The following is a 72089-nucleotide window of genomic DNA, read 5'->3' on the forward strand; positions in this document are numbered from 1 at the left end:
CTCACGTCTGAGCATACCCTGCCACACTTATGGCGGCCAAAATGGGTACAAAAGGGGGTGGTGATGGACGGAGCATCTGAACCAATCAAACACTCACACCCAGTCAAAAGATCTGGGTTTAATCCATCACTGTTCTTTAGCCCACTCTGCCACCCCAGTTCAGACATGGCTATATGCAAATCAGTCTGACCCTGTGCCTCATGGGAACAGTCCAGCCCGAACTGCCAAGCCATGTCTTCCCTGGACCGGAAACAAGCTTCCGAAGACCGGTTTCTGGCATTCCAGCCAACTTCAGTCCGGCTTGCTTGAATCCAGTGGCAAAGTGAGCAAGGGACTCACGTCTGAGCATACCCTGCCACACTTATGACGGCCAAAAGCGGTACAAAAGGGGGTGGTGATGGACGGAGCATCTGAATCATTCAAACACTCACACCCAGTCAAAAGATCTGGGTTTAATCCATCACCGTTCTTTAGCCCACTCTGCCACCCCAGTTCAGACATGGCTATATGCAAATCAGTCTGACCCTGTGCCTCATGGGAACAGTCCAGCCCGAACTGCCAAGCCATGTCTTCCCTGGACCTGAAACAAGCTTCCGAGGACCGGTTTCTGGCATTCCAGCCGTCTTCAGCCCGGCTTGCTTGAATCCAGTGGCAAAGTGAGAAAGGGACTCACGTCTGAGCAAACCCTGCCACACTGATGGCAGCAAAAAAGCGATACAAAAGGGGGTGGTGATGGACGGAGCATCTGAATCAATCAAACACTCACACCCAGTCAAAAGATCTGGGTTTAATCCATCACCGTTCTTTAGCCCACTCTGCCACCCCAGTTCAGACATGGCTATATGCAAATCAGTCTCACCTTGTGCCTCATGGGAACAGTTCAGCCCGAACTGCCAAGCCATGTCTTCCCTGGACCGGAAACAAGCTTCCGAGGACCGGTTTCTGGCATTCCAGCCGTCTTCAGCCCGGCTTGCTTGAATCCAGTGGCAAAGGGAGCAAGGGACTCACGTCTGAGCATACCCTGCCAAACCTATGGCGCCAAAAGCGGTACAAAAGGGGGTGGTGATGGACTGAGCATCTGAACCAATCAAACACTCACACCCAGTCAAAAGATCTGGGTTTAATCCATCACCGTTCTTTAGCCCACACTGCCACCCCAGTTGAGACATGGCTATATGCAAATCAGTCTGACCCTGTGCCTCATGGTAACAGTCCAGCCCGAACTGCCAAGCCATGTCTTCCCTGGACCGGAAACAAGCTTCCGAGGACCGGTTTCTGGCATTCCAGCCGTCTTCAGCCCGGCTTGCTTGAATCCAGTGGCAAAGTGAGCATACCCTGCCACACTTATGGCGCCAAAAGCGGTACAAAAGGGGGTGGTGATGGACTGAGCATCTGAACCAATCAAACACTCACACCCAGTCAAAAGATCTGGGTTTAATCCATCACCGTTCTTTAGCCCACTCTGCCACCCCAGTTCAGACATGGCTATATGCAAATCAGTCTCACCCTGTGCCTCATGGGAACAGTTCAGCCCGAACTGCCAAGCCATGTCTTCCCTGGACCGGAAACAAGCTTCTGAGGACCGGTTTCTGGCATTCCAGCCGTCTTCAGCCCGGCTTGCTTGAATCCAGTGGCAAAGGGAGCAAGGGACTCACGTCTGAGCATACCCTGCCAAACCTATGGCGCCAAAAGCGGTACAAAAGGGGGTGGTGATGGACTGAGCATCTGAACCAATCAAACACTCACACCCAGTCAAAAGATCTGGGTTTAATCCATCACCGTTCTTTAGCCCACACTGCCACCCCAGTTGAGACATGGCTATATGCAAATCAGTCTCACCCTGTGCCTCATGGGAACAGTTCAGCCCGAACTGCCAAGCCATGTCTTCCCTGGACCGGAAACAAGCTTCCGAGGACCGGTTTCTGGCATTCCAGCCGTCTTCAGCCCGGCTTGCTTGAATCCAGTGGCAAAGTGAGCAAGGGACTCACGTCTGAGTATACCCTGCCACACTTATGGCGCCAAAAGCGGTACAAAAGGGGGTGGTGATGGACTGAGCACCTGAACCAATCAAACACTCACACCCAGTCAAAAGATCTGGGTTCAATCCATCACCGTTCTTTAGCCCACTCTGCCACCCCAGTTCAGACATGGCTATATGCAAATCAGTCTGACCCTGTGCCTCTTAGGAACAGTCCAGCCCGAACTGCCAAGCCATGTCTTCCCTGGACCGGAAACAAGCTTCCGAGGACCGGGTCTGGCATTCCAGCCGTCTTCACCCCGGCTTGCTTGAATCTAGTGGCAAAGTGAGCAAGGGACTCACGTCTGAGCATACCCTGCCACACTTATGGCGGCCAAAAGCGGTACAAAAGGGGGTGGTGATGGACGGAGCATCTGAATCAATCAAAGATTCACACCCAGTCAAAAGATATGGGTTTAATCCATCACCGTTCTTTAGCCCACTCTGCCACGCCAGTTCAGACATGGCTATATGCAAATCAGTCTGACCCTGTGCCTCTTTGGAACAGTCCAGCCCGTACTGCCAAGCCATGTCTTCCCTGGACCGGAAACAAGCTTCCGAGGACCGGTTTCTGGCATTCCAGCCGTCTTCAGCCCGGCTTGTTTGAATCCAGTGGCAAAGTGAGCAAGGGACTCACGTCTGAGCATACCCTGCCACACTTATGGCGCCAAAAGTGGTACAAAAGGGGGTGGTGATGGACTGAGCATCTGAACCAATCAAACACTCACACCCAGTCAAAAGATCTGGGTTTAATCCACACCGTTCTTTAGCCCACACTTCCACCCCAGTTGAGACATGGCTATATGCAAATCAGTCTGACCCTGTGCCTCATGGTAACAGTCCAGCCCGAACTGCCAAGCCATGTCTTCCCTGGACCGGAAACAAGCTTCCGAGGACCGGTTTCTGGCATTCCAGCCGTCTTCAGCCCGGCTTGCTTGAATCCAGTGGCAAAGTGAGCAAGGGACTCACGTCTGAGCATACCCTGCCACACTTATGGCGGCCAAAAGCGGTACAAAAGGGGGTAGTGATGGACGGAGCATCTGAATCAATCAAACACTCACACCCAGTCAAAAGATCTGGGTTTAATCCATCACCGTTCTTTAGCCCACTCTGCCACCCCAGTTCAGACATGGCTATATGCAAATCAGTCTGACCCTGTGCCTCTTAGGAACAGTCCAGCCCGAACTGCCAAGCCATGTCTTCCCTGGACCGGAAACAAGCTTCCGAGGATCGGGTCTGGCATTCCAGCCGTCTTCACCCCGGCTTGCTTGAATCCAGTGGCAAAGTGAGCAAGGGACTCACGTCTGAGCATACCCTGCCACACTTATGGCGGCCAAAAGCGGTACAAACGGGGGTGGTGATGGACGGAGCATCTAAATCAATCAAACACTCACACCCAGTCAAAAGATCTGGGTTTAATCCATCACCGTTCTTTAGCCCACTCTGCCACCCCAGTTCAGACATGGCTATATGCAAATCAGTCTGACCCTGTGCCTCATGGGAACAGTCCAGCCCGAACTGCCAAGCCATGTCTTCCCTGGACCGGAAACAAGCTTCCGAGGACCGGTTTCTGGCATTCCAGCCGTCTTCAGCCCGGCTTGCTTGAATCCAGTGGCAAAGTGAGAAAGGGACTCACGTCTGAGCAAACCCTGCCACACTGATGGCAGCAAAAAAGCGATACAAAAGGGGGTGGTGATAGACGGAGCATCTGAATCAATCAAACACTCACACCCAGTCAAAAGATCTGGGTTTAATCCATCACCGTTCTTTAGCCCACTCTGCCACCCCAGTTCAGACATGGCTATATGCAAATCAGTCTCACCCTGTGCCTCATGGGAACAGTTCAGCCCGAACTGCCAAGCCATGTCTTCCCTGGACCGGAAACAAGCTTCCGAGGACCGGTTTCTGGCATTCCAGCCGTCTTCAGCCCGGCTTGCTTGAATCCAGTGGCAAAGGGAGCAAGGGACTCACGTCTGAGCATACCCTGCCAAACCTATGGCGCCAAAAGCGGTACAAAAGGGGGTGGTGATGGACTGAGCATCTGAACCAATCAAACACTCACACCCAGTCAAAAGATCTGGGTTTAATCCATCACCGTTCTTTAGCCCACACTGCCACCCCAGTTGAGACATGGCTATATGCAAATCAGTCTGACCCTGTGCCTCATGGTAACAGTCCAGCCCGAACTGCCAAGTCATGTCTTCCCATGACCGGAAACAAGCTTCCAAGAACCGGTTTCTGGCATTCCAGCCGTCTTCAGCCCAGCTTGCTTGAATCCAGTGGCAAAGTGAGCAAGGGACTCACGTCTGAGCATACCCTGCCACACTTATGGCGGCCAAAAGCGGTACAAAAGGGGGTGGTGATGGACGGAGCATCTGAATCAATCAAACACTTAAACTCAGTCAAAAGATCTGGGTTTAATCCATCACCGTTCTTTAGCCCACTCTGCCACCCCAGTTCAGACATGGCTATATGCAAATCAGTCTGACCCTGTGCCTCTTAGGAACAATCCAGCCCGAACTGCCAAGCCATGTCTTCCCTGGACCGGAAACAAGCTTCCGAGGACCGGGTCTGGCATTCCAGCCGTCTTCACCCCGGCTTGCTTGAATCTAGTGGCAAAGTGAGCAAGGGACTCACGTCTGAGCATACCCTGCCACACTTATGGCGGCCAAAAGCGGTACAAAAGGGGGTGGTGATGGACGGAGCATCTGAATCAATCAAACACTCACAACCAGTCAAAAGATCTGGGTTTAATCCATCACCGTTCTTTAGACCACTCTGCCACCCCAGTTCAGACATGGCTATATGCAAATCAGTCTGACCCTGTGCCTCTTAGGAACAATCCAGCCCGAACTGCCAAGCCATGTTTTCCCTGGACCGGAAACAAGCTTCCGAGGACCGGGTCTGGCATTCCAGCCGTCTTCACACCGGCTTGCTTGAATCTAGTGGCAAAGTGAGCAAGGGACTCACGTCTGAGCATACCCTGCCACACTTATGGTGCCAAAAGCGGTACAAAAGGGGGTGGTGATGGACTGAGCATCTGAACCAATCAAACACTCACACCCAGTCAAAAGATCTGGGTTTAATCCATCACCGTTCTTTAGCCCACACTGCCACCCCAGTTGAGACATGGCTATATGCAAATCAGTCTGACCCTGTGCCTCATGGTAACAGTCCAGCCCGAACTGCCAAGCCATGTCTTCCCTGGACCGGAAGCAAGCTTCCGAGGACCGGTTTCTGGCATTCCAGCCGTCTTCAGCCCGGCTTGCTTGAATCCAGTGGCAAAGTGAGCATACCCTGCCACACTTATGGCGCCAAAAGCGGTACAAAAGGGGGTGGTGATGGACTGAGCATCTGAACCAATCAAACACTCACACCCAGTCAAAAGATCTGGGTTTAATCCATCACCGTTCTTTAGCCCACTCTGCCACCCCAGTTCAGACATGGCTATATGCAAATCAGTCTCACCCTGTGCCTCATGGGAACAGTTCAGCCCGAACTGCCAAGCCATGTCTTCCCTGGACCGGAAACAAGCTTCCGAGGACCGGTTTCTGGCATTCCAGCCGTCTTCAGCCCGGCTTGCTTGAATCCAGTGGCAAAGTGAGAAAGGGACTCACGTCTGAGCAAACCCTGCCACACTGATGGCAGCAAAAAAGCAATACAAAAGGGGGTGGTGATGGACGGAGCATCTGAATCAATCAAACACTCACACCCAGTCAAAAGATCTGGGTTTAATCCATCACCGTTCTTTAGCCCACTCTGCCACCCCAGTTCAGACATGGCTATATGCAAATCAGTCTCACCCTGTGCCTCATGGGAACAGTTCAGCCCGAACTGCCAAGCCATGTCTTCCCTGGACCGGAAACAAGCTTCCGAGGACCGGTTTCTGGCATTCCAACCGTCTTCAGCCCGGCTTGTTTGAATCCAGTGGCAAAGTGAGCAAGGGACTCACGTCTGAGCATACCCTGCCACACTTATGGCGGCCAAAAGCGGTACAAAAGGGGGTGGTGATGGACGGAGCATCTGAACCAATCAAACACTCACACCCAGTCAAAAGATCTGGGTTTAATCCATCACTGTTCTTTAGCCCACTCTGCCACCCCAGTTCAGACACGGCTATATGCAAATCAGTCTGACCCTGTGCCTCATGGGAACAGTCCAGCCCGAACTGCCAAGCCATGTCTTCCTTGGACCGGAAACAAGCTTCCGAAGACCGGTTTCTGGCATTCCAGCCAACTTCTGTCCGGCTTGCTTGAATCCAGTGGCAAAGTGAGCAAGGGACTTACGTCTGAGCATACCCTGCCACACTTATGATGGCCAAAAGCGGTACAAAAGGGGGTGGTGATGGACGGAGCATCTGAATCATTCAAACACTCACACCCAGTCAAAAGATCTGGGTTTAATCCATCACCGTTCTTTAGCCCACTCTGCCACCCCAGTTCAGACATGGCTATATGCAAATCAGTCTGACCCTGTGCCTCATGGGAACAGTCCAGCCCGAACTGCCAAGCCATGTCTTCCCTGGACCGGAAACAAGCTTCCGAGGACCGGTTTCTGGCATTCCAGCCGTCTTCAGCCCGGCTTGCTTGAATCCAGTGGCAAAGTGAGAAAGGGACTCACGTCTGAGCAAACCCTGCCACACTGATGGCAGCAAAAAAGCGATACAAAAGGGGGTGGTGATGGACGGAGCATCTGAATCAATAAAACACTCACACCCAGTCAAAAGATCTGGGTTTAATCCATCACCGTTCTTTAGCCCACTCTGCCACCCCAGTTCAGACATGGCTATATGCAAATCAGTCTCACCCTGTGCCTCATGGGAACAGTTCAGCCCGAACTGCCAAGCCATGTCTTCCCCGGACCGGAAACAAGCTTCCGAGGACCGGTTTCTGGCATTCCAGCCGTCTTCAGCCCGGCTTGCTTGAATCCAGTGGCAAAGGGAGCAAGGGACTCACGTCTGAGCATACCCTGCCAAACCTATGGCGCCAAAGCGGTACAAAAGGGGGTGGTGATGGACTGAGCATCTGAACCAATCAAACACTCACACCCAGTCAAAAGATCTGGGTTTAATCCATCACCGTTCTTTAGCCCACACTGCCACCCCAGTTGAGACATGGCTATATGCAAATCAGTCTGACCCTGTGCCTCATGGTAACAGTCCAGCCCGAACTGCCAAGTCATGTCTTCCCTGGACCGGAAACAAGCTTCCAAGAACCGGTTTCTGGCATTCCAGCCGTCTTCAGCCCAGCTTGCTTGAATCCAGTGGCAAAGTGAGCAAGGGACTCACGTCTGAGCATACCCTGCCACACTTATGGCGGCCAAAAGCGGTACAAAAGGGGGTGGTGATGGACGGAGCATCTGAATCAATCAAACACTTAAACTCAGTCAAAAGATCTGGGTTTAACCATCACCGTTCTCTAGCCCACTCTGCCACCCCAGTTCAGACATGGCTATATGCAAATCAGTCTGACCCTGTGCCTCTTAGGAACAATCCAGCCCGAACTGCCAAGCCATGTCTTCCCTGGACCGGAAACAAGCTTCCGAGGACCGGGTCTGGCATTCCAGCCGTCTTCACCCCGGCTTGCTTGAATCTAGTGGCAAAGTGAGCAAGGGACTCACGTCTGAGCATACCCTGCCACACTTATGGCGGCCAAAAGCGGTACAAAAGGGGGTGGTGATGGACGGAGCATCTGAATCAATCAAACACTCACACCCAGTCAAAAGATCTGGGTTTAATCCATCACCGTTCTTTAGCCCACTCTGCCACCCCAGTTCAGACATGGCTATATGCAAATCAGTCTGACCCTGTGCCTCTTAGGAACAGTCCAGCCCGAACTGCAAAGCCATGTCTTCCCTGGACCGGAAACAAGCTTCCGAGGACAGGTTTCTGGCATTCCAGCCGTCTTCAGCCCGGCTTGTTTGAATCCAGTGGCAAAGTGAGCAAGGGACTCACGTCTGAGCATACCCTGCCACACTTATGGCGGCCAAAAGCGGTACAAAAGGGGGTGGTGATGGACGGAGCATCTGAATCATTCAAACACTCACACCCAGTCAAAAGATCTGGGTTTAATCCATCACCGTTCTTTAGCCCACACTGCCACCCCAGTTGAGACATGGCTATATGCAAATCAGTCTCACCCTGTGCCTCATGGGAACAGTTCAGCCCGAACTGCCAAGCCATGTCTTCCCTGGACCGGAAACAAGCTTCCGAGGACCGGTTTCTGGCATTCCAGCCGTCTTCAGCCCGGCTTGCTTGAATCCAGTGGCAAAGTGAGCAAGGGACTCACGTCTGAGTATACCCTGCCACACTTATGGCGCCAAAAGCGGTACAAAAGGGGGTGGTGATGGACTGAGCACCTGAACCAATCAAACACTCACACCCAGTCAAAAGATCTGGGTTCAATCCATCACCGTTCTTTAGCCCACTCTGCCACCCCAGTTCAGACATGGCTATATGCAAATCAGTCTGACCCTGTGCCTCTTAGGAACAGTCCAGCCCGAACTGCCAAGCCATGTCTTCCCTGGACCGGAAACAAGCTTCCGAGGACCGGGTCTGGCATTCCAGCCGTCTTCACCCCGGCTTGCTTGAATCTAGTGGCAAAGTGAGCAAGGGACTCACGTCTGAGCATACCCTGCCACACTTATGGCGGCCAAAAGCGGTACAAAAGGGGGTGGTGATGGACGGAGCATCTGAATCAATCAAAGATTCACACCCAGTCAAAAGATATGGGTTTAATCCATCACCGTTCTTTAGCCCACTCTGCCACGCCAGTTCAGACATGGCTATATGCAAATCAGTCTGACCCTGTGCCTCTTTGGAACAGTCCAGCCCGTACTGCCAAGCCATGTCTTCCCTGGACCGGAAACAAGCTTCCGAGGACCGGTTTCTGGCATTCCAGCCGTCTTCAGCCCGGCTTGTTTGAATCCAGTGGCAAAGTGAGCAAGGGACTCACGTCTGAGCATACCCTGCCACACTTATGGCGCCAAAAGTGGTACAAAAGGGGGTGGTGATGGACTGAGCATCTGAACCAATCAAACACTCACACCCAGTCAAAAGATCTGGGTTTAATCCACACCGTTCTTTAGCCCACACTTCCACCCCAGTTGAGACATGGCTATATGCAAATCAGTCTGACCCTGTGCCTCATGGTAACAGTCCAGCCCGAACTGCCAAGCCATGTCTTCCCTGGACTGGAAACAAGCTTCCGAGGACCGGTTTCTGGCATTCCAGCCGTCTTCAGCCCGGCTTGCTTGAATCCAGTGGCAAAGTGAGCAAGGGACTCACGTCTGAGCATACCCTGCCACACTTATGGCGGCCAAAAGCGGTACAAAAGGGGGAAGTGATGGACGGAGCATCTGAATCAATCAAACACTCACACCCAGTCAAAAGATCTGGGTTTAATCCATCACCGTTCTTTAGCCCACTCTGCCACCCCAGTTCAGACATGGCTATATGCAAATCAGTCTGACCCTGTGCCTCTTAGGAACAGTCCAGCCCGAACTGCCAAGCCATGTCTTCCCTGGACCGGAAACAAGCTTCCGAGGATCGGGTCTGGCATTCCAGCCGTCTTCACCCCGGCTTGCTTGAATCCAGTGGCAAAGTGAGCAAGGGACTCACGTCTGAGCATACCCTGCCACACTTATGGCGGCCAAAAGCGGTACAAACGGGGGTGGTGATGGACGGAGCATCTAAATCAATCAAACACTCACACCCAGTCAAAAGATCTGGGTTTAATCCATCACCGTTCTTTAGCCCACTCTGCCACCCCAGTTCAGACATGGCTATATGCAAATCAGTCTGACCCTGTGCCTCTTAGGAACAGTCCAGCCCGAACAGCCAAGCCATGTCTTCCCTGGACCGGAAACAAGCTTCCGAGGATCGGGTCTGGCATTCCAGCCGTCTTCACCCCAGCTTGCTTGAATCCAGTGGCAAAGTGAGCAAGGGACTCATGTCTGAGCATACCCTGCCACACTTATGGCGGCCTAAAGCGGTACAAAAGGGGGTGGTGATGGACGGAGCATCTGAATCATTCAAACACTCAAACCCAGTCAAAAGATCTGAGTTTAATCCATCACCGTTCTTTAGCCCACTCTGCCACCCCAGTTCAGACATGGCTATATGCAAATCAGTCTGACCCTGTGCCTCATGGGAACAGTCCAGCCCGAACTGCCAAGCCATGTCTTCCCTGGACCGGAAACAAGCTTCCAAGGACCGGTTTCTGGCATTCCAGCCGTCTTCAGCCCGGCTTGCTTGAATCCAGTGGCAAAGGGAGCAAGGGACTCACGTCTGAGCATACCCTGCCAAACTTATGGCGCCAAAAGCGGTACAAAAGGGGGTGGTGATGGACTGAGCATCTGAACCAATCAAACACTCACACCCAGTCAAAAAATCTGGGTTTAATCCATCACCGTTCTTTAGCCCACTCTGCCACCCCAGTTTAGACATGGCTATATGCAAATCAGTCTGACCCTGTGCCTCTTAGGAACAGTCCAGCCCGAACTGCCAAGCCATGTCTTCCCTGCACCGGAAACAAGCTTCCGAGGACCGTTTTCTGGCATTCCAGCCGTCTTCAGCCCAGCTTGTTTGAATCCAGTGGCAAAGTGAGCAAGGGACTCACGTCTGAGCATACCCTGCCACACTTATGGCGCCAAAAGCGGTACAAAAGGGGGTGGTGATGGACTGAGCATCTGAACCAATCAAACACTCACACCCAGTCAAAAGATCTGGGTTTAATCCATCACCGTTCTTTAGCCCACACTGCCACCCCAGTTGAGACATGGCTATATGCAAATCAGTCTGACCCTGTGCCTCATGGTAACAGTCCAGCCCGAACTGCCAAGCCATGTCTTCCCTGGACCGGAAACAAGCTTACAAGGACCGGTTTCTGGCATTCCAGCCGTCTTCAGCCCGGCTTGCTTGAATCCAGTGGCAAAGTGAGCATACCCTACCACACTTATGGCGGCCAAAAGTGGTACAAACGGGGGTGGTGATGGACGGAGCATCTGAATCAATCAAACACTCACACCCAGTCAAAAGATCTGGGTTTAATCCATCACCGTTCTTTAGCCCACTCTGCCACCCCAGTTCAGACATGGCTATATGCAAATCAGTGTGACCCTGTGCCTCATGGGAACAGTCCAGCCCGAACTGCCAAGCCATGTCTTCCCTGGACCGGAAACAAGCTTCCGAGGACCGGTTTCTGGCATTCCAGCCGTCTTCAGCCCGGCTTGTTTGAATCCAGTGGCAAAGTGAGCAAGGGACTCACGTCTGAGCATACCCTGCCACACTTATGGCGGCCAAAATGGGTACAAAAGGGGGTGGTGATGGACGGAGCATCTGAACCAATCAAACACTCACACCCAGTCAAAAGATCTGGGTTTAATCCATCACTGTTCTTTAGCCCACTCTGCCACCCCAGTTCAGACATGGCTATATGCAAATCAGTCTGACCCTGTGCCTCATGGGAACAGTCCAGCCCGAACTGCCAAGCCATGTCTTCCCTGGACCGGAAACAAGCTTCCGAAGACCGGTTTCTGGCATTCCAGCCAACTTCAGTCCGGCTTGCTTGAATCCAGTGGCAAAGTGAGCAAGGGACTCACGTCTGAGCATACCCTGCCACACTTATGACGGCCAAAAGCGGTACAAAAGGGGGTGGTGATGGACGGAGCATCTGAATCATTCAAACACTCACACCCAGTCAAAAGATCTGGGTTTAATCCATCACCGTTCTTTAGCCCACTCTGCCACCCCAGTTCAGACATGGCTATATGCAAATCAGTCTGACCCTGTGCCTCATGGGAACAGTCCAGCCCGAACTGCCAAGCCATGTCTTCCCTGGACCGGAAACAAGCTTCCGAGGACCGGTTTCTGGCATTCCAGCCGTCTTCAGCCCGGCTTGCTTGAATCCAGTGGCAAAGTGAGAAAGGGACTCACGTCTGAGCAAACCCTGCCACACTGATGGCAGCAAAAAAGCGATACAAAAGGGGGTGGTGATGGACGGAGCATCTGAATCAATCAAACACTCACACCCAGTCAAAAGATCTGGGTTTAATCCATCACCGTTCTTTAGCCCACTCTGCCACCCCAGTTCAGACATGGCTATATGCAAATCAGTCTCACCTTGTGCCTCATGGGAACAGTTCAGCCCGAACTGCCAAGCCATGTCTTCCCTGGACCGGAAACAAGCTTCCGAGGACCGGTTTCTGGCATTCCAGCCGTCTTCAGCCCGGCTTGCTTGAATCCAGTGGCAAAGGGAGCAAGGGACTCACGTCTGAGCATACCCTGCCAAACCTATGGCGCCAAAAGCGGTACAAAAGGGGGTGGTGATGGACTGAGCATCTGAACCAATCAAACACTCACACCCAGTCAAAAGATCTGGGTTTAATCCATCACCGTTCTTTAGCCCACACTGCCACCCCAGTTGAGACATGGCTATATGCAAATCAGTCTGACCCTGTGCCTCATGGTAACAGTCCAGCCCGAACTGCCAAGCCATGTCTTCCCTGGACCGGAAACAAGCTTCCGAGGACCGGTTTCTGGCATTCCAGCCGTCTTCAGCCCGGCTTGCTTGAATCCAGTGGCAAAGTGAGCATACCCTGCCACACTTATGGCGCCAAAAGCGGTACAAAAGGGGGTGGTGATGGACTGAGCATCTGAACCAATCAAACACTCACACCCAGTCAAAAGATCTGGGTTTAATCCATCACCGTTCTTTAGCCCACTCTGCCACCCCAGTTCAGACATGGCTATATGCAAATCAGTCTCACCCTGTGCCTCATGGGAACAGTTCAGCCCGAACTGCCAAGCCATGTCTTCCCTGGACCGGAAACAAGCTTCTGAGGACCGGTTTCTGGCATTCCAGCCGTCTTCAGCCCGGCTTGCTTGAATCCAGTGGCAAAGGGAGCAAGGGACTCACGTCTGAGCATACCCTGCCAAACCTATGGCGCCAAAAGCGGTACAAAAGGGGGTGGTGATGGACTGAGCATCTGAACCAATCAAACACTCACACCCAGTCAAAAGATCTGGGTTTAATCCATCACCGTTCTTTAGCCCACACTGCCACCCCAGTTGAGACATGGCTATATGCAAATCAGTCTCACCCTGTGCCTCATGGGAACAGTTCAGCCCGAACTGCCAAGCCATGTCTTCCCTGGACCGGAAACAAGCTTCCGAGGACCGGTTTCTGGCATTCCAGCCGTCTTCAGCCCGGCTTGCTTGAATCCAGTGGCAAAGTGAGCAAGGGACTCACGTCTGAGTATACCCTGCCACACTTATGGCGCCAAAAGCGGTACAAAAGGGGGTGGTGATGGACTGAGCATCTGAATCAATCAAAGATTCACACCCAGTCAAAAGATATGGGTTTAATCCATCACTGTTCTTTAGCCCACTCTGCCACGCCAGTTCAGACATGGCTATATGCAAATCAGTCTGACCCTGTGCCTCTTTGGAACAGTCCAGCCCGTACTGCCAAGCCATGTCTTCCCTGGACCGGAAACAAGCTTCCGAGGACCGGTTTCTGGCATTCCAGCCGTCTTCAGCCCGGCTTGTTTGAATCCAGTGGCAAAGTGAGCAAGGGACTCACGTCTGAGCATACCCTGCCACACTTATGGCGCCAAAAGTGGTACAAAAGGGGGTGGTGATGGACTGAGCATCTGAACCAATCAAACACTCACACCCAGTCAAAAGATCTGGGTTTAATCCACACCGTTCTTTAGTCCACACTTCCACCCCAGTTGAGACATGGCTATATGCAAATCAGTCTGACCCTGTGCCTCATGGTAACAGTCCAGCCCGAACTGCCAAGCCATGTCTTCCCTGGACCGGAAACAAGCTTCCGAGGACCGGTTTCTGGCATTCCAGCCGTCTTCAGCCCGGCTTGCTTGAATCCAGTGGCAAAGTGAGCAAGGGACTCACGTCTGAGCATACCCTGCCACACTTATGGCGGCCAAAAGCGGTACAAAAGGGGGTAGTGATGGACGGAGCATCTGAATCAATCAAACACTCACACCCAGTCAAAAGATCTGGGTTTAATCCATCACCGTTCTTTAGCCCACTCTGCCACCCCAGTTCAGACATGGCTATATGCAAATCAGTCTGACCCTGTGCCTCTTAGGAACAGTCCAGCCCGAACTGCCAAGCCATGTCTTCCCTGGACCGGAAACAAGCTTCCGAGGATCGGGTCTGGCATTCCAGCCGTCTTCACCCCGGCTTGCTTGAATCCAGTGGCAAAGTGAGCAAGGGACTCACGTCTGAGCATACCCTGCCACACTTATGGCGGCCAAAAGCGGTACAAACGGGGGTGGTGATGGACGGAGCATCTAAATCAATCAAACACTCACACCCAGTCAAAAGATCTGGGTTTAATCCATCACCGTTCTTTAGCCCACTCTGCCACCCCAGTTCAGACATGGCTATATGCAAATCAGTCTGACCCTGTGCCTCTTAGGAACAGTCCAGCCCGAACTGCCAAGCCATGTCTTCCCTGGACCGGAAACAAGCTTCCGAGGATCGGGTCTGGCATTCCAGCCGTCTTCACCCCAGCTTGCTTGAATCCAGTGGCAAAGTGAGCAAGGGACTCATGTCTGAGCATACCCTGCCACACTTATGGCGGCCTAAAGCGGTACAAAAGGGGGTGGTGATGGACGGAGCATCTGAATCATTCAAACACTCAAACCCAGTCAAAAGATCTGAGTTTAATCCATCACCGTTCTTTAGCCCACTCTGCCACCCCAGTTCAGACATGGCTATATGCAAATCAGTCTGACCCTGTGCCTCATGGGAACAGTCCAGCCCGAACTGCCAAGCCATGTCTTCCCTGGACCGGAAACAAGCTTCCAAGGACCGGTTTCTGGCATTCCAGCCGTCTTCAGCCCGGCTTGCTTGAATCCAGTGGCAAAGGGAGCAAGGGACTCACGTCTGAGCATACCCTGCCAAACTTATGGCGCCAAAAGCGGTACAAAAGGGGGTGGTGATGGACTGAGCATCTGAACCAATCAAACACTCACACCCAGTCAAAAAATCTGGGTTTAATCCATCACCGTTCTTTAGCCCACTCTGCCACCCCAGTTCAGACATGGCTATATGCAAATCAGTCTGACCCTGTGCCTCTTAGGAACAGTCCAGCCCGAACTGCCAAGCCATGTCTTCCCTGCACCGGAAACAAGCTTCCGAGGACCGTTTTCTGGCATTCCAGCCGTCTTCAGCCCAGCTTGTTTGAATCCAGTGGCAAAGTGAGCAAGGGACTCACGTCTGAGCATACCCTGCCACACTTATGGCGCCAAAAGCGGTACAAAAGGGGGTGGTGATGGACTGAGCATCTGAACCAATCAAACACTCACACCCAGTCAAAAGATCTGGGTTTAATCCATCACCGTTCTTTAGCCCACTCTGCCACCCCAGTTCAGACATGGCTATATGCAAATCAGTGTGACCCTGTGCCTCATGGGAACAGTCCAGCCCGAACTGCCAAGCCATGTCTTCCCTGGACCGGAAACAAGCTTCCAAGGACCGGTTTCTGGCATTCCAGCCGTCTTCAGCCCGGCTTGCTTGAATCCAGTGGCAAAGTGAGCATACCCTACCACACTTATGGCGGCCAAAAGTGGTACAAACGGGGGTGGTGATGGACGGAGCATCTGAATCAATCAAACACTCACACCCAGTCAAAAGATCTGGGTTTAATCCATCACCGTTCTTTAGCCCACTCTGCCACCCCAGTTCAGACATGGCTATATGCAAATCAGTGTGACCCTGTGCCTCATGGGAACAGTCCAGCCCGAACTGCCAAGCCATGTCTTCCCTGGACCGGAAACAAGCTTCCGAGGACCGGTTTCTGGCATTCCAGCCGTCTTCAGCCCGGCTTGTTTGAATCCAGTGGCAAAGTGAGCAAGGGACTCACGTCTGAGCATACCCTGCCACACTTATGGCGGCCAAAAGCGGTACAAAAGGGGGTGGTGATGGACGGAGCATCTGAACCAATCAAACACTCACACCCAGTCAAAAGATCTGGGTTTAATCCATCACTGTTCTTTAGCCCACTCTGCCACCCCAGTTCAGACATGGCTATATGCAAATCAGTCTGACCCTGTTCCTCATGGGAACAGTCCAGCCCGAACTGCCAAGCCATGTCTTCCCTGGACCGGAAACAAGCTTCCGAAGACCGGTTTCTGGCATTCCAGCCAACTTCAGTCCGGCTTGCTTGAATCCAGTGGCAAAGTGAGCAAGGGACTCACGTCTGAGCATACCCTGCCACACTTATGACGGCCAAAAGCGGTACAAAAGGGGGTGGTGATGGACGGAGCATCTGAATCATTCAAACACTCACACCCAGTCAAAAGATCTGGGTTTAATCCATCACCGTTCTTTAGCCCACTCTGCCACCCCAGTTCAGACATGGCTATATGCAAATCAGTCTGACCCTGTGCCTCATGGGAACAGTCCAGCCCGAACTGCCAAGCCATGTCTTCCCTGGACCGGAAACAAGCTTCCGAGGACCGGTTTCTGGCATTCCAGCCGTCTTCAGCCCGGCTTGCTTGAATCCAGTGGCAAAGTGAGAAAGGGACTCACGTCTGAGCAAACCCTGCCACACTGATGGCAGCAAAAAAGCGATACAAAAGGGGGTGGTGATGGACGGAGCATCTGGATCAATCAAACACTCACACCCAGTCAAAAGATCTGGGTTTAATCCATCACCGTTCTTTAGCCCACTCTGCCACCCCAGTTCAGACATGGCTATATGCAAATCAGTCTCACCTTGTGCCTCATGGGAACAGTTCAGCCCGAACTGCCAAGCCATGTCTTCCCTGGACCGGAAACAAGCTTCCGAGGACCGGTTTCTGGCATTCCAGCCGTCTTCAGCCCGGCTTGCTTGAATCCAGTGGCAAAGGGAGCAAGGGACTCACGTCTGAGCATACCCTGCCAAACCTATGGCGCCAAAAGCGGTACAAAAGGGGGTGGTGATGGACTGAGCATCTGAACCAATCAAACACTCACACCCAGTCAAAAGATCTGGGTTTAATCCATCACCGTTCTTTAGCCCACACTGCCACCCCAGTTGAGACATGGCTATATGCAAATCAGTCTGACCCTGTGCCTCATGGTAACAGTCCAGCCCGAACTGCCAAGCCATGTCTTCCCTGGACCGGAAACAAGCTTCCGAGGACCGGTTTCTGGCATTCCAGCCGTCTTCAGCCCGACTTGCTTGAATCCAGTGGCAAAGTGAGCATACCCTGCCACACTTATGGCGCCAAAAGCGGTACAAAAGGGGGTGGTGATGGACTGAGCATCTGAACCAATCAAACACTCACACCCAGTCAAAAGATCTGGGTTTAATCCATCACCGTTCTTTAGCCCACTCTGCCACCCCAGTTCAGACATGGCTATATGCAAATCAGTCTCACCCTGTGCCTCATGGGAACAGTTCAGCCCGAACTGCCAAGCCATGTCTTCCCTGGACCGGAAACAAGCTTCTGAGGACCGGTTTCTGGCATTCCAGCCGTCTTCAGCCCGGCTTGCTTGAATCCAGTGGCAAAGGGAGCAAGGGACTCACGTCTGAGCATACCCTGCCAAACCTATGGCGCCAAAAGCGGTACAAAAGGGGGTGGTGATGGACTGAGCATCTGAACCAATCAAACACTCACACCCAGTCAAAAGATCTGGGTTTAATCCATCACCGTTCTTTAGCCCACACTGCCACCCCAGTTGAGACATGGCTATATGCAAATCAGTCTGACCCTGTGCCTCATGGTAACAGTCCAGCCCGAACTGCCAAGTCATGTCTTCCCTGGACCGGAAACAAGCTTCCAAGAACCGGTTTCTGGCATTCCAGCCGTCTTCAGCCCAGCTTGCTTGAATCCAGTGGCAAAGTGAGCAAGGGACTCACGTCTGAGCATACCCTGCCACACTTATGGCGGCCAAAAGCGGTACAAAAGGGGGTGGTGATGGACGGAGCATCTGAATCAATCAAACACTTAAACTCAGTCAAAAGATCTGGGTTTAATCCATCACCGTTCTTTAGCCCACTCTGCCACCCCAGTTAAGACATGGCTATATGCAAATCAGTCTGACCCTGTGCCTCTTAGGAACAATCCAGCCCGAACTGCCAAGCCATGTCTTCCCTGGACCGGAAACAAGCTTCCGAGGACCGGGTCTGGCATTCCAGCCGTCTTCACCCCGGCTTGCTTGAATCTAGTGGCAAAGTGAGCAAGGGACTCACGTCTGAGCATACCCTGCCACACTTATGGCGGCCAAAAGCGGTACAAAAGGGGGTGGTGATGGACGGAGCATCTGAATCAATCAAACACTCACACCCAGTCAAAAGATCTGGGTTTAATCCATCACCGTTCTTTAGACCACTCTGCCACCCCAGTTCAGACATGGCTATATGCAAATCAGTCTGACCCTGTGCCTCTTAGGAACAGTCCAGCCCGAACTGCCAAGCCATGTCTTCCCTGCACCGGAAACAAGCTTCCGAGGACCGTTTTCTCGCATTCCAGCCGTCTTCAGCCCAGCTTGTTTGAATCCAGTGGCAAAGTGAGCAAGGGACTCACGTCTGAGCATACCCTGCCACACTTATGGCGCCAAAAGCGGTACAAAAGGGGGTGGTGATGGACTGAGCATCTGAACCAATCAAACACTCACACCCAGTCAAAAGATCTGGGTTTAATCCATCACCGTTCTTTAGCCCACACTGCCACCCCAGTTGAGACATGGCTATATGCAAATCAGTCTGACCCTGTGCCTCATGGTAACAGTCCAGCCCGAACTGCCAAGCCATGTCTTCCCTGGACCGGAAACAAGCTTCCGAGGACCGATTTCTGGCATTCCAGCCGTCTTCAGCCCGGCTTGCTTGAATCCAGTGGCAAAGTGAGCATACCCTGCCACACTTATGGCGGCCAAAAGTGGTACAAACGGGGGTGGTGATGGACGGAGCATCTGAATCAATCAAACACTCACACCCAGTCAAAAGATCTGGGTTTAATCCATCACCGTTCTTTAGCCCACTCTGCCACCCCAGTTCAGACATGGCTATATGCAAATCAGTCTGACCCTGTGCCTCATGGGAACAGTCCAGCCCGAACTGCCAAGCCATGTCTTCCCTGGACCGGAAACAAGCTTCCGAGGAACGGTTTCTGGCATTCCAGCCGTCTTCAGCCCGGCTTGTTTGAATCCAGTGGCAAAGTGAGCAAGGGACTCACGTCTGAGCATACCCTGCCACACTTATGGCGGCCAAAAGCGGTACAAAAGGGGGTGGTGATGGACGGAGCATCTGAACCAATCAAACACTCACACCCAGTCAAAAGATCTGGGTTTAATCCATCACTGTTCTTTAGCCCACTCTGCCACCCCAGTTCAGACATGGCTATATGCAAATCAGTCTGACCCTGTGCCTCATGGGAACAGTCCAGCCCGAACTGCCAAGCCATGTCTTCCCTGGACCGGAAACAAGCTTCCGAAGACCGGTTTCTGGCATTCCAGCCGTCTTCAGCCCGGCTTGCTTGAATCCAGTGGCAAAGTGAGCAAGGGACTCACGTCTGAGCATACCCTGCCACACTTATGGCGGCCAAAAGCGGTACAAAAGGGGGTGGTGATGGACGGAGCATCTGAATCAATCAAACACTCACACCCAGTCAAAAGATCTGGGTTTAATCCATCACCGTTCTTTAGCCCACTCTGCCACCCCAGTTCAGACATGGCTATATGCAAATCAGTCTGACCCTGTGCCTCTTAGGAACAGTCTAGCCCGAACTGCCAAGCCATGTCTTTCCTGGACCTGAAACAAGCTTCCGAGGATCGGGTCTGGCATTCCAGCCGTCTTCACCCCGGCTTGCTTGAATCCAGTGGCAAAGTGAGCAAGGGACTCACGTCTGAGCATACCCTGCCACACTTATGGCGGCCAAAAGCGGTACAAACGGGGGTGGTGATGGACGGAGCATCTGAACCAATCAAACACTCACACCCAGTCAAAAGATCTGGGTTTAATCCATCACTGTTCTTTAGCCCACTCTGCCACCCCAGTTCAGACATGGCTATATGCAAATCAGTCTGACCCTGTGCCTCATGGGAACAGTCCAGCCCGAACTGCCAAGCCATGTCTTCCCTGGACCGGAAACAAGCTTCCGAAGACCGGTTTCTGGCATTCCAGCCAACTTCTGTCCGGCTTGCTTGAATCCAGTGGCAAAGTGAGCAAGGGACTTACGTCTGAGCATACCCTGCCACACTTATGACGGCCAAAAGCGGTACAAAAGGGGGTGGTGATGGACGGAGCATCTGAATCATTCAAACACTCACACCCAGTCAAAAGATCTGGGTTTAATCCATCACCGTTCTTTAGCCCACTCTGCCACCCCAGTTCAGACATGGCTATATGCAAATCAGTCTGACCCTGTGCCTCATGGGAACAGTCCAGCCCGAACTGCCAAGCCATGTCTTCCCTGGACCGGAAACAAGCTTCCGAGGACCGGTTTCTGGCATTCCAGCCGTCTTCAGCCCGGCTTGGTTGAATCCAGTGGCAAAGTGAGAAAGGGACTCACGTCTGAGCAAACCCTGCCACACTGATGGCAGCAAAAAAGCGATACAAAAGGGGGTGGTGATGGACGGAGCATCTGAATCAATCAAACACTCACACCCAGTCAAAAGATCTGGGTTTAATCCATCACCGTTCTTTAGCCCACTCTGCCACCCCAGTTCAGACATGGCTATATGCAAATCAGTCTCACCCTGTGCCTCATGGGAACAGTTCAGCCCGAACTGCCAAGCCATGTCTTCCCCGGACCGGAAACAAGCTTCCGAGGACCGGTTTCTGGCATTCCAGCCGTCTTCAGCCCGGCTTGCTTGAATCCAGTGGCAAAGGGAGCAAGGGACTCATGTCTGAGCATACCCTGCCAAACCTATGGCGCCAAAGCGGTACAAAAGGGGGTGGTGATGGACTGAGCATCTGAACCAATCAAACACTCACACCCAGTCAAAAGATCTGGGTTTAATCCATCACCGTTCTTTAGCCCACACTGCCACCCCAGTTGAGACATGGCTATATGCAAATCAGTCTGACCCTGTGCCTCATGGTAACAGTCCAGCCCGAACTGCCAAGTCATGTCTTCCCTGGACCGGAAACAAGCTTCCAAGAACCGGTTTCTGGCATTCCAGCCGTCTTCAGCCCAGCTTGCTTGAATCCAGTGGCAAAGTGAGCAAGGGACTCACGTCTGAGCATACCCTGCCACACTTATGGCGGCCAAAAGCGGTACAAAAGGGGGTGGTGATGGACGGAGCATCTGAATCAATCAAACACTCACACCCAGTCAAAAGATCTGGGTTTAATCCATCACCGTTCTCTAGCCCACTCTGCCACCCCAGTTCAGACATGGCTATATGCAAATCAGTCTGACCCTGTGCCTCTTAGGAACAATCCAGCCCGAACTGCCAAGCCATGTCTTCCCTGGACCGGAAACAAGCTTCCGAGGACCGGGTCTGGCATTCCAGCCGTCTTCACCCCGGCTTGCTTGAATCTAGTGGCAAAGTGAGCAAGGGACTCACGTCTGAGCATACCCTGCCACACTTATGGCGGCCAAAAGCGGTACAAAAGGGGGTGGTGATGGACGGAGCATCTGAATCAATCAAACACTCACACCCAGTCAAAAGATCTGGGTTTAATCCATCATCGTTCTTTAGCCCACTCTGCCACCCCAGTTCAGACATGGCTATATGCAAATCAGTCTGACCCTGTGCCTCTTAGGAACAGTCCAGCCCGAACTGCAAAGCCATGTCTTCCCTGGACCGGAAACAAGCTTCCGAGGACAGGTTTCTGGCATTCCAGCCGTCTTCAGCCCGGCTTGTTTGAATCCAGTGGCAAAGTGAGCAAGGGACTCACGTCTGAGCATACCCTGCCACACTTATGGCGGCCAAAAGCGGTACAAAAGGGGGTGGTGATGGACGGAGCATCTGAATCAATCAAAGATTCACACCCAGTCAAAAGATATGGGTTTAATCCATCACCGTTCTTTAGCCCACTCTGCCACCCCAGTTCAGACATGGCTATATGCAAATCAGTCTGACCCTGTGCCTCTTAGGAACAGTCCAGCCCGAACTGCCAAGCCATGTCTTCCCTGGACCGGAAACAAGCTTCCGAGGATCGGGTCTGGCATTCCAGCCGTCTTCACCCCGGCTTGCTTGAATCCAGTGGCAAAGTGAGCAAGGGACTCACGTCTGAGCATACCCTGCCACACTTATGGCGGCCAAAAGCGGTACAAACGGGGGTGGTGATGGACGGAGCATCTAAATCAATCAAACACTCACACCCAGTCAAAAGATCTGGGTTTAATCCATCACCGTTCTTTAGCCCACTCTGCCACCCCAGTTCAGACATGGCTATATGCAAATCAGTCTGACCCTGTGCCTCTTAGGAACAGTCCAGCCCGAACTGCCAAGCCATGTCTTCCCTGGACCGGAAACAAGCTTCCGAGGATCGGGTCTGGCATTCCAGCCGTCTTCACCCCAGCTTGCTTGAATCCAGTGGCAAAGTGAGCAAGGGACTCATGTCTGAGCATACCCTGCCACACTTATGGCGGCCTAAAGCGGTACAAAAGGGGGTGGTGATGGACGGAGCATCTGAATCATTCAAACACTCACACCCAGTCAAAAGATCTGAGTTTAATCCATCACCGTTCTTTAGCCCACTCTGCCACCCCAGTTCAGACATGGCTATATGCAAATCAGTCTGACCCTGTGCCTCATGGGAACAGTCCAGCCCGAACTGCCAAGCCATGTCTTCCCTGGACCGGAAACAAGCTTCCAAGGACCGGTTTCTGGCATTCCAGCCGTCTTCAGCCCGGCTTGCTTGAATCCAGTGGCAAAGGGAGCAAGGGACTCACGTCTGAGCATACCCTGCCAAATTTATGGCGCCAAAAGCGGTACAAAAGGGGGTGGTGATGGACTGAGCATCTGAACCAATCAAACACTCACACCCAGTCAAAAGATCTGGGTTTAATCCATCACCGTTCTTTAGCCCACACTGCCACCCCAGTTGAGACATGGCTATATGCAAATCAGTCTGACCCTGTGCCTCATGGTAACAGTCCAGCCCGAACTGCCAAGCCATGTCTTCCCTGGACCGGAAACAAGCTTCCGAGGACCGGTTTCTGGCATTCCAGCCGTCTTCAGCCCGGCTTGCTTGAATCCAGTGGCAAAGTGAGCATACCCTGCCACACTTATGGCGGCCAAAAGTGGTACAAACGGGGGTGGTGATGGACGGAGCATCTGAATCAATCAAACACTCACACCCAGTCAAAAGATCTGGGTTTAATCCATCACCGTTTTTTAGCCCACTCTGCCACCCCAGTTCAGACATGGCTATATGCAAATCAGTCTGACCCTATGCCTCATGGGAACAGTCCAGCCCGAACTGCCAAGCCATGTCTTCCCTGGACCGGAAACAAGCTTCCGAGGACCGGTTTCTGGCATTCCAGCCGTCTTCAGCCCGGCTTGTTTGAATCCAGTGGCAAAGTGAGCAAGGGACTCACGTCTGAGCATACCCTGCCACACTTATGGCGGCCAAAAGCGGTACAAAAGGGGGTGGTGATGGACGGAGCATCTGAACCAATCAAACACTCACACCCAGTCAAAAGATCTGGGTTTAATCCATCACTGTTCTTTAGCCCACTCTGCCACCCCAGTTCAGACATGGCTATATGCAAATCAGTCTGACCCTGTGCCTCATGGGAACAGTCCAGCCCGAACTGCCAAGCCATGTCTTCCCTGGACCGGAAACAAGCTTCCGAAGACCGGTTTCTGGCATTCCAGCCAACTTCAGTCCGGCTTGCTTGAATCCAGTGGCAAAGTGAGCAAGGGACTCACGTCTGAGCATACCCTGCCACACTTATGACGGCCAAAAGCGGTACAAAAGGGGGTGGTGATGGACGGAGCATCTGAATCATTGCAACACTCACACCCAGTCAAAAGATCTGGGTTTAATCCATCACCGTTCTTTAGCCCACTCTGCCACCCCAGTTCAGACATGGCTATATGCAAATCAGTCTGACCCTGTGCCTCATGGGAACAGTCCAGCCCGAACTGCCAAGCCATGTCTTCCCTGGACCGGAAACAAGCTTCCGAGGACCGGTTTCTGGCATTCCAGCCGTCTTCAGCCCGGCTTGCTTGAATCCAGTGGCAAAGTGAGAAAGGGACTCACGTCTGAGCAAACCCTGCCACACTGATGGCAGCAAAAAAGCGATACAAAAGGGGGTGGTGATGGACGGAGCATCTGAATCAATCAAACACTCACACCCAGTCAAAAGATCTGGGTTTAATCCATCACCGTTCTTTAGCCCACTCTGCCACCCCAGTTCAGACATGGCTATATGCAAATCAGTCTCACCCTGTGCCTCATGGGAACAGTTCAGCCCGAACTGCCAAGCCATGTCTTCCCTGGACCGGAAACAAGCTTCCGAGGACCGGTTTCTGGCATTCCAGCCGTCTTCAGCCCGGCTTGCTTGAATCCAGTGGCAAAGGGAGCAAGGGACTCACGTCTGAGCATACCCTGCCAAACCTATGGCGCCAAAAGCGGTACAAAAGGGGGTGGTGATGGACTGAGCATCTGAACCAATCAAACACTCACACCCAGTCAAAAGATCTGGGTTTAATCCATCACCGTTCTTTAGCCCACACTGCCACCCCAGTTGAGACATGGCTATATGCAAATCAGTCTGACCCTGTGCCTCATGGTAACAGTCCAGCCCGAACTGCCAAGTCATGTCTTCCCTGGACCGGAAACAAGCTTCCAAGAACCGGTTTCTGGCATTCCAGCCGTCTTCAGCCCAGCTTGCTTGAATCCAGTGGCAAAGTGAGCAAGGGACTCACGTCTGAGCATACCCTGCCACACTTATGGCGGCCAAAAGCGGTACAAAAGGGGGTGGTGATGGACGGAGCATCTGAATCAATCAAACACTTAAACTCAGTCAAAAGATCTGGGTTTAATCCATCACCGTTCTTTAGCCCACTCTGCCACCCCAGTTCAGACATGGCTATATGTAAATCAGTCTGACCCTGTGCCTCTTAGGAACAATCCAGCCCGAACTGCCAAGCCATGTCTTCCCTGGACCGGAAACAAGCTTCCGAGGACCGGGTCTGGCATTCCAGCCGTCTTCACCCCGGCTTGCTTGAATCTAGTGGCAAAGTGAGCAAGGGACTCACGTCTGAGCATACCCTGCCACACTTATGGTGCCAAAAGCGGTACAAAAGGGGGTGGTGATGGACTGAGCATCTGAACCAATCAAACACTCACACCCAGTCAAAAGATCTGGGTTTAATCCATCACCGTTCTTTAGCCCACACTGCCACCCCAGTTGAGACATGGCTATATGCAAATCAGTCTGACCCTGTGCCTCATGGTAACAGTCCAGCCCGAACTGCCAAGCCATGTCTTCCCTGGACCGGAAACAAGCTTCCGAGGACCGGTTTCTGGCATTCCAGCCGTCTTCAGCCCGGCTTGCTTGAATCCAGTGGCAAAGTGAGCATACCCTGCCACACTTATGGCGCCAAAAGCGGTACAAAAGGGGGTGGTGATGGACTGAGCATCTGAACCAATCAAACACTCACACCCAGTCAAAAGATCTGGGTTTAATCCATCACCGTTCTTTAGCCCACTCTGCCACCCCAGTTCAGACATGGCTATATGCAAATCAGTCTCACCCTGTGCCTCATCGGAACAGTTTAGCCCGAACTGCCAAGCCATGTCTTCCCTGGACCGGAAACAAGCTTCTGAGGACCGGTTTCTGGCATTCCAGCCGTCTTCAGCCCGGCTTGCTTGAATCCAGTGGCAAAGGGAGCAAGGGACTCACGTCTGAGCATACCCTGCCAAACCTATGGCGCCAAAAGCGGTACAAAAGGGGGTGGTGATGGACTGAGCATCTGAACCAATCAAACACTCACACCCAGTCAAAAGATCTGGGTTTAATCCATCACCGTTCTTTAGCCCACACTGCCACCCCAGTTGAGACATGGCTATATGCAAATCAGTCTGACCCTGTGCCTCATGGTAACAGTCCAGCCCGAACTGCCAAGTCATGTCTTCCCTAGACCGGAAACAAGCTTCCAAGAACCGGTTTCTGGCATTCCAGCCGTCTTCAGCCCAGCTTGCTTGAATCCAGTGGCAAAGTGAGCAAGGGACTCACGTCTGAGCATACCCTGCCACACTTATGGCGGCCAAAAGCGGTACAAAAGGGGGTGGTGATGGACGGAGCATCTGAATCAATCAAACACTTAAACTCAGTCAAAAGATCTGGGTTTAATCCATCACCGTTCTTTAGCCCACTCTGCCACCCCAGTTCAGACATGGCTATATGCAAATCAGTCTGACCCTGTGCCTCTTAGGAACAATCCAGCCCGAACTGCCAAGCCATGTCTTCCCTGGACCGGAAACAAGCTTCCGAGGACCGGGTCTGGCATTCCAGCCGTCTTCACCCCGGCTTGCTTGAATCTAGTGGCAAAGTGAGCAAGGGACTCACGTCTGAGCATACCCTGCCACACTTATGGCGGCCAAAAGCGGTACAAAAGGGGGTGGTGATGGACGGAGCATCTGAATCAATCAAACACTCACACCCAGTCAAAAGATCTGGGTTTAATCCATCACCGTTCTTTAGACCACTCTGCCACCCCAGTTCAGACATGGCTATATGCAAATCAGTCTGACCCTGTGCCTCTTAGGAACAGTCCAGCCCGAACTGCCAAGCCATGTCTTCCCTGCACCGGAAACAAGCTCCCGATGACCGTTTTCTGGCATTCCAGCCGTCTTCAGCCCAGCTTGTTTGAATCCAGTGGCAAAGTGAGCAAGGGACTCACGTCTGAGCATACCCTGCCACACTTATGGCGCCAAAAGCGGTACAAAAGGGGGTGGTGATGGACTGAGCATCTGAACCAATCAAACACCCACCCAGTCAAAAGATCTGGGTTTAATCCATCACCGTTCTTTAGCCCACACTGCCACCCCAGTTGAGACATGGCTATATGCAAATCAGTCTGACCCTGTGCCTCATGGTAACAGTCCAGCCCGAACTGCCAAGCCATGTCTTCCCTGGACCGGAAACAAGCTTCCGAGGACCGATTTCTGGCATTCCAGCCGTCTTCAGCCCGGCTTGCTTGAATCCAGTGGCAAAGTGAGCATACCCTGCCACACTTATGGCGGCCAAAAGCGGTACAAACGGGGGTGGTGATGGACGGAGCATCTGAATCAATCAAACACTCACACCCAGTCAAAAGATCTGGGTTTAATCCATCACCGTTCTTTAGCCCACTCTGCCACCCCAGTTCAGACATGGCTATATGCAAATCAGTCTGACCCTGTGCCTCTTAGGAACAGTCCAGCCCGAACTGCCAAGCCATGTCTTCCCTGGACCGGAAACAAGCTTCCGAGGACCGGGTCTGGCATTCCAGCCGTCTTCACCCCGGCTTGCTTGAATCTAGTGGCAAAGTGAGCAAGGGACTCACGTCTGAGCATACCCTGCCACACTTATGGCAGCCAAAAGCGGTACAAAAGGGGGTGGTGATGGACGGAGCATCTGAATCAATCAAACACTCACACCCAGTCAAAAGATATGGGTTTAATCCATCACCGTTCTTTAGCCCACTCTGCCACGCCAGTTCAGACATGGCTATATGCAAATCAGTCTGACCCTGTGCCTCTTAGGAACAGTCCAGCCCGAACTGCCAAGCCATGTCTTCCCTGCACCGGAAACAAGCTTCCGAGGACCGGTTTCTGGCATTCCAGCCGTCTTCAGCCCGGCTTGTTTGAATCCAGTGGCAAAGTGAGCAAGGGACTCACGTCTGAGCATACCCTGCCACACTTATGGCGCCAAAAGCGGTACAAAAGGGGGTGGTGATGGACTGAGCATCTGAACCAATCAAACACTCACACCCAGTCAAAAGATCTGGGTTTAATCCATCACCGTTCTTTAGCCCACACTGCCACCCCAGTTGAGACATGGCTATATGCAAATCAGTCTGACCCTGTGCCTCATGGTAACAGTCCAGCCCGAACTGCCAAGCCATGTCTTCCCTGGACCGGAAACAAGCTTCCGAGGACCGGTTTCTGGCATTCCAGCCGTCATCAGCCCGGCTTGCTTGAATCCAGTGGCAAAGTGAGCAAGGGACTCACATCTGAGCATACCCTGCCACACTTATGGCGGCCAAAAGCGGTACAAACGGGGGTGGTGATGGATGGAGCATCTGAATCAATCAAACACTCACACCCAGTCAAAAGATCTGGGTTTAATCCATCACCGTTCTTTAGCCCACTCCGCCACCCCAGTTCAGACATGGCTATATGCAAATCAGTCTGACCCTGTGCCTCTTAGGAACAGTCCAGCCCGAACTGCCAAGCAATGTCTTCCCTGGACCGGAAACAAGCTTCCGAGGATCGGGTCTGGCATTCCAGCCGTCTTCACCCCGGCTTGCTTGAATCTAGTGGCAAAGTGAGCAAGGGACTCACGTCTGAGCATACCCTGCCACACTTATGGCGGCCAAAAGCGGTACAAACGGGGGTGATGATGGACGGAGCATCTGAATCAATCAAACACTCACACCCAGTCAAAAGATCTGGGTTTAATCCATCACCGTTCTTTAGCCCACTCTGCCACCCCAGTTCAGACATGGCTATATGCAAATCAGTCTGACCCTGTACCTCATGGGAACAGTCAAGCCCGAACTGCCAAGCCATGTCTTCCCTGGACCGGAAACAAGCTTCCGAGGACCGGTTTCTGGCATTCCAGCCGTCTTCAGCCCGGCTTGCTTGAATCCAATGGCAAGCCCACCAGCAGCATTTGACTTACAGGCCCTGGGCACACGCAGTGCACTGTACTAGGGTCTGACATGTAAACCAAATAAGCCAATCATGGAGTCATTAATCCATGACATCAAATTAATATAGGGAGCACTTGCACTGTGGCACTGAATAGCAGTGGCACAGTGCTCACATACAATGCACCCTGCCCTAGGGCCTACCTTAGGGGTGGCTACCATGTAGAAAAGGGAAGGTTTAGGGACTGGTCAGTGGCTGCACTTACCAAGTCGACATGGCAGTACTAGAGGTGGAAGGGAGTCTCACGCCAATGCTACCAGGTCTAACAGGAGGCAGTATTGAGGACTGGAAAGAGAGAAAGAGGTGACGAAAAAAAGAAAGATCTTGTATGATAAAAGGAGGACTGTGAAGAGAACAGTGGTCAACGTGGGAGACTGGGTCAAGATGAAGTCTCCCAGATCCAAATTCAGTCTTCTGACTTAAGCATAGATCATATAAATACTGCACTTTGCGCATAATCTATGATCTGACGTGAAGTGCAAGTGCAAACGGATGACGTACATCACTATTAAAACCAATCAATTAGATAGAGCGGTCATTAGATCTTACAAAGCGTCCTAAGTAACAAGCGCGTACCGAGGTGCAGACACCGGCGTCTCCGTCTGCTTGTTGCCTACTCAGAGCAATTAAACCTATTAGGAAGCCTGAAAGCTGTCTCATAAACAACAGAAATAAAACAAGAGCACAAGCCTGCTGCGCAGACGTTATCTATCATGTTACAAAAACGAGGATTTGACCAAATAATTACAGTTTTGCTCAATGGAAATTAACCCTTAGATATGGGCCAATAGACGTCCAACACCTAAGCGAGCATTTTATAAAGTGCAGGTGCGAGTAGAAATGTGCAACAATACCTCTCGATGCTCTGTCCAGTCAATAAGGGGCTCCAGGTCGTCCATTGTGCCCTAGTGCCTTTAATACCAGAGTCGAGCTACGCTCCAGTTTATGAGGGCAGATATATCAAAGGACGAGCACAGCCTCCAGAGACAACTCGGAAAATGACAAAACCATCACTACAGTTGGTTTATGGTTTGCACTCACTTCCTTCGCTGCTGTCTGTAGTAGGTCTGCATATACGAAGCAACTGCCTGCCAAATCTCCATACGATCCGTTCTATAACATAAGAAAAGTGCTGCACTGCAGCATCTCATATTACATTTTAGAAAAAGAGGACGTAGGTAGTACCTTTGGATTTTAAACGACATATCACACAGCAGCATAAAACACATAAAGGACTATGTACTGGGACACATGTTAGATCCGCCTCCATGATTTAGCAAAGGCCCCCACCGGAAGAGTTTCTAATCTGAACATTAAATATAAAGCCCTTTTCTCAGGAGGGAACAGCAAGTCATTGAACTGCTCCCAGCGCGGTTCACATTTTACTTTCTGGTAATTAGTCGCAAGGATGCCTTTCCTGGCTTCTTGCTTGCGCCACATGATTGGGAAATATTTCTTTTTAACCAGTTCTATGGTTGCCTTATTCATCAGTTCCAGGTTATTCTATTGCTCTACTCAACTAGTGTATGTTAAACGTTCGTAACGTTCTTGAACCAGGGTTAACTATTGTAATCCTGCATCGTCGCAGTTCCTGCGGGACCATTCTATATGAGGCAAGAGCTGGAACCGACCACACTCGCACCTGGTGTCTTACGGGTTGAGATCCTCCCGTGAACCCTCAGCTCTTAATACTGTCATTGGGGAGCCAGGACCCAGGTTCAGTACACGTCACAAGAACATTTTCCCAGTTTTTGAACAGCGTGAACCTTTGTAAAATCCCGCAGTTTGCACCATAAGAGCAGGCCACCCGTGCATTTGTCTTGAATGTGTCAGTGCTATTTTTATTGCTCTCTTTCTGCTTGAGTTAGCAAAATGTAGAATCGAGGCGACAAGTTTGTTTCCGACTTCGCCAGATGAGCTTTCCAACATAAATGGTCATCCATTCGTATGCGAGGTAGCCATGTTTTAACTCGCTTAGTTGGTTTACCATCAATCCTGAATGTCAACAATAACTTTGATTTAGAATTAATTATCATATATTCTTCTCTTTATTGATTATTAACTTCTGTACTTTAAAGAATAGCTCGAAGCCTTCCAACAGTTGATGCATTGATTTTTCAGTATGCGCTAATATTACTTTATCATCTGTAACCAGTGGGATCTGAATATTCTCCTTCTCCAATATCGGAACATGGAGACCAAGATTCCTGAGAGAATCAGTTCCATTGATGTGAATGTTGAATAAAGCTGGGGCAAGTTCGCAACCCTGCCCAACGCCAATGTTTATTTCAAACTTCTCTGTGCATTCTCCTTTTACACTGAATCTTACTCTGGAATGATTGCCGCGGGGCAGATCCTTTCGGATGCTCAAATAGTTGCTTGGGATCTTCCTTCCTCCAGAAGACTCCGAAGGACGGAGCGGCGACAGAATAGAATCCTGTTTTTAGGTCTCCAAAGACCACGAAGAGTGGGGAGTTTCCAGGGACACGTACTTCATACAGATCATGTACAACCTCAGAGCCGGGTCGATTCTACTTTGGCCTTTTCAGGATCCGGCCTGAAGGTTAGAGAGAATATAGTTCTCCTCTGTCCAGGTCTCGAGTCGTGACTGTAAGAGTTTCCCAAAGATTTTCCTGATGTTGTCTATGAAGGAAATTAGCTGATAGTTGGAGGGGTCGTCTCTCCCCCCTTTCTTGTGAATCACCACAGTTATGGAAGACTTGCATGATTCTGGAATCAAACCAAGAGTCATTACGGTGCTAAATAAAGCTGTTAAAGACCCTGAAGCACTGAACGTCTGAACTGGCCCTCCCTCCTCTCCTCTGAATCCATGCAATAACGCCTAGTGGAGGTGTGGAGGAGGGAAGCCCATGTTACCGCACAGAAAACAAAGTGATGCAATCAAGAGTACAAAGGTATGCCCAAACTAGTGGACCAGGAACCTGGAGGAACAGCAGGTAACCAGTAACAACGCTTCGCTGTAGACTGATTTCTGAAAAATACCAACTCGATGACTGTGTGGATGCCGCCGCTCTCCACGAATGGTCCATTAACCAGAAATGTACAGTTTTGACATTAGCTGACATGACTTCGACCATTTGGAAAATACAGTTAAAAAGCAAAGATAGAACAATCACACTTGATTCAATCTATTCACAGAATTTAGCAGATTATCCCACCCACCCATAGGATCATGAGACCACCATGAGCCAGACCAGATTAACCCCCCCCCCACCCATAGGATCATGAGACCACCATGAGCCAGACCAGATTACCCCCCCCCCCACCCATAGGATCATGAGACCACCATGAGCCAGACCAGATTACCCCACCTGTAAGATCATGAGACCACCATGAGCCAGACCAGATTAACCCCCTACCGTAGGACCATGAGACCACCATGAGCCAGGCCAGATTACCCCACCCATAGGATCATGAGACCACCATGAGCCAGACCAGATTAACCCCCTACCGTAGGACCATGAGACCACCATGAGCCAGGCCAGATTACCCCACCCATAGGATCATGAGACCACCATGAGCCAGACCAGATTAACCCCCTACCGTAGGACCATGAGACCACCATGAGCCAGACCAGATTAACCCCCACCCGTAGGATCATGAGACCACCATGAGCCAGACCAGATTAACCCACTACCGTAGGACCATGAGACCACCATGAGCCAGACCAGATTAACCCCTACCGTTGACCATGAGACCACCATGAGCCAGACCAGATTACCCCCCACCCGTAGGATCATGAGACCACCATGAGCCAGAGCAGATTACCCCCCCCCCACCCATAGGATCATGAGACGACCAAGAGCCAGACCACCTGTAGGAGCATGAGACCACCGTGAGCCAGACCAGATTAACCCCCTACCGTTGACCATGAGCCAGACCAGATTACCCCCCACCCGTAGGATCATGAGACCACCATGAGCCAGACCAGATTACCCCCCCACCCGTAGGATCATGAGACGACCAAGAGCCAGACCACCTGTAGGAGCATGAGACCACCGCGAGCCAGACCACCCGTAGGATCATGAGACCACCATGAGCCAGACCACCCATAGGATCATGAGACCACCATGAGCCAGACCAGATTAACCCCCTACCGTAGGACCATGAGACCACCATGAGCCAGACCAGATTACCCCCACCCGTAGGATCATGAGACCACCTAAAGCCAGACCAGATGAATCCACTCATAGGATCATGAGACCATCATGAGCCAGACCAGAATACCCCCCCATCCTAGGATCATGAGACCACCATGAGCCAGACCAGATTAACCCCCCATCGCAGGATCATGAGACCACCATGAGCCAGACCAGATTACCCCACCCATAGGATCATGAGACCACCATGAGCCAGACCAGATTACCCCCGACCCGTAGGATCCTGAGACCACCATGAGCCAGGTCAGATTACCCCCATAGGATCATAAAACCACTATGAGCCAGGCCAGATTACCCCACCACCCATAGGATCATAAAACCACCATGAGCCAGGCCAGATTACCCCACCACCCGTAGGATCATGAGACCACCATGAGCCTGATCACCCGTAGGATTATGAGACACCATGAGCCAGGCCACCCGTAGGATCATGAGCCAGACCTGATTACCCCCCACCCATAGGATCATGAGACCACCCTGGGCCAGGCCAGATTACCCCCCATAGGATCACAAGACCACCATGAGCCAGGCCAGATTACCTCCCACCTGTAGGATCATAAAACCACCATGAGCCAGACCAGATTACCCCCACCCGCAGGATTCTGAGACCACCATGAGCCAGGCCAGATTACCTCCCACCTGTAGGATCATGAGACCACCTTGAGCCAGACCAGATTACCCCCCACCCGTAGGATCCTGAGACCACCATGAGCCAGACCATATTACTGCCCCATAGGATCATGAGACCACCATGAGCCAGGCCAGATTACACCCCCACCTGTAGGATCATGGGACCACCATGAGCCAGGCCAGATTACCTCTCACCTGTAGGATCATGAGACCACCATGAGCCAGGCCAGATTACCCCACCCGTAGGATCATGAGATCACCATAAGGTTGAAGCAAGAAGCAACAGCTGAGACTTAGAAATTTGCTGTATCAGAAGTCCACAGTGATGGGTCGAGGAGATGCGGTCATGGAGTGACTTGCATGTATTCTCCTCCTTTAGCATTCTCTTTTTTGTGTTTTCTTTCCTTTCATTCTTCTCCTTCCTGCCTGTTTTTCTTCTTCCCCTCACCCCGCCCGATTGCCCTAAATTCTTTCATTTATCAACCAAGGGGTAAGATGTTGATTAAAGCTTAGTTTGAGCCGGTGGTCGCAGGAGGGGCCCATCTGCACTCTCGTTTTGGAGGCCGGCACTTATTTTCCCTCATCAGACTTTGACCCATAACGAGGGAGTGAAAAACACATGAGCGGGAAGAAAGAGGAAGAGAAAGATGAAAAAAGTGCCAAAGGGAGAATGCAGGGACCTACAGGAGTTAGATAAAGATGCAGAAAGTGTATGGGGTGGCCTACAGAGCCAAGAGGTGGAATCAAGAGTAAGATAAAGGTGCCGAGATTGTCTGGGGTGTATTAAAGAGTGTCTGGGGTGGATTAAAGAGCCATGAGGTGGAATCAAGAGTGAGATAAAGGAGCCGGGAGTGTCTTGCAGTGGATTAAAGAGCCACGAGGTGGAATCAAGAGTGAGATAAAGGAGCCAGGAGTGTCTGGGGTGGATTAAAGAGCCATGAGGTGCAATCAAGAGTCAGATAAAGGAGGCGGGAGTGTCTGGGAGTGGATTAAAGAGCCACAAGGTGGAATCAAGAGTGAAATAAAGGAGCCGAGAGTGTCTGGGAGTGGATTAAAGAGCCACGAGGTGGAATCAAGAGTGAGATAAAGGAGCCCAGAGTGTCTGGGGGTGGATTAAAGAGTGTCTGGTGGTGGATTAAAGAGCCATGAGGTTGAATCAAGAGTCAGATAAAGGAGCCGGGAGTGTCTGGGGGTGGATTAAAGAGCCAGGAGGTGGAATCAAGAGTGAGTTAAAGGAGCCAAGAGTGTCTGGGGTTGGATTAAAGAGCCACAAGGTGGAATCAAGATTTAGATAAAGGAGCCGGGATTGTCTGGGGGTGGATTAAAGAGCCACGAGGTAGAATCAAGAGTGAGATAAAGGAGCCGAGAGTGTCTGGGGGTGGATTAAAGAGCCATGAGGTGCAATCAAGAGTCAGATAAAGGAGCCGGGAGTGTCTGGGGGTGGATTAAAGAGCCAGGAGGTGGAATCAAGAGTGAGTTAAAGGAGCCAAGAGTGTCTGGGGTTGGATTAAAGAGCCACAAGGTGGAATCAAGATTTAGATAAAGGAGCCGGGATTGTCTGGGGGTGGATTAAAGAGCCACGAGGTGGAATCAAGAGTGAGATAAAGGAGACGAGAGTGTCTGAGGGTGGATTAAAGAGTGTCTGGTGGTGGATTAAAGAGCCATGAGATGGAATCAAGAGTGAGATAAAGGAGCCGAGAGTGTCTGGGGGTGGATTAAAGAGCCATGAGGTGCAATCAAGAGTCAGATAAAGGAGCCAAGAGTGTCTGGGGTGGATTAAAGAGTGTCTGGTGGTGGATTAAAGGGCCATGAGGTGGAATCAAGAGATAAAGTAGCCCAGATTGTCTGGGGGTGGATTAAAGAGCCACGAGGTGGAATCAAGAGTGAGATAACGGAGCCAAGAGTGTCTGAGGGTGGATTAAAGAGTGTCTGGTGGTGGATTAAAGAGCCATGAGGTGGAATCAAGAGTGAGATAAAGGAGCCGAGAGTGTCTGGGGGTGGATTAAAGAGCCATGAGGTGCAATCAAGAGTCAGATAAAGGAGCCAAGAGTGTCTGGGGGTGGATTAAAGAGTGTCTTGCAGTGGATTAAAGAGCCATGAGGTGGAATCAAGAGATAAAGGAGCCCAGAGTGTCTTGCAGTGGATTAAAGAGCCATGAGGTGGAATCAAGAGTCAGATAAAGGAGCCGAGAGTGTCTGAGGGTGGATTAAAGCGTGTCTGGTGGTGGATTAAAGAGCCATGAGGTGGAATCAAGAGATAAAGGAGCCCAGAGTGTCTTGCAGTGGATTAAAGAGCCATGAGGTGGAATCAAGAGTCAGATAAAGGAGCCAAGAGTGTCTGAGGGTGGATTAAAGAGTGCCTGGTGGTGGATTAAAGGGCCATGAGGTGGTATCAAGAGGGAGATAAAGTAGCCCAGATTGTCTGGGGGTGGATTAAAGAGCCACGAGGTGGAATCAAGACTGAGATAAAGGAGCCAAGAGTGTCTGAGAATGGATTAAAGAGCCACGAGGTGGAATCAAGAGTAGATAAAGGAGCCGAGAGTGTCTGGGGGTGGATTAAAGAGCCATGAGGTGCAATCAAGAGTCAGATAAAGGAGCCAAGAGTGTCTGTGGGTGGATTAAAGAGTGTCTGGTGGTGGATTAAAGAGCCATGAGGTGCAATCAAGAGTCAGATAAAGGAGCCAAGAGTGTCTGGGGGTGGATTAAAGAGTGTCTGGTGGTGGATTAAAGAGCCATGAGGTGGAATCAAGAGATAAAGGAGCGGGAGTGTCTGGGGTGGATTAAAGAGTCATGAGGTGGAATCAAGATGAGATAAAGGAGCTGGGAGTGTCTGGGGGTGGATTAAAGAGCCACGAGGTGGAATCAAGATGAGATAAAGGAGCCGAGAGTGGCTGTGGGTGGATTAAAGAGCCACGAGGTGGAATCAAGATGAGATAAAGGAGCTGGGAGTGTCTGGGGGTGGATTAAAGAGCCACGAGGTGGAATCAAGAGTGAGATAACGGAGCGACTCTTGACCCTGATCCAGGCAGGTCGCTCCCCACGCCGCACAGCTCTACCTGTCTGTGCCCATGTCCCTGATCTCGATGCTGCTGCGAGTTCAAGATCCTCCTCCACCCGCAGGCTTCCACTTGCTCCTGTGTGTTCGCTCTGTTCCTTTTTGCCTGTTATTTGTCTGCTGTTGTATTACTTGTTGCGGTATCTGTTACCCACTGTTGTATTACTTTTTAGTATTCTGCTGCTGTATTCTGTGCTTCCGCCCGTTTTTCGCTCTGTAGCCCTCCAGCACGCCAGCCTTCCCCTCCCCTTGCTGCCGCTGTGTCCCCTGCGGCCCCGCTCACCCAATCTTCCTGCTCCTGCCTCCCAGCTGCTCCTCCCTCCCACCTCCCCTTCTTATGGCAGCCTCTGCGCGGTGAAAAGAGCAACCCTTGACCCTGATCCAGACAGGTTGCTCCCCACGCCAAATAGCTCTACCTGTCTGTGCCCATGTCCCTGCTCCCTGATCTCACTGCTGCCGCAAGTTCAAGCTCCTCCTCCACCGCAGGCTCCCTCCTGCGCCTCATCCCTGGTGGCCCGGTGGTGAGCCGTAAGTATCTGTGTGCACGCTCTGTTCCTCTTTGCCTGTTATTTGTCTGCTGTTGTATTACTTTTTGCGGTATCTGTTACCCACTGTTGTATTACTTTTTTGTATTCTGCTGCTGTATTATTTTGTGCCCACTGTTGTATTCCTTTTCTTTGTATTCTTTGCTTCTATCCCCATTTTTCCCTCTGTAGCTCTCCAGCATTCCAGCCTTCCTCTACCCTTCCAGCCGATGCGTCCCCTGCTCCTCCCTCCCACCTCCCCTTCTAATGTCGGACGTACCGAAAGCACGCCAAATGCAAACCTGCCTGCACTCGACCGCGCCTGGACCGCACCCAGCGCCAGACCACCTGGCCACCCCGAACGCCACTACAACACCAGCACCCTCCACGCACTCAACACCGGCCGATTATACACCTGCTTCCTGGCCACCCCAAAGCGCACCCAAGGATCCTACTCCTGCCGGAGCTGCAGCTTCACCAGCCTCCAATATGCCACCACCTCAGATGCATACTACTCAACACCCGCTCTGCCCACAAGCACGCCATTGAACTCTGGGACCTACCCGACTCATTCTCTCCGGACAATACCTTCCTGACGGTGACCTGGATGAACCCCTCCCCTTCACCCGACATCGCCATAGCCAACCCGGTCGGCTACAAGATCACCCGCAGGGACCGTACCAACAGAGAAGGAGGAATTACCATCATCCACAGGAACACCCTCAGAATCTTGACCAGCACCGACAACACTCTCAGCGCCACCGAACACCAGCACTTCCAGATCCACATCGACCCCAATACCACCATCAGAGAAACCCTCATCTACAGACCCCCCCCGGCCATAGTGCAGCGACTCCATCCCCGACTTCATCAGCACGCACGCCCTTGCATCCACTGACTACATCTGCTTCGGAGACCTGATCTTCCACCTCAACAGCAACTCTACCACCATGCTCGACAACCTCGGACGGTAACAGCTAGTCACGACTCCCACCCACTCCGCCGGACACATGCTCATCAGCATCTTCTCCGCCAGCAACTATGTCACCTTCAACCACACCAGAAAACTCCACTGGACTGACCACTGCTGCATCCACTTCACCTTCAAGAAACCCACCATGCACCACCACACACAAGCAAACTGGAACAAAAGTCACCAAAGACCAGCTAAACGCCACCCTTGCCCGAAACCCACCAACTGACACCACTGACACCAATACTGCTACCCGCAACCTCAGGCAATGGATCGATGACTGTGCCAACACTCTCGCCCCGATCAAGAAACCCTCAAACAGATGCACCAACAGAAAAGTCATCTGGTTCACCGCTGACCTCCAGGCATCCAAGCAGACCTGTTGAAGGGTCGAGATGAAGTGGCACCTCGAACAGACACCGGACAGCAATGCTGCCCAAAAGAGTGCCATCCGCAGACACCACCAACTCATTCGAACTGCCAAAAGGACTTCTTTCAAGGAACGCTTTACAACAACGCACACAACAGCAAAGAGCTCTTCAACATCATGAAGGAACTCTCCAACCCCAGCTCCAACTCCAACAGCATCCTGACAACATTGTGCCATCGCAAGACCTATGCGACTCCCTAGCCACCTTCTTCCACTGTAAGATCGCAGACATCCACAACAGCTTCAACAACCAGGCCCCCCAACAGCCACCGACCCCCAGCCACACCAACCAACTACTCTCCTGTACCCATGTCAACGACAACAACACCATCAAAATCATGAACACCATGCACTCCGGCTTACCATCAGACCCCTGCCCGCATCACATCTTCAACAAAGCAAGCTCCACCATTGCACCCCATCTCCGCCAGATCATCAACAATTCTTCCTTACCGGAGAGCTGGGAGCACGCCGAGATCAACGCCCTACTCAAGAAATCCAAGGCGAACCTCAAGTACTTCCGGACCATCTCCCTACTCCCTTTCCCAGCAAAAGTCATTGTGAAGATTGTCAACAGGCAACTGACCCTCTTCCTCGAGGAGAACAACATCCTGGACCCATCCCAATCCGGATTCCACAGCAACCACAGCATCGAAACTGCCTTCATCGCCGCCACCGATGACATCAGTAACCTGCTGGACAATGGAGAAACTGCGGCCCTCATCCTCCTGGACCTTTTGGTCGACTTCAACACCGTCTGCCACCACACCCTACGCACACGCCTCCACAACGCAGGGATCCGCGACAAAGCCATGGACTGGACTACCTCCTTCGTCACTGGCGGAACCCAGAGTGTCCGCCTCCCTCCGTTCCGATTTAAAGCCACCAAGATCATCTGCGGCGTACCCCAAGGATCATCCCTCAGCCCGACACTCTTCAACATCTACATGGCACCTCTCACCCACATAGCCCGATCGCATGACCGCAATATCATCTCATATGCCAACGACACCCAGCTGATCCTCTCCCTCACCAAGGGCCCCACCACTGGCAAAACCAACCTCCACGAAAGAATGAAGGCCGTCACCGAATGAATGAAGAACAGCCGCCTGAAACTGAACTCGGACAAGACGGCTGCACCCTGTCCGCCTGGGAAAACACCTTATGGCCGGCCACACTGGGAGCTTCATCAACTCCCACTGACTACGCGAGCAATCTAGGGTCCATCCTGGACTCATCGCTGTCAATGACCCAGCAAGTCAACGCCGTAACCTCCTCCTGCTTCAACACCCCCGCATGCTCCGCAAGATCTACAGATGGATCCCCACCGGAACCAGAAGGACAGTCACCCAGGCCTCGTCACCAGCAGGCAGGACTACGCCAACGCCCTCTACGCAGGAACCTCGGCCAAACTCCAGAAACAACGACAACGCATACAGATTGCCTCTGCACGCCTCAGCCTCGACATCCCCCGCCACAGCCACATCACATACCACCTGAAAGACCTGTACTGGCTCCCCGTCAACAAGAGGATCACCTTCAAGCTCCTCACCCACGCATGCAAGGCACTCCACAACACCAGACCAGCATACCTCTGCAGACGTCTCAATCAATCAATCAATCAATCAAAGCATTTATATAGCGCACTACTCACCCGGAGGGTCTCAAGGCGCTGGGGGAGAGGGGGTCTGCTACTGTTCAAAACAGCCAGGTCTTGAGCTGCTTCCTGAAGGCAAGGTGGTCCTGGGTCAGGCGGAGGTGGGTCGGGAGGGAGTTCCAAGTCTTGGCGGGCAGGTAGGAGAAGGACCTTCCTCCTGTGGTGGCTCTTCGGATGCGGGGGACGGCGGCGAGGGCGTGGCCGGTCGATCGAAGCTGGCGTGTGGGAGCGTAGAAGTTGAGGCGGCTGTTGAGATATCCTGGGCCTTGGTTGTGTAGGGCTTTGTGTGCGTGGGTGAGGAGACGGAAGGTGATTCTCTTGTTGACCGGGAGCCAGTGCAGATCCCTCAGGTGTCCGGAGATGTGGCTGCGACGGGGGATGTCCAGGATGAGTCGTGCTGAGGCGTTCTGAATCCGCTGGAGTCTCTTCTGGAGTTTGGCGGTGGTTCCGGCATAGAGGGAGTTGCCGTAGTCCAGACGGCTGGTGACTAGGGCCTGGGTGACCGTCTTCCTGGTCTCGGTGGGGATCCACCGGAAGATCTTACGTAGCATGCGTAGGATGTTGAAGCACGACGAGGAGACGGCGTTGACTTGTCTGGTCATGGAGAGGGAGGAGTCCAGGATGAAGCCCAGGTTGTGTGCGTGGTCTGTTGGTTTGGGTGCGCTGCCCAGGTCGGGGGACCACCGGGAGTCGTCCCAGGCGGAGGGTGAAGATCCCAGGATGAGGACTTCCGTCTTATCCGAGTTCAGTTTCAGGCGGCTGTTCATGATCCACTTGGCAACGTCTGTCATCCCTTCGTGTAGGTTGGCTCTGGCGGTGGCGGGTCGTTGGTGAGGGAGAGGATCAGCTGGGTGTCGTCGGCGTAGGAGATGATGTTGAGGTTGTGTTGGCGTGCGATGGCTGCGAGGGGGCTCATGTAGACGTTGCAGAGGGTTGGGCTGAGCGAGGAGCCTTGAGGAACGCCGCAGATGGCTTCTGATCTGGACGGGGGGAGGCGGACTCTCTGTGTCCTTCGGGCGAGGAAGGAGATGATACATTCCAGTGCCTTCTCCTGGATTCCGATGTTGCTGAGGCGCTGCACTAGGTTGCGGTGGCAGACAGTGTCGAAGGCCGCGGAGAGGTCTAGGAGGATGAGGGCCGCTGTTTCTCCGTTGTCGAGCAGGGCTTGGATGTCATCGGTGGCTGCGATCAGGGCGGTCTCGGTGCTGTGGTTGGCCCGGAAGCCAGACTGCGAGAGGTCAAGGGATCCGTTTGTCTCGAGGAAGGCGGAAAGCTGCTTGGTGACGGTCTTCTCGATGACTTTTGCAGGAAACGGGAGCAGTGAGATGGGGCGGTAGTTCTTGAGGTCGGTGGGGTCGGCTGATGGCTTCTTTAGTAGAGCGCTGAGTTCGGCGTGCCTCCAGCTCTCCGGGAAGGTAGCGGTGTCGAGGGACGTGTTGATGATGTCCCGCAGGTGGGGTGCGATGACAGCGTCGGCCTTGTTGAAGACGTGGTGGGGGCAGGGGTCGGTCGGAGATCCGGAGTGGATGGAGTTCATCGTGCGGACGGTGTCTTCGGTGCTGATCGGGGTCCAGGCACGGAGGGTGGTGGTGGGGGGTGGTGGTTCAGTCATGGCGTGCGTTGGTTGAGTGCTGAAGCTGTTGTGTATGTCCGCAATCTTGTTGTGGAAGTAGGAGGCGAGGGAGTTGCAGAGGTCTTGTGAAGGGGTGATGTCGTTGTTTCCGGCGTTGGGGTTGGAGAGCTCTTTAACGACGTCTCAGCTTCTACACCCCGAACCGCCAGCTTCGCTCCCCTGACCTTGCCCTCGCCCTCACCACCGTCAATGTGTGGGTAAAATACCCCCTCCATCCTCAGACCCCATCCACTGAGTGAGAGACCCCTGTGTGGGTTAAATACCCCCTCCATCCTCAGACCCCATCCACTGAGTGGGAGACCCATGTGTGGGTCACACCTGATGGTTCTGTCTCATGACTTTATTGTGACCACAACCTGATTCCTTCCTTGTTTTTATGAGTGAGCCCCTGAAGGGGGAGGTGACCAAGAAAGCAGCAGAGAAATACAAACCCTGATGTGGAGCAAAGCAGCGGGAGAGAGTTGATTGTCGGAGGTAGTCATTGTGGCGAGGTCCGGCCCGTACAATTGCTGCTCCTCGAGAGGTATCGGTTTTCTTCAAAGTGTACTTTACATTTTATTAATAGCGCTAGCGCGCTGCCAGTGCTGCCGTTCCTAATACTTTCAGTGCCAGTTTGTGACCTGAGTTGTTTGTACTAAATAGTAAAAGGTTGTGCTGCTTATTCACAGCGAAACCCTCTTCTGGCCTGCTTGGGAATTGTTTAGCAGTGATACGAGTGTATTTAATACCGAACCTCTCTTGTTTTGCACGTACTCCGGTTCTTAGCTACATGACTGCGTTCTTGTCAAAACGAATGCATTTTATTTTCCATGGGCTGTTTCTTTAGTACATTGTGGCATCTCGAGTTCACCTAAAAGTGATCATGGGAGTTCTGTACTTCGTTTTCATGTTACACCTGACCTAGCGCTGTCATCCGTACTGGAGTGTGCATGTGCCCTGCTCTCCACATGCGGCCTAAGCAGAATATTGCTTGTAAGACCTGAACTCTTCTGTTTTTATAAATGACAAAACAAAAACCTTGTTTGAAAAGCAGTATGAAGACGGAAAAGGGAGAAATGGTCCCTAATACTTTCACTGAAATTATGAAAATGTCACAATGCAATCTGAAACCTTGGCAGCTATGGTTTGTGGATTCACGGCCCTGTCATATATAAAGAAATACCCCCAAGACCAGGAACATTAGAAACGCTGCTCAGCTTCATTGCAGCAGCTGTGTCTACATTGCACACATTGAATCAAATACAAGTCCTCATTTCAGTTCACTCCTGAATATCATGCCTGTTCCTTTGCAGAAGTTTAAAAAATGAACACATTGCTGGTATTTCACTGAGGGAGGGAGCAGAGCTGGCATCAGGGGCTGAATCTGAGGCTCCTTAAGAGCACACCATGCAAGGGTGAGGCCTGTTCTTGGACTGTGAGTGTCTCAAACACCCATGTCTGTGGATGGAAGGGAGAAGGGTGTAATATCGTGGGCATAAGGATGACAGACACTTACTTGATATTTAAAGGAGCTTTATTCATGTACTCCTACTTTGTCCCTGTTCCGACTCAAACTAACTACTTCCTGCTCGTGCCCCTCCTCTTCCTTCCACCCCATAACTCCGCCCACGCCCGACTACTAGAATGCTCAAACATAACATCTCCCCCTTTGTTAACAAAGAAATGAACTGACTTCATTAGAGCTCTTCGATCAGTCTCTGAGGCCTGTGAATGTTCCTTCTTGGTCGCAGGTTCATGCCACCATCACCCAATTTAGCTTCAGTTCTCTGATCAGGTCTCTGGGCTGTGCCCGTCTGATTGGGTCCTTGCGTTTCCGGTGGCTTTTCATCCTGTTCAAGCGCCTCTTTCAGCCCAGGTGTGCACTTTTGAAACTGAGACACATTCCTGGTGATCCGTCTATTTTCGGACGCCGCCGTGACCATGGTGCCCTTTTGGTGGGTGACAACTAAAGGGTTGTCTTTGAATGTACAATCTGTTTTTCAGGATTGTTCTTGTTTGACCACCACACAGGCCCCTGTCTGTAGTGAGGGAGACTTGGCTCTCCGTCGAGTGTCCGCATACAATTTCGTTTTGTCCTTACTGGTCTGATCAGCCAGGGCCACTTCTTGGTGGACCTGTGTCGGAGACATTGGTTGCAGGGCACCTTCCCACGTCGGAATCCTTGTTCGGATGGGTCTCCCCAGCATAAGAGTGGCCGGGCATTTTCCAGTGGTAGCATGTGGCCTAGTTCTGTAGGCTCGCAGAACTTCGTTGAGGGCAACTTGCAAGTCTTTCTTCTCGAGCGTGGCCTGTTTGAACGTTTTCTTCAGAGTCGCCATGAACCACTCAATGGTGCCATTAGCCTGTGGCCACAGAGGCGTGACCTTTCGATGTCTAAAATTAAGGTGCTTTGCGAACTCGCGAAACTCCTGGCCATTGAAAGGAGGACCATTGTCTGTTTTGAGTTCCTTTGGGACACCCCATGCGGTGAACACCTCATCAAGCACCGCAATCGTGCAAGAAGCATTAGTGGATGGCACGAACTGGGCTATCGGAAACCTCGAGTACTCATCCATGATGGCCACCACATACTTGCCAGATTGAAGGGGTCCATAAAAGTCCATGGCAAGTTCTTTCCATCCCACTGGGTAACTTAGTCATTTGAAGCGGGGCGGGGGTGTTCCACGGCTAACTAGTTGACACTGGGGGCAATCCTTGAGGCTGACCTCCACCATGGAATCAAGCAGCGGGAACCAGACTCGCTCACGGAGATTTCTTTTAGTTGCGACCACCCCCCCTGTGGCCCTCATGAGCCAGGTTAATGACTCCTTGTCGTAGCAGCCTCGGGATGACAATCCGATGGTCTCTCAGGAGGAGCCCCTCCGAGGTGGCAGATAGCTCATCACTGACGTGCCTAAACGCTTGCATTTCTTGCCGGACCTGAGGATCGGTATTCTCTTCCTCACTGTCATGCCTCCCTCTATGAGAGTGCAGCCGGGGCATCACTTTCTGGAGAATGTTATCTTGGGCAGTAGCTTCCAGGATAGCCTTTAATGGAATGGCTGGAGGCCGGGCTGATCCTACTACAAAGTGTATGTATTCCTCAGCTATTGACGGAGGCGAAGCCTGAGATGCCTGGGGGTGTCGGGACATGTAGTCCGCAGGGTTCTCCCCTTTCCCCGGCTTGTGTATGATGGTGTAGGTGTATTCTTGTAGGCGCAGACCCCATCGTTCAATTCTAGGTGGCATCTTTGCATTGGGGTTGACAAATATGGTGACCAACGCCTGGTGGTCCGTTATCATGGTGAAATGTTTACCATATATGAAGACATGAAAGTGCTCGCAAGCCCAGACGACTGCGAGGTTCTCCTTTTCTGGCTGAGAATGTGCCCTTTCCGTTTCGGATAGGCTGCGACTGGCATAGGCCACTATGTGCCGTTGATCAGTGCCTTTGTCATACTGGACTAAGATGGCACCCAGACCCACTGGACTTGCATCCACTGTTATTTCAGTCTTCCTCTTGGGACTAAAGTATGCTAGGTTATCCGCAGCCTCCACAGCCTGTTTGATTTCCCGAAAGGCCCTCTCAACTGGGGGCTCCACACAAACGGTTGTCCTTGCTTGGTGAGCGTTCTCAGGGGGTGACTGGTGGTGGCGTAGTCTTTTATGTATCTGGCACAGTAGCACGCCATGCCCAGAAATGAACGAATGTCACTAACATCCTGAGGACTCTGGGTCGCATTGAGTGCAGTCTCTTTTTCCGGGTCAGGCCACATGCCCGCTCCCGAGAACACATGGCCAAAGAACTTGAGAGTGGATTGGTGGAGCTCACATTTGTCTTTATTTAAGGTCAGGTTGGCTTCTAGAAGGGCATGGCATACTCGATCTAGAGCCTTGTCGTGCTCCTGTGTATTCGACCCATATACCAAAATGTCATCACTGTAGTTCAGCGAGTTGGGTATGTGTCTGATGGTTTGACGAATCATTTCCTGAAATATTTCGGCTGCTGATGAAATGCCTGAAACTCAGCCTCTTGTATCTTACCAGGCCTAAGTGGGTAGCGAAAGTGGTTATATATCTTGACTTTTCATGGAGTTCCAGCTGGTGATAGCCTTTATTCAGGTCAAGCTTGGAGAATACTCTGGCTCCATTCAGGGCGGCTATCATGTCACTCAGGTGGGGACCTGGGTGGCGCTCCCTCTCTATGGCAGTGTTGGGAAGTCTCATTTTTAAAAAAAAATATTTTTTATTGATGTCTTGGATGCACCACAACAAAGAAATATACTAACATATCCCGAGTGAGTTCGGAACCAGACAAATTCAAGAAAAAATAATATAAATAATAATACATTCCATAACATTTCCGATATTCGTTAATCAAAATACGATTCCCAGATTTTCTCAAATTTCCGAACCGCCCCAATTCTTTGAGCATAATTTTATTCACATTTTCTAACTCTTTCCATTTTATGGCGCCATTCTTGTACAGTAGGGCAATATTGTGAACGCCAGTTCTGAAATAATAATGATCTAGCCACAGCCATAGCTATATACAATAGTTTGACTAGTTGCCCGGTTAACATCAGCTCTGAATCAAAACCAAACAAAATCAACTTAACATTCTGTGGAATCATGATTTTCTGTTAAATTTGAAGAAAAACAAAGATATCCTCCCAAAAGGATGCTATTTTGGGACAGAAAGCAATAATATGAGACCAATTGGCAGGATTATAATGCAGGCACCGGAAGCAATTAGAAGAGCTATTGGAATACATTTTAGATACAATCGCCGGGGTGTTGGGAAGTCTCATGTCCACACACAAGCGTACCTTGTCCGGAGTGCCCTTCTTTGGGACGATGACGACTGGCGACACCCATGGTGTGGGACCATCTGGTTTTTCAATAATGTCAGTTTGTAGCAGCTCCTCGGTTCAACTTTATTTCGGCTAACTTTAGCCATAAAAGCATAGAGTAAAACATTACATGCTATTATCTCCATAGGCCGATTACAAAAATTTGGGGCAGAAGCAATATACAATTTGTCAGCTTTTCAAAATATGCCCTAAAAACATCGAGCTACTATCATAAATATAATAAAGATTTATCTAAAAGCCAGTTATTAAAACATATTACACAGCAATTAATATACACAGATTAAGAGTCAATAAAATCAGAACAATTGCACTATAATTTTAGCCCAGCCTTCTTTCTCATCAGGAAAACATTATATAAGAACCTAGATGTACAGAACACCACCACCTGTGTGGAATTTGACCTCAATATGCGTTCGGCTTCTTTACATGACCTAACACCCATATTCCTGCATTAAGGTCTAATCCATCGAACCCTGGGCAACTTGTATGACTGGCAAAAAAAGAGTAGATGGATGTCATCCTCCTTCGCCTTCTGCGTGCAAAAAGTACATAGGTCAGTGCCTGTGTTTCCCCCCATCAGGATGTGTTTGAGTTTATCTGTAGGACCCCGTGTCTAAACTGCAAGAATAAAGTTTTTGCCATCGGTGGTCCAATCTCGTCCATAAAGGGTTCAGTATCTTTGAAGGTTAGAAATTTCTGGGTTAATGAACCAGTAGATGAGCTATGTAGTGACGATTTGTTGACGTAAGACAAAAATGCTGACTTTAGAAGCTTTTTACAAGAGGGTGTCAGACTCGTGGGCACATCCCAGTAATGGGATAGCCCTAGTCTGTTTGCCCAAAGAGAAATGTGATTAGGCCAGGCAATGTTTTTGTGCCCATCAATTTGCATGATTTCTGTCAGGCCACGTCTATAGTTGATCAATTCAGGGGTGGTCCATATCTTGATCCAATACGGTAGGGGCCTTAAAATAGCTTGATGGTCTGTACGTTTAATGGCAACATCCAAAAACACAGGAACTAGGGGGGTTCTGGACGGAATTTTTAAAAGTCTCTGTATGAAATTGTTTTCATCCCGTTCAAAGTTCTTTTTACAGGATGGCCCCCAAATCTCAGCCCCATATTTATTTAACGATTTGTAGAGCGCCTGGTGACCCGAAGGCATCCCCATAGAGTCCGGCTGATTGGGCCTTTGCTTTAAATACTTCCAGTGCTGGAGTGATGGCCTTAGATTGACTGCCACCATGTACTTTTAGAACAGGCATTGAATTTTGACGAAAAACTATCCTGCTCTTTTCAAGCTGCCCCTTCCAGGATAGCTTGCTATCCAGCATAAGTTCCAGATATTTAAAGCTCCCCACATGTTCTAGTTTTTGGTTGTTTAGGGCCAGATTTTTCCTAAAAGTTTTTTGAGGGTTAATTGACATGTGTTTCGTTTTTGATGAATTAATTTCCAGTCCCTTATCCATACAGTAACTATGAAAGGAATTCACCAAATTTTGGAGTCCCTTGGGGTCTGTGAAATGAGGATGGTGTCGTCAGCAAATAGTAGTGCTGAAATCGGTTCACCTCCAAGTTTTGGGGAGTCGTGAGCACAGTTCCCCAAATACGTGGGAATATCATTAACATAGTGTGAGAAGAGCGTAGGTGCCAACACGCAGCCTTGGCGTACGCCCCGTCTCACCGGTATGGCCTGTGTTACCTCCCCTCCCTTCCCCCATCTTACTTTGGCGTAATTTCATGTGTGGAGTCTAATTATTTCTATAAGTAGTTCGCCAGGGACCCCTATATTTGCTAATGTTTCCCATGAAAGTGTGCGAGGTACAAGGTCTAACGCAGCCCTCAAGTCCATAAAGGCGACGTACAGACTACCCTTCCTTATATTAATGTATTTCCAAACAATACATGTGAATCTAAAGACCTGGTCTATTGTGCTGACTTTTACTCTGAATCCTGCCTGATATTTGGATAGTATCTGGGAATTTTCCATCCACTCTAAGAGCCTATTTAAAATGTGTCTGGCATACACTTTTTGGATAAGATCGATTAAACTGATTGGGCGGTAATTTGCTGGGTCGTAACGGTCCCCTTTTTTGAAAATTGTTATGATTTCTGCCCCCTTCCAGGACTCCGGGATTGGAGTACCTGCTACTATAGAGTTGCATAAAAATTTAATATACGGTCCCCAGACTTCTGTATCATGCTTGAATAAATGGCCAGGAATCTTGTCAGGTCCTGGGGCTTTCCCTGCGTTGATGGCCTGTATCGCCTGAACAGTCTCTTCTAAGCTAAAATATAAGTTAGCTGTCCTTGGTGCCATTACAACCTCTTGTTCTACTATGGGGAACCCCTCCTTACTTAGGGAGTACAACTTAAAGTGGTCACTCCAAGTATTTTCATCTAGGAAGGTGTCCTTGCAAGATCTACCCGACTTGTTCCCTTTGGATATTAAATTCCAAAAGGTGCCTTGATCCCTCATTTTGGCTGCCGTAAGTAGATCAGCCCAGATTTCCTCATCCCAAACTTCTTTTGACTGAGAGAGGATTTTTTTGTAGGTTTGTCTAGCATCTCTGATTCCTTTGGAATTCTTTGTTTTTACTGCTTGAATCAGGAGAGACTTAGCTACACGGCACTCTTTGTTATACCATGGGTTGCCAAGTTCTAGGTTGGAATTATGGGATCTATCCTCCTTCTCATAGATTTTACTCAAGAGGGGTGTTAGAGCGTCGACCAACTGATGGTGCATGTCTAATACGCCATGATCACCTAAGGGAAGATCCTGGTATGTTGCAACTATATCAGCAAAGATGTTATAAATACATGTCATAGTTGCTTCCTTGGCTAAGATATACGGCCATTTTAATGCACGCCTATTATTGCTTATCTGGGGTTCGCCATCATTGCTCTGGGATACTACTTCTTTCGATATATCGGTTAAAAAGGGCTGAGGGTCCAAAATTAGTTGTAACGGTAAGTGATCACTCTCAGTCCTAAGCACAACCTTAAAATCTACGATTAGGTGCCACAAACTCATAGAGACCATTATATAGTCTATGTGAGATTTGGCATTTCCTCTACAAAATGTAGGGGCCGATGGTCTATCTGACTGAAAACGACCATTACATGCCCTTAAATCGTGGCCTACAGTTAGTTGTAAGATTTGGGTTGCCGCAACCGTGCATTTTGCCTCCCAATTGCTGTCTAGGGCGGGGATATTGTTGGCCTTATCTTGCTCATCAAATAAACCATCTAGGCCCAAAATTGGCTCATATTTGCAATTAAAATCCGCACCTATAATAATTTGCAAATTAGGACCTAGTGTGTTAAGAAAGGAGTCAAGTTGGCCAATCACCCTGGATTCTTTGTTTAGTGGGCTAGGCCTATTGTATACATTTATTAGGTAGACTATCTCTTTCTCTCTGGTCATTATTTTGACACCTAACAGATCTTGGGATGGAATGGAAAGCGAAGTGACTTCGATTTCCAAAGTAATTTTTATCCAAATTACCAATACCCCAGAAGCCCTTCCTCTTACAGAAGGGATGGCTTCACAACAAAAGGTTTTGTATCCAAACCTATGTGGAATATCCAGAGACCAAGCCTCCTGTAACAATATTATGTCGTATTCACCAAGATAATTACAGCAGATATTGTCCCGAAGGTTCCTGGATAAGCCTGCGATATTCCAGAACATCAATTTAATTTCAAGGTTCCCACTTGGTTTTGGTGAAATCAAATCGACTTGGCCAACTTGAGTGGTAGAGGGCCCTAAACCAGTTGGTGTTATGCCTGTCCCCATTTTTGCATGTTTGCTATCACTAGTTATTAAAGCGTCGGCAAAACTATTGATAGTTCTTGGTGTACCATCCTCACGGGCTTTGTTAGTCCTGCCCTGGTCTTTTAGCACTTCTAAAGGAGACAGAGGCTTTAACACTCTGCCCAAAGCGGGCTCCATGTTAGTATTAGTGGGGGAGGGTATATAGATGTTTAAAGTAGTTAGTCAGTCTACCTCCTCTAGAGTATTCAGGCCCTCAAATCTGTTCCCTAGGGGGGTAAAGGAAAACTGGTGTCTTGGGGCCCCTGTGTGCCTTGGTTTATAGAAGTAACCCAAGGGAAGTACGCTAATAAGCGTATTTTCACCTTGGGATTCTTCCATTAGTTCCAGAATCCTCCTTGCTTGCTGGGGATGGCTAAATTTGATAACCACACAGTCTCCTCTTATGTTCTTTGAAGAGTGACCCAACCACCCCACTCTACGAACCATCAGGATATCTTGGCTATTTTCTGGGTGAAACCTTTTAAATTTAGCTAGCCAATCTACAACCTTGTTTCGTAGGTTTTGCCAGGATTCGATTTGATTTCTTTTCAGTGAAGGTACCCCAGTTAAGATGATTACATAAGGGGAAGATGCCGGTGGTAATAGCAATACATCAGAGCTTGGCATCAAGTCAGTACCTTTCGGGCTGTAGACTTTGGTCTTGCCTAATACCTTGCTTGGGCTTCCCTGGGCTGACAAACTAGCTGCACTTCCAGTGTTATGTCCCACCTTGCTTGTGTCCTTATCCCCTCCTATTGAATTAGCAGCCCTACCTAAGGGGTTTGTGAGTAGCAAGGGGCATGCTGCTTCCTTTCCTCTTAATGTAGGTAGTAATGGGGGGTTGCTCTCCTGGGATGTAAGATTTCTTCCCGCGTTTCTCAAGTTTCTACACGCGTGTTCTATTCTCGCAGTGAACTGTGATAAGCTTGCTACCAAATCCTTTTCTATTTCAGCCATTGTCCCCCTAAACAGTGATTCTAGGGAGTCCTTTAGTGATGCTTCTAGGGTGTCAAGCCTTCTCTCCAGCCCTGCGTCAAGCGATGAAATAACTCTTTCTGTTTGTGTACCTATGGTGTTTGTTAAGGTCCCTTGCTTACCCCTGATGTTGGCATAAGCGGACTTTGGTCTCGCACCACCTGTTTCCTTACTGCTGGGTTTGTTCCTGGTGGTGGGATTTGTTCGATTTTTCTTTGTGCCGTGTCCTTGTGCCTTATGTTCTGCAGCTGCTCTATAAGAGCGAAGTCTTGCTGCCAGAGATGGAGTAGACTTAGGTGTGACTTCCTCAGGCGAGGTAATCGCGGAAGTCCTTGGGGTCTTGGACAAACGTGAAGTGTTTAGAGAGTCCGGTAATGGGCTGGGAGGGGGATTACAAGCTATATCCAAAGAGGGAATTAGTGGAGCAGGGGGAAGCCCACTGTGCTCAGCTTCGCTTGTGTCATCACAGGATATATTTATAGCATCGTGTATACTGCCTGACCCTTGTTCGTGGCCCTTCCTGCTGATTAGAGGCACAGGGTGGGGGTTCACTGCGGGTGACCTAGCATTACTAATTGCACCCAAAGAGGACCTTTTCTGTGCCTCGGCTAAACCTTGAGATAGCCGCTTTTCTGCTAAGGATATCTCACGTTGAAGCACAGATCCCGCCCTAATCAGGAAGGCATCCATTGTTCCCACCACTCCCTCCCCCAGGTTATGGCCATTTTTATGGTTAGCAGCCATGACAAGAGTACGTATAAGATGTACAGAACACAGCTAGGCGCTAACCAAAGCAGCTCCTGAATCTCATCTTCCACCGCTTGCTGAAGATGGAACGGCACTCATCGGGGGTGTTGAGCTACAGGGCGCACTTTTTCGTTGATGTGCAGACGGATCTGACATTTGCTCATCTTTCCGAGCCCAGTGAATAGCTTAGGGAAATTACGGATTATGTCTGTATCACCGCTGACTCTATAAAGGATCTCCACAAGGCGGAGACGTTCTGCAGTCGGCAAACTGAGGAGGCACTCAGCCTCAGGACCTTCAATGACATGGATGTATGCTGTCACAGATTTGTCTTCATGGGTGAGAGTCGTTTCAAACTTGCCCAAACATGGAAGCGGTTTCTTTGCCATCCAGGTGAATACTCTTACGTGTGCTGGACTCAGTAGAGGTGGTGATTTCATTTTGTTATATTCTGTCACAGGCATGTAGTTTAGGGATGCCCCACTGTCGAGCATAAATTGTGTCCCATGGGTTCCCACTCTTATGTTCAGTGGGGGGTATCTTTTTAGTTGATCTGGGTCTGATACCATGCAAACATATTCATCTGTGTAATCAGACTCGGCGAATGTCGATCGTGATTCTCTCGACGGTGATCGTTTCGGCGACCTCCTAGTCCAATGGGATCCATGAGAATCCCGGCTGGAATGGGACGATTCGGAGGATGACATCGCCCTGTCTTGCACTGCTTTGGCGTTATGTCTTCTGGGATCAGGCCGCATCTTGTTTGTGTCACTTCTTCTTTCTTTGTTGTATATGCCACACATTGCTTCAAAGTGTTTTTTCCGCCCACACTTATTTATTTATTTATATGCTTATAGCGCGCCTGAATCAGCCCCGAAGGGTATCTCCGCGCGTAGCTTCTGCGTGAGTCGAATTACTTATTGAGGGGAATGGCAGTGTAGGAGCAAGGAGAATTAGTCTTGGGTGAATAGGTATGTTTTTAGTTTTTTCCTAAAAGAAAATAAATGAGAGATGTGTCTCAGTTGTGGTGGGAGGGAGTTCCATAGCAAGGAGCCTTTGAGAGAGGGTGCTCGGCCACCCTGTCTCGCTCTGGTGACTTTAGGTACCTGCAACAGCATGGTGTTGCTGGAGCGCAAAGTGCGTCCAGGAGAGTAGGGGACAAAAATGTCTTTTAGGTATTTGGGACCAGACCCATGAATGCATTTATGCATTATGCAGCAAAGTTTGAAATTGACCCGTTGTTGCACTGGAAGCCAGTGAAGGTGGGAAAGGAGAGGACGTGACGGGGTACGGGGGGGGGGGGCATTCAAGATGAGTCTTGCAGCGGTGTTCTGCACCACCTGCAGTCTGCATAGTTGTTCTTGATTGGCGGAGATGAGTAGACCATTACAATAGTCTACCCGCCCGAGTACTAGTGCCTGTACCAGCGTTTTCCTGTGGATGTCTGGCAGGAAGGGGAAAATGCGCCGTAGGAGACCAATTATTCGGAAACATGTTCCCGTGACTTGACTGACATGGTCTTTTAAGATCAGTGTTTGGTCCAGGCGTACTCCCAGATTTTTGATGGTCTGTTTGGGCGCTGGAACAGGTCCTAGCTCAAGTGGCCACCAATCCGGAGACCAGAGCAGGGTGGCCCCTCCAAACAACATGACTTCGGTTTTAGTCACGTTGCATTGGAGAAAGTTCTGGGCCATCCAACCTGCCACAGCTCTCATGCCATTTTGAAAGGATTGCATGACTGCAGGTGTGATAGTTTGTAAGGGAAATAACAGCTGAGTGTCATCAGCGTAGGAGATTGCGGAGAACCCATAAGATCTTATAATCTCCGCTAAGGGGGCCACATATACGTTGAATAACGTGGGGCTCAGGCATGAGCCTTGTGGCACACCCTTAGTGAGCTGCCTACAGATAGATTTGTGGGAGCCTAATATGACACCCTGTTGTCTATCTGCAAGAAAGCTTTCAAGCCACGCAAGGGCGGTCCCTTTTACTCCCACTCCTTCCAAGCGGTCGAGAAGAATTTTGTGCGACACCGTGTCGAAGGCAGCGGACAAATCCAATAGCACCAGAATCACTGAGCTTCCCCTGTCAAGTGACATTCTGATGTTATCTGTCACTGACAAGAGGGCTGATTCGGTGCTATTGTTGGGCCTAAAACCAGATTGTGAGTGGTCTAGGCCGCCCGCTGCCTCGATGTAGCTGGACAGGTGTGAGTTGACATGTTTTTCGGCCAGCTTGCTGAAGTACGGTAGGAGGGAGATGGGCCGGAGGTTGGAAAGCTCCGTCCAGGGGAGAGCCGCATTCTTGCGGATGGGGTTCACCAGCGCTCTTTTCCATTCAGTTGGAACATGTCCCTTCTTCAGAGACTGATTAATTACATCTTGGATGTGTGGACCTAGCAGGGTACTGAGGGAGGTTAAGGTTTTAACAGGGATGAGGTCGTCCGGAGACCCGGATTATACATGGGTCATTAGTGAGAATAGCTCTTCATTATTGATAGGAGGGAATGTGGTCAGCGTGAGGTTAGTGTTGTTGGTGGAGGGGAGATCAGTCAGAGTATCATTGCCTATTTGAGATGCTAAGATTTTGTCATAAATGGACTCTATTTTATTTTCGAAGTATAAAGAAACTTCTTCGCATAGACTTTGTGAGAAGTCTGTAGGAGAGTAGGGTCTGCAATCCTATGATCACCCAGATTTTTTGCTTTTGTTTCACTGGTTTATGACTTTCTCTGGCTGTGGGCCTGCCAATCAGACCCACAGCCTGGCGGTTCTCTTTCTAAATTACAACATGTACCCTAGGTGCATTTACCAATTGGTACTGGGCCACCTTATCAGACCCTGTAACTCAGGGCATAGGTGTACCCAGGGCTGCCAGGGGCTGCAGCATGTATTATGCCACCCCTGGCTGGCCTCCTAAATTTGACACAACTGGCTGCATGACAGCTGGGGCAAAGTCGTGTATTCACCCTTTGCTGTAGGTGCAGTATATCTATACCTAACCCTAAAATGGACACACAGATTCCTATCAGTCACTCCTATGGCAGGCCTTGACAATCCTGAAGGCAGAATGCTTGGAATCGTGTGAGATGGTGCTCTGGCATGAGCTGAGCCTGTCTGCAGCTTGCGGAACCAAGTCCTAATAGCTGTTCCATGATATCGCATACCATATACTCTTAAGTGCATTATAATCCTCGCGGTTAAATGCTATCTTTGGTATTGCTTTATCAAAACATGTCGAGTAAGGTGTCATACGAATTGGAATACTAACCCCTCGCCAATTCTGGCGACGGGGTTAGCATTCCACCCTTCTAGAGGGACACGACATGTATGTAACTGTGAACCCCGGTTAAAGTTAAACGAAGCCTCAGCTCCACAAAATGGATGCTGCCACCACAGACACGAGTCTGACCCCCTGCAGCTGGGAGTCCTTCCAGCGAGGGGAGCCTGGACAAAGGGTTTCCTGTCAGGGGCGGTGCTAGCACCGTCCCAGACATGGTTTTGTGTATCCTGGGTAGGCAGGGCTTTACAGGAAGGTGACTGCTGAGTGGCACCCCGGTGCTCACTACGCATAGGCCGGTCAGAACCAGTTCCAGGGGCACACCAGCCCCTGGCCTGGGGAAGTCCGGCATGGCAGAGGGGTGTAACCACCCCCCTCCTAGTCCCACCCATAGGCAGGACCTAGTCACCGGGTCAGCCCCCTTTTTTAGTATAAAGATGGGAGCGGGCCCTCTGTTCAAATTAGATCATCTTTGGAATCAAGACACGACTTTCTGCGAAAGGACTTCAAGATTTCCTTCTTCAAGATTCTCCCTTGTGGCTAAGGAGTAGTCACCCTGCATCCGCAGGCACCATCCTAAGAACACTGCGGTCTGCTGCAAGTTCTTCTTCACGAATCCGACGACCCAGCTCGACGAGACCCAGCTTCCCTGGCACCTCTGACCTCTACTCACCTCTACAGCAAAGCTGAGAACCGTGAGTGCGACGAGACCTCGAGGGACCGACGATCGCCAAGACTGCACGACTTCTTTGTAACAAGCCCACCGTGTGCTCCACTGGTGAGTGCTTTGGGGTCCGAGAAGCCCCAACCCTGAGCAGCTCCAGCACCGAAGATCAGCCCTCCAGCATCTCCACGATCTGCGTGGGGCCCTTCTGCTTTTGCGTGCTCACCGCGCTGTGTGGCTACTAGCCGGCTGGCTTGTGGCCTTCTTCACGACGCCCGACGACATCACTGCTGCTGGTCTGGTTGCTCCAGACTGGCCCTTGCTTCCTTCTTCAAGAGAGGCACCCCGGACCCTCCTGGTCCACTCTAGACGCCATTTTAAGTCCACCGCGTGGGCTTGAATTTGCCAAGGCTTTGTTGCCCAATCCTGGGTCCAGCGACGCCGACAGCTTCATCCATCGTGGGACAGATCGCTCCTCCATCCTGGTCGCCGACAACGCCTCCTGGTCCGTGAGATCTGCGATCACAGCGTCACCCACTCACCTAGTCGAGGTGGCTACCATCCGGTGCCCTCCTGGTGCCCACTGACTACTGGCTAGTAGTCTCGATCTTGGTCCCCTCTGCTTTCAGGTGTCATCTTCCTTCGATCCAGGCTTGGATCCATCGAACTTTCTTCACTGGTCGCCTGCCAGCAACTTCTTTCTTCCAGGCTCCTGGTCCGTCTACGAGGATTCCCGACGTCTTTTGAGTCCTATGCAGCTGCAGCCCCTGGGCTAGGTAACTTCGGCATTTCGGTGCCCCAGCATAGCCTCACTATCCAAGGGTCAGAATCCACTTTCGTTTTCCTCCTACCAGGTCGGGTTCGCCCGAGTACACTAACTTTGCAATTACTAGCTACCACAGACTTTGTCCCGCATCACGCGTGAGAGTGCACACTCTGCACCCGAGTCCCCTGGGTCTCCTAGAAGTAATCTAACGATTCTATAGTCAAGTCCTAGCGATTCCAAAGGCTATTAGTACTGTACTTACCTGCTAGTAATTTCGCATTCCACTTTCAGAGTATATGGTTTTCCGTGCCCCTCGGGCATTTGTATATACTGTGCTAACTTAAGTATTTTCATAAGAGTTTTGTTTTGTGCTTAGTACCCTGTCCTCATAAAGAGTACAGGGCTGTTGTGATTCTTAATAAATATCTTGTTTATTTTCATAACACTTGTGTGGTGTCCTTTCACTTGGTATTCAAGGGGTATATGTGTGGTATAACAGCTGGCTTAACACGCCCTCTCGAGTCTTTAGCCTTAGACTGCTCGTATCCATGCTACTAGGATAGCTGGTCTATAAGGTTGACTTACAACCAATCATCAATAAGGGTTGCTGGACTGATACATAGTGTTCACTAGAATAGTGAGCACTGCATATCAGGCCACCTTCTCACAAAGTCATCTGGACTTACGCAAGCAGTAGGCTTGACAAATGTTTCAAGGATCCTATAGAGTTCCTTAGCAGAATTGCCGGCTTCCGTGAGCTGTTGGGCAATGTTGTTTTTGCGGGCAGCTTTGATATGTTTGTAGTAGTTTGTTTGAGCTGCACGATGTGCCTTCTTGTTATCCTCTGAGTGTGATTTTCTCCATCTCTTCTCTATCCTCCTACATTCTTGCTTCTCTTTTCTGAGAGCCTCGGTGTACCATTTTTCCTGCTTGGCCACAGGGAATTGTTTAAAGGTTTTCAGAGGAGCAATTTTGTCAATGGCTACCGTAAGAGATTGCTGGAACATAGTTAAACTATGTTCAACTTCCTCAGTGTCTTTAATATTAGGTTTTTCCCATACCTTTTGTAATGCCTCCAGTGTAAGTTTATGCCACTGTCTGCGCATAATAGGGGCCTTTATTGACTTTAAAAATGGTGAATTGTATTAGAAAGTGATCGGACCAATCTAATTGGGTAGGTTCGTGACAGGATATATTGTCAAAGTTGGTGTATATCAGGTCAATACAGTGTCCACCTTCATGTGTGGGACCCTGGTTCATTTGTGTGAGGCCAATGGTTGTCAGGTCAGCAGACAAACTTTTGGCCCCCATGGATTCCGGTTGGTCGGTGTGTATATTAAAATCTCCAAGGAGAAGAAAGTCCTCGTTGGCTCGTATGTGAGGGCCTAAAATCTCTAAAAGAGATATAGAAAATCTGGGGCATGTAATTGGAGGTCTGTATATAAGTGCTCCCTTACTGGTCTTTCTGTTAGGAAAGGTGATTCTATAGACCATTATTTCCAAGTCTTTACAGCATTGTTTGTCTATGATATCCAATTTGAGGTAGTCTTTATAAATAATAGCGATACCACCGCCTGTTTTATCAGGGCGGTCTAAATGGGGGAGTTTATATCCCATTGGCACTCCAAGGGAGATGGCGGATATCGTGTGGGGCTTTAGCCAGGTTTCGGTGATAAAACAGATGTCTGGAGTCAGGGAGTGTATCAGATCCCAGATCTCTATTTGATGTTTAGGCATAGATCGCACATTAATGAGGATGCAATGCAGATCATCAGGTGTCATGCTCGGTTTGTGTGAATTAGTGTATCTCATGGAGGAGTAATGGCATTTTCGACATGAGAAGGGTCCATCAAAGCAGGGCCTCTTATCATCCGTGTAGCAAGGGAGAGTGGGCTGTCTTAATTGTAATATGGAAGAAGCCTCATACCTGGTGCGTGTAGCGGCGCATATAGGCGGCATGGTGCAAAACCCGCCGCCACGTCGACGCGTCCTGTCGCGGACGGGCGCAGACGGGCAGCTCTTTGGCTGGTCTTCGTCTGTGATGAGGCTGCGCGCAATCGCTGCGCGCTTCCTGTGAGGCGATGGCTAAATAGCCCCCTGTTGAGAGCTAGAGCGCTGACCGCTCCCGGAAGTGCCTGGCCCTCACCTGTCCGCCCTCCGCACAACGGTAATGAATTACCGAGTCGGACCGAGGCGGGCAGGAACAGTGATCGAGACCAGCACTCCGGTGATATTTAGGATGTTTTAAAATAAGTATTAAACTATTTAGAGTTGCACTCTCTCGCTAAAATCGTGCAGAAGTATTTTAAAAAGGAACGTGCCTAAAAAGCGCTATCATATGAAAACGCTCAGCTCAGCCAGTCATTCAATGAAATTCACCTCGTACAGCAAGCTAGCGGTGTGAAGACACTGCCACCGTCTTCTACCGCCTGTGGCACTGTTGACCCATCGTTCGTAGCGTCGACGTCCTTTGTGTTGATGACGAGAGTCCGGTCTGGACCTTCTCTGTTGTTCACCTGATCTCCTGCGAGTGTTGATGTTTTGCGTCCAGAATGCTTGTTCTTTTCTCTCACTTCTTCCTGTCTCCATGCATTTGGCGTGTTCCTCCGCCTGATCATGTACCCTTGTCATTTCTTCTATCTCATCCAGATTGTGGCTTTTCCTCAGCAGTCTCCTCCGCAGTGTCTCAGAGTAACAACCCTCGATCACTCGTAGTCGGATAGCGTCTTCCGTCGAAAACACATCAAAATTGCAGTACTGAGATAGCCGACGTAGCCTGGAGATGAAGGTGCTCATCCTTTCTTCTTTGTCTTGACGAGCTTGATGGAATACATATGTCTCATAGTCCACATTCTTTTTATGTATGAATTTTTTATTCAGCGCCTCTTTCACTTTGTCGTATGTTCCTTTGTCGTCTGCCGGCAGCTCTTTGATCACTGTGCTGACTTCCTTGCCAACCAAATTACGCAATGCAATGAGTTTTTCTCTGTCTACAGTGACATTTGACCCTTCAAGATAGTCCTCAAAATCTTCTAGCCACTCCTGCCATCGGGGGCCCATGCTTCCACCAGCCACCAGCGTTAGTGGTTCAGGGGGACGCAGGTGCGATATTCGAGGCTCAGCCGGGGTCGCCACCGTAGCAGTGCCACCATTCTCCTGTGGTGGATTTGACATCTCTGCAGGTGATTGTCGGCGTCACCTCTCTTTTCACTGATGATGGTTGCGTTTCCCACTGTATGGTTGGTGTCTATCAATGCTTGATTTGCATTTGCCGGTGCTTGCTTTTGCATTTACTAAGGCTTGTTTCCATTTACCAATGCTTGTTCTGCATTTACCAGTGCTTGTTTTTGCATTTACAAAGGCTTGTTTCCATCTTCCAATGCTTGTTTTGCATTTGCCACTGCTTGTTTTTGCATTTACCAATGTTTGTTTCCATTTACCAATGCTTGTTTTTGCACTGACCGATGCTTGTTTTTGCATTTACCAATGTTTATTCTGGTAAACAACCTTTACAATGCAACTTTTTCAACGCACTACCATTACAACGAAACTTTTACAATGCAAGTGGATTTACAACGCTTGCTTTTACAACGCATGCTTTTACATCGCAAGTACCTTTACAACGTAAGTACCTTTATAAGGCAAGTATTATGTTTTCTATATTATTTGTTTTAATTTTTGTATAAAAATGATTAAATTATATTTGTGTTTTTTTATATTTATTGTAGAAAAAAATATTTTTATTTAGTGAAGTTGTTTTATTAATTTTTAAAATTATTAAAAGGAAAAAATACTCTAGTATTTAGAAATAATACTATTTATTCTGCTTAGGCCCTGTGCTGCCTGACTTCAAAATGGCCGCCTCCACACTGCACAGGGGTTTGTCCTGCCGGTTGCCTGGTTCAAAGATGGCCGCCGCTAGGGAAATCTCGGCTCCCGCAAGATTTCGGCTTCATTCATTCCTCTCACACCGGTGCAATCACTGGGACTCACCGGATCGCCGGTTTTGCAGGCGGTATCACAACGTATCTCAAGCATGGCTGGCCGACAATCACCTTAAACTAAATGCTCTGAAAACTGAGTTTCTTCTGATCTCACCTCCTGCGAAAAAGGCCATCACCCAAACCTGGCTCAATCATCTAACCGCACTAAATGTCCAGCCCACCATCGTGGACTCTGCTAAATCCCTTGGCATCACACTTGACTCCAATCTCGACATGCAGCAGCATATTAGCAAAGCAACCAAGGGTGCCAACTTCCAAATCAACACGCTGAGAAAACTCAAACCCTTCCTACCACCCAAGGACTTCTGAACTGTTGTACAAGCCCTAGTCATTCCTCGCATAGACTACGGAATTGTGGCTCTCAGTGGGCTCCCCCTAACAACAACGGCGCCCCTACGAGCCTCCTTGAACGCGGCCGCAAGGCTCATCACTGGTTCAAGAAAACACTCGCACATATCCCCTGACCTAAAAGCCCTGAACTGGCTGCCGTTTGAAGCCAGAGTTCAGCTGAAAATTGCCTGTGTGACACATTCGGCCGTACACCACAAGTCACCCAACTACCTCACTCACAAACTGACTATATCAGGAGGCTCGAGATCCAACAGAAGCACAAAAAATCTCCTCCTGAAACCTCGCAGATTCCGGAAGGAAAAAACATACAAACGCTCCTTCTCAGGAATGGCACCCAGGATCTGGAATGCACTCCCGCCAGAAACTAGGCTTATCCCCTCCTCTGTACTCTTCAAGAAAGAGGTAAAAGCCATCCTTATGGCTAAGTTCACCTGAACCCTATTGCTACTGGATCAATGACAGTACATGGCTCCTAGTCTACCGGCTACCTGATTGCTTATCTATATTAGACTCTTTTACGACTGCTACTGGACCAAAATCATAGCACGGATGCCTTAATATTTGTTTCCAGAGTGTTTACTAGGGATGTACACTGTGACCTGAGTGCCTTACTAACTTGCAATCCACTCACTACTGCCTACTATTCTGTTCTCAACAGTGTGTTTACTCACCCTCTGGGGTGCTATAATCTTACTCGAATCGTCATTGCACGGCTTCAATATTATTGCTTCTTGATTGTTATTAGTGTGCATACTCTTGTGCGATTACTACCCTACTTTGCAATTCACTCCCTACCGAATATTACACTGTTTTCAACAGTTTGTTTTCCTACCTACTGTTTCTGTAAAGCGCTCTGATATCTGCAAAGATCTTGTTTGCGCTATATAAAACTTTAAAAATAAATAAAATAAATAAACGACGGCTCTCCTCACACCCTCACTTGCTGGACCCTCCAGGACGGGTCGGGGTGGGCTCCCTGACTCTCTCGCTTCACTCACAGGTCACCTTCACCACCGTGCCCACTTGCACGCATCAGGGGTGAGTTCACCAAATTTGGGCGCGAAGCAGCGCTCGGGGCAATTCTCTTCCAGCGCTCGATCGCGCTTGCCAGGCAGGGCTCCACGCGATTAGCGAATCGCGGAGCTGGCTCTGTTGTCGCTGGCCTGGGTCCTCAGGCGGCGATCTCTTCGGGGGCACACGTGTCGCGACGGCGACCACGGTTTCGTGCTGCCTAGGGACAGCGCGCTCTTGTCCTTCACGCGGGGATAGTGGATCACTGTATCCCACTCTCGTCGCCAGCTGTAGTGTCGTGGGCATAAGGATGACAGACACTTACTTGATATTTAAAGGAGCTTTATTCATGTACTCCTACTTCATCCCTGTCCCTACTCTAACTAACTCTTTCCTGCTCGTGCCCCTCCTCTTCCTTCCACCCCATAACTACGCCCACGCCCGACTACTAGAATGCTCAAACATAACAAAGGGTTTCCTCTTCTGGGTCAGCAGCTGCAGACACAGCACCAGCAGCGGTGATGACATCACTTCCTGCCTCTCCTGGTGTGTGCAGCCTGCTGCAGAGGAGGAAGGAGCCCTGTCTGGTGAGCAGTGACCTTCATCTGCAGACCCTCACAGACCCCATCTCTGCCCCCCCCCAGCCCCAAACCTGCCCCCCTCAGACCCCAGATCTGCCCCTCCCAGCCCCCCAGGGGGAGGAGAGAGGCTGGACACGTCTGCACAGGTCTTGGCTCAGGTAGGAGATTGTCAGCACCTTCTGCTGTGTTTGTAGAAATAGTATGAATAATCCTGGATCTGTGCACTGCATCTTACTGCACTGTGAGGAATCTACACACTGCACTGCATCTTACTGCACTGTGAGGAATCTACACACTGCACTGCATCTTACTGCACTATGAGGAATCTACACACTGCACTGCATCTTACTGCACTATGAGTAATCTACACACTGCGCTGCATCCTACTGCACTATGAGGAATCTACACACTGCACTGCATCTTACTGCACTGTGAGGAATCTACACACTGCGCTGCATCTTACTGCACTATGAGTAATCTACACACTGCGCTGCATCTTACTGCACTGTGAGGAATCTACACACTGCGCTGCATCTTACTGCACTGTGAGGAATCTACACACTGCACTGCATCCTACTGCACTGTGTGGAATCTACACACTGCGCTGCATCTTACTGCACTGTGAGGAATCTACACACTGCGCTGCATCTTACTGCACTATGAGGAATCTACACACTGCGCTGCATCTTACTGCACTGTGAGGAATCTACACACTGCGCTGCATCTTACTGCACTGTGATGAATCTACACACTGCGCTGCATCTTACTGCACTATGAGGAATCTACACACTGCGCTGCTTCTTACTGCACTGTGAGGAATCTACACACTGCACTGCATCTTACTGCACTATGAGGAATCTTTGCACACTCTTTGCTCGGCTGTCTTTGTTAATTTGTTGACTTGCACAACCCTATCCCTATGTCTGAAGTATGTCCCGCAGTCAGTTGAATGTCAAGGCTACCCCGCGCCTCTTCTCTCCCTTTGCCAATGTTTCCATCTCTCAGACTAGGCAGAGGCTTCAGTCATTGCAATAGTTTCCTGTGGCATAGGTTGGCTTGTGGCATTATCTGCTGCAGAGATTGTGTGTGTGTGGGCACAGACCTTGGGTCTGGCAGGGTGCAGGCTTGTCAAGCAGTGGAACTTACGTGTCTCTGTTTTTAATGTACCTCTGCAGGAGGAGGTGTGTCTGCAGGTTGGGTGTGCATACCTGTGACTAGGGTAGGGTTGTCTTTGTAGGCTTTGTATGTGCCTTTATGAGGCGTGTCTGCAGTGTGTCTCTTTGCAGGGTGCCTGTCTTGGCAGATGTTGGTGGGGCTGTCAGTCACTCTTCCTGGCCTCTCTTCTCTGTACAGACTTCATCAGGTTAACTGGCTGAAAAGTAGGTCTGCCCAGTGCAGAATAGTCGGGTACTACTCGGCACACCGCAGACGTCTGAGCAACGTCACATGTGAAGTTCTAGTTCTTCTCCATAGTTTGAAGAATTAGCCGGGTCTGAGTGAGACTTCAGACCGACCTCCAAATGTCTGAGTGCCCGAAGCACCCAGGATCACGTGTGTGACAATGCTACAGAGGGTTGCCGCACTCTCTCATCATGCATCGATGAGGACTTTACTATGATACAGGATCCTATGTGAAGGGTCCAAGAGACTCTTGAAGTCATTCTGCTCTGCTTGTCACTTCAGCTGGAAGGGAGAACAAGATGAGCGAGCAGAAACAGCAAGAAGATGCCAGAAAAGAGAAGTAAGAGTGAAACAGAGAGAAAAACACCAAGGGTAGAGTAAAGTAAATAATAGATATCAGCAAAAATATGAAAGAAATAGTTCTTCCCCAGAGTACGAAAAGAAGGGCAGGAAAGGGGAAAGAATGAACTTTATTTATGAATTCCAAAAAGTCCAATTGGTAGTGCTAAAAATATGATTTAAGTGTGAATGTGATTCTTCAACAGTTATAGGTGTCGTTTGCTGTTGAGTGGGACCAATACTTGAACCAACTTTAGTGCTTTGAGTCTCCAAACAGTGTAAATACGCAAACTGGAGGGATCCATGTATTTTCCTGCGGGTTACCAATTTCAACTCTAGTGAGATACTTAAGGGGTCCCAGGTTCCTACCGTCCACCTGTATAAGTGGGTTAATGCACATACTGCACAGATTGTGTTACTTTTTTATCACAAGTACCAATAATAATAAATTCCTAACAAAAATACATTGAAAAGTTCTCCTAAATTAAACCAAGTTTGCACCAAGACCTTCTCATGCTGTCCCAACTCCACACCTGTTTAGTGAACTAGTGTGGCTCACTGGTTAGGGGCGGCAGACCCGAGAGCAGAGGACGGCCCGGGACCAGGGTTCGATTCCCGGCGCGGCAGGTTTCTGGACCAGGGTCAGCGGACTCGATAATTCTCTCGCCTCGGTGCCCACTCTGATCAGCGATCACACTCGGCAACTCTGGGCATTAGCTTGACTCATCTTCACTAACGGCCCCACCAGACCGCCGGGGATGCCTGGTCTCACCCTGGAGATACCCATTAAGGGACCATCTCTCAGGGAAGCCAGGAAGGGTTTCGCAGCGGTCGAAGCGCCTTGGGACCCTACGGGTAAGTAGTGCGCTATATAAATGCCTACACATTTACATTTACATTACTACCAAAAAGAGCTGTGAATGTGTCTGTTATGGTCAATCTATTATTTAGGTAGTAAGTAGGACAAGTGGATGTATCTAAAGGACAAGTAGATTTCTGTATCAATCTGCCCTTTGGCCAAGCAGATTTTTTACATAATTCCCCACCCCTGTAAGAGGTACTAACAGATCTGTAAGGTGCACTGATTATCACTCACGGTACAAAGATGTTTACACTATAAGACATATGTGCGCTTTGCCCTGCTTTTTGCTCACACCATGAGGGATATATAGTTTCTCTTTCACACACTGCACTGCTTATTACTGACACTGTGAGTGGTTTTAAATAAATGAGGGGGTATGTGACCATTGCACCGTGTTCCATATTATCAAGTGAGTGGAGACAGCTTTCTGGTGTTGCTCGGGAGCCATTTTAAGATTTTCTTCAGAATCTTCAGGGTGTGGAAGCAGACACGTCCTTGACCTGGGGAGACCTGTCCTGCTTTTTGTTGCTGATGATCCCTAGGTTACTGGCGTGCGAGCTGGGGTGGGAGTATGTCCTCGGGTGGCTGGCCGTCAGGTGGAGTCCCATGGACAGGTGTTGTTTCCAAAGATCACCACTTCTGTCTTGTCAGTGTTGAGTTTGAGGCAGTTGGGAGTCATCCAAGTGGCCTCTTCCATCATGTAGGTGGTGCACTTGTTCCTTGTGTTGTGGGTTTTGTCCAAGAGGGACAGTATGAGTTGTGTGTTGTCGTTGTTGGAGGGGATGTTGATGTAGTGGGCACAGATGACGTTGGCCAGTGGGGTTTTGTAAGTGTTGATGAAGGTCCTGGTGAGGGTTGAACCTTGAGGTGCTCCGCAGATGAGATTTCCGGTTTCCAAAGAGTTTGGCATCAGGTTGGCTGTCTGAGTTACTTTTGTCAGGAAGGAGCAAATCTGTCGCTGGTAGGTCCGATCTTGTGAAGGCGCCTGATGAGGATGGGGAGTGGTGCCACGTGAAACGCCGCTGAGAGGTGTAATAGGATAAAGGCCTCACTCTCCTCTTTTTAGGATCATGCAGATGGCTCAGGTGGGTGCGACGAGGGCTGTTCCTCTGCAGACATACAAACTGGCAAAGCAAGCCATGTATGTGTAATTCTATGCATACATGACTGAAAATTATACAGTGTCAAAACATTTACACCTGGCAGGTATGCTATTGTGGGTCACTGTCCGGCATTAAAGGAGCCATCAACAACTCCCTGACTGGACACTGAGACGCTTGTTGCTGAAAAACTCACTTAGATCACTTTGGGGGGTCCCATTGTTGCTTAATCTTTTCTTTTTGGGAATGGAGGAATTTCTTTTTAGATGTTCATAACTTGAAACACAGTAGCAGGGACCCATGTTCCCTTTAGGTTCTGCGTGTGTGTGTGGGCGCACAGCCTTGCCTCTTCCTGCACCCAGGCTGTCTCTGGGAGCGCCTTGGCAGCTTCCAGGAGCAAAATGGACTTTAAGGACATTTTGCCGTCTCCACTGGCAAGTGTTTTCACACCGGCTGCATATCATTAAGGAAATGTTCTTTTACTATCCCTCTAGAAGGCTTGAAAACTCTTTCTCGCGCGGCAGACTGCGCTGGAGGCCCAGGACATGCACTGAAGCTGCTACTTCAACTAAGAATGGAGCATTGCGGGAGGCCAATCCGGGGCAGTTTGAAATAAATGCTTTGAACTGGATTATTTTGTTTAAAGACTCGGCAACTACTTTTTTACCACGCCTCTTGTTTGTTCATTATCGTGTACGAGAGCGCCTTCAAATACGCTACATCAGGATGCCTGTAGAGCAAGTCTGGTTTTAGGGTTGTGTTGTGTGTTCAGCAATTTTCAGGCAACAGTAACATTTAAAAATTACTCTGGGGATTAATGTTCCTGTTCCTGTCTAGTGGCAGTTTTGACTTTTCATAAAGTAGTGTTGAGGGTTAATATGCCTACTCCGAAGAATGTGTACCATACAAATCACAGAGATGAATTTATGTGGATAGCTCAAGTGGTTACTGCTGTTGTCACAGAGATCTTTTTGTTACTTGCAATTCATAGCTCACAATCCTAATATAGCACAGTGACCTATAAATTCTTATCAAAGAACTGCATGGTATGTGGTATAGGTTAGAACTTCATGCTTTGTTTTAGATGGTTGTCCTGCTGTGCTTCCATGAATCCTCACGCATAATGTATGAGATCTCGAACTAGAGAAACCTGTGTTCTGGATGCAATGTTGTATCTAGGTAAAGGGTCAATCCCTGTAAACCGTGACAAGTGTAATGTAGGGAAGAATATAGGTGAAGGGTAATGAAGTTACCGGGGCCTATATTGTGGTACCTATATGAAATACAACACTGTGATCTTGGTACGGACGGGTATAAGTCTAGGACAAGCATGTTGCGGTGGCTATAGTGCTTTCTGATGTCTGTCACGTCAGTAACAAAAGGCCATAATCTAACATCGACTAGGGTATAGTTTATCAGGCTGCTGCTAGGCACTCTTATTGAAGGTGTGCCTCCCTTCCTTATCTGAGAGAGTTCTTCCATTGATGGCGCGGACGCTCTAATTCAGAGACATGGCTTTGGGTTGGAGCGCTAGTGGCGTCCATTTCTTTATAGGGCTTATTGCTAGGTTCAGAATGTACCAAACTCTATCCTCTTCCGACACTATCTCTATACTGGGGCTAGCCACTGGCTCAAACTGGCAATTGAAATCACTGCCAACTATTTTTAAATGACCTACCGGAAGACCTGCTATATGGGATGTGAGCATACTGACTGATGGAGATTCCTGTTTGTTACTCATGAGATCACCTCCTCCTTTGCTACTTTGCAGCCCAAATGGGTTCCCTCGCCCGTCAGCAGCTCCCCAGATGGTCCATCCTGCCCCTCGTTATAGCTTCTGCACTGTGTATTGAAAGCCGGCTCGATGTACCTTTGTGGTTGGCCAGGTTTCTTGAGAGACACAGATGTCAAACTGGTCAACAAAATGGCCTCAGTCTATATTGTCTAGTTTGTTGCTGGAGCCCGCAATGTTCCATGATAAGACCCTTAGGGTGGGCATTGGATCAACCGGTCCTGGGCCCTTATGGTCACCTATGCGTACCACTTGTGCCCTACGGTCAACAGGTGTAGAAGCGAGGGGCTGTCTTCCATGACAAAATTTGTATTTACAGTTCCCACTTGGTGAAGAGGTGTGCAAACAGGCATGGAGACTGCTGAAGGGCGGTCCATAGGTGCTGGGAGCTTGTTTCTAATGGCTGGTAAAAGGTCTGACTGACTCTTGATCCCCTGTTTTCGAATACCCACCTTTGGAACAGCCGTCTATGGTGTACATGATGCGATTCAAACACTGTGAGATCTCACTATTAGCTAGTCAATCCACCTGGTCAAAAGCATTCTATCGGTTATACAAAGGAACGCTGTAAGGCCCGGACACCCGGGTAGGCCAGTGGTGGGTACACTGGGTCGTAAGTAATGTGTTTGATGTGGAGGGGGAGGAGTGTGGGCAACCCAACCTAGACATGATGATGGCTTATAAAAGTACCCCAAAGGGAGAAGACCAATGCTAGTGGTCCTCTCTCGCGTATATGCCGCATCAAATAGTAGTAGTTTGGGATCCAGAGTGAGGTCTAGGTAGTTGATATTTACACAATTCTCCTTGCGCTCTATTTTACTCCTGCCAAGTGAAAAGTATATTGCGGGCAAGTGAGAGAGGGAAGTTCCTGTTCCACGTGAGCCAGGTCAGGCACTTATTAGCCAGACTGTCATAGGTCTCTATCTGCTCGTTGCCCTGTCCCCGTACTCCGTTCAGGATTGCTCCATAGGGGCAAGCTTCAAGGGGTAGGTTAATAATAGGAAGGTTCTTCTTCTCTCTCTGAGGAGCCACATTCCCGTCACGGTTTATAGGCGCTTTGGTAGTGGGCGCGGGGGGTAGCAAGGGAGCAATTCTTCACTTGTTACTTCTGGACAATCCTTTTCACTTCTTTGGCAGCTTACTAGATCTCCTCCTGCAGGTCCCCCAAAAGCGAGTTACCGGGTGACTGGATGGTGGCCTCGCTCAGTGCACTAGTCGTCATCCCTTCCTCAAGAGTGGCCCCAGTTGGGACAGGCTCACGCGGACCAGGCTGTGATTGTGCTAACTCTCTGGGCCCATAGGGTCTCCTCTCGGTCTGCTCGATTTCTGTGTCTACAACGCTAATCGCTCTCTGGGGCATCAAATCTACTGAAGTTGTTTTAGGGGGAGTGAGCGTTGATAACGCCCCCGTGCCATTGCGCTTTCCCATGAGGGCCTCACTGTGGTTCCGCTTTGGTGGAACCTCAGTAACTGGCGAGACAGAATGTCCGTGGATACCGCCTCCACACGGCTCCCTCCATACAATAGTTCAGCCTGCTGCCGCCACAACACCCCACAAGTAGGTTGGTTTGAGGAAATCAAGGTGTGCATGTGCTTGTGGCCGGTGTTGAGTGGCAATCAAGGACAGTGAGTGAAGAGAGGTCCAGCAACGCACTTGTAGCAGTAGTATAGCAATATAGCAATGCAACAAAGCAGCATGCAACAATCAAGTTTCAAACTGTTTTTTTCACTTACCTCCTCCCCCGCTCTGGCTTGAGCCGCTGCCCCCACACACACAAAAGCTGAAAAAGCAGAACAGCGTGCTAACCGCTAAGGGCTGAAGAGGCAGCTGTAAGGTGTAGACATGGGAAGAATGATTTTCCAGTGTATTAAAGCCCCAGTCAGTACCAATGACAAAAACAGGGATGGGAGCAGGCCATCAATCAACCACACAGCTACTCAGTCTTGAGGGTCTCAAGGCACTGGGGGTGGGGCGGGGGGGCTGATGATCTGTCTGGGCATGGCGGTTTAGTCGAAGAGCAAGGTCTTGAAATCCTTCCTGAATAGGGTCAGCGATGAGGATTGCCTGAGGTGGAGGGGCAGGGTGTTCCAGGTCTGAGCAGCGAGGTAGGAGACAGATCTTTTTCTCGTTCTGGTCTTGTGAATCCGTGGGACGGTGGCCAGGACAAGTGGTACGGAGCGAAGTTGTCTGGCGGGTTGGTCGTCTCCCTAGCGAGGGATGACGCCATAGACCAAGGGGTTAACAATCTGACCCCGTGCCTCACCAAAGTGCTGGAGTGGATGACCTCCTCATTTTTAAAACTAAATGGGTCGAAAACTGATATTATGCTTTTGGGCTACAAAGCCCCTATCAACCTTGACCCATGGTGGCCAAACTGTCTTGGTCCTCCACCCCTCCCTAAGAACCAGATAAAGAGCCTGGGGGTGTGGCTTGACTCCTCTTTGGGATTCCAAGTCCAGGCAAAGAAGGTTGCTGCGACCTGTTATGGACTGATTAGGGTCCTCAGGAAGGTCTTGAACTTTCTTCCGTTTGAAGCCAGACGCATGCTAGTACAGTCGCTGATTCTCTCGCGGCTGGACTATGCCAATGCTGTCTATTGTGGGGCCCCTGCAGGGTCCATCCAAACTTTGCAATCTGTGCAGAACTGCACAGCTCGGCTGCTTATGAACGTACCCAGATGCAGCTCTGCGAAGGCCGCATTGCGACATCTTCATTGGCTGCCGATTCATGAAAGAATAACGTTCAACATGTTTGAGGAGCATGAAGATGATTCTCTTGTTGACTGGGAGCCAGTGGAGTTGTTGGAGGTGTTGTGTGATGTGGCTGCAGCAGGGGATGTTAAGGACCAGCCTGGCTGTGGCTTTTTGAATGTTCTGTAGTTCGCTGAGCTGTTCCTGGGTAACGTAGAGTAGAACTCCTTGAACTCCCTAATTAAGTAGTAAAATATGTTGTTTTCTCAAAGAAGTGAACTTTTCCCCCTCCTATCGCTATCAAATAGGAATTAAAGGTCTGTATCCATCTATACCACAGTAGATTAGGCTCCTCAATGTAGTTTAAAAACAGGAAAGGTTGATTCATCCCTGCAGCTGCCATAACTAATGACAAGAAAAGTACATGCCCAAAGCGATGTGGTGATTTGATGTAAAAACTACTTAGCTCAGAATATACATCACAGCATTTTTGCCACTGACTGCATGGCTGCTCACTTAACGCCAGGTGATAGCGCGCGCTGGCGCGGACGGCCGTGTGTGTGCCCTGGGCCGCAACAAACTTCACTCACTGGCAGCACCAGCAGCTCAACAGTTAAAGAGCTGCTCTGCCTCTCACAAGAGTCACAGACTCAGTGCTTGCTACAATGTTCCTAACACTCTGCTCTGCCTCTCACAGACTCAGTGCTTGCTACAATGTTCCTAACAATCTGCTCTGCCTCTCACAGACTCAGTGCTTGCTACAATGTTCCTAGCACTCTGCTCTGCCTCTCACAGACTCAGTGCTTGCTACAATGTTCCTAACACTCTGCTCGGCCTCTCACAGACTCAGTGCTTGCTACAATGTTCCTAACACTCTGCTCTGCCTCTCACAGACTCAGTGCTTGCTACAATGTTCCT

This window comes from Lissotriton vulgaris, unplaced genomic scaffold (genome assembly GCF_964263255.1).
Source record: "Lissotriton vulgaris unplaced genomic scaffold, aLisVul1.2 SCAFFOLD_1707, whole genome shotgun sequence".
Lineage (NCBI taxonomy): Eukaryota > Metazoa > Chordata > Amphibia > Caudata > Salamandridae > Lissotriton > Lissotriton vulgaris.